Source organism: Equus asinus, chromosome 6, assembly GCF_041296235.1.
Source record: "Equus asinus isolate D_3611 breed Donkey chromosome 6, EquAss-T2T_v2, whole genome shotgun sequence".
Lineage (NCBI taxonomy): Eukaryota > Metazoa > Chordata > Mammalia > Perissodactyla > Equidae > Equus > Equus asinus.
The window spans coordinates 18421282-18493370 of NC_091795.1; the positions used below are offsets into that span (position 1 = coordinate 18421282).

General features: G+C 41.8%; 1 protein-coding gene and 1 long non-coding RNA gene across 3 annotated transcripts in view; one reads left to right on the forward strand and one right to left on the reverse strand.

Moving 5' to 3' along the window:
• Nucleotides 1-39533: 39533 nt before the first annotated feature.
• Nucleotides 39534-56365, reverse strand: LOC139045586 (uncharacterized). Of its 2 annotated transcripts, none has more exons than XR_011504278.1 (4): nt 55841-56365; nt 52346-52503; nt 41007-41053; nt 39534-40183 (listed from the first exon to the last, which is right to left on the reverse strand). It is a non-coding gene; the product is annotated as an uncharacterized lncRNA (long non-coding RNA). The 2 variants fall into 2 exon arrangements; XR_011504277.1 differs by lacking the exon at nt 55841-56365 and adding an exon at nt 53421-53626.
• A 13504-nt stretch (nt 56366-69869) lies between these two features.
• The window catches only part of LOC123286236 (MAL-like protein), a 5568-nt gene continuing 3348 nt past the window's right edge, over nt 69870-72089 (forward strand). Inside the window, exons 1-2 of the mRNA XM_070512786.1 lie at nt 69870-69878; nt 70365-70532. Coding sequence (XP_070368887.1) covers nt 69870-69878; nt 70365-70532 — 177 coding nt within the window. The remainder of the gene's footprint in view (nt 69879-70364; nt 70533-72089) is intronic.

Genomic DNA, 72089 nt, shown 5'->3' on the forward strand with positions numbered 1-72089 from the left:
TGGAGCCCAGGCAGGGCTGGAGCCATCCCTGCAGAAGTGTCCCATAGACTAATGCATCTCCCAAGTTCCCTCCTCTCTTGAGCACTGGTCTCCCCACTTCCCCATCCCCAGGCCCGGCTGGATGCAGGTTCTCAGCTGCCCCCATCACCTTTGGGGCTTAAAAGGGCTGCTGCTCCCGAAGATGCTGGCAGTTTAGCAGGAGGCCCTGGAGAATCCTCAAGGAAGGCTCTCAAGTTGTTTCAGGCCCCAGGACCCCACTCTTTTGTGCCCTGAAACTTTGCTCTCAGTGAGCACGTTCTTCCTGCTATGGGGAGAGAACAGCCCACAGGGAATGGACCCCCCAAACTGTAAGGAGCAGGAGGAAGCCCCCAGCTTGCTTAAGCAAACTCTGTCTCTTCAGGCCCAGAGAAGTTGTTTCCCAGACAGCTGTGAGGAAGAGCAGATGTGGCTGCAGAGGCCGTCAGGGTCTATGAGGTGGCAGGTGGCTGGGAGAGGTGATGGGGCGAGGATGGATAGAGAACCCCTCCTTTCCTGAGCACCACCATGTGGGCAGATGGGGGTTTGTGGCCTGATTTCTGGCTCCCTTGGGGCCTCCACATCAGCATTAGGGCCAAGATGCCATGCAAGACCACTCTCCTGTCACCTGCCCAGAGGGTGGGCACCTGGACCCTTCCTTCCTCCCTGATCAAGGAGAGATGGCTCTCTCTCTCTATCCTCCTACCCGGAGTGGTGAGAACACTGTGATTTGCAGAGCTGGGGCATCTGCCACCGCCCTCCCTGCCTCCGATTTCAGCAGGCCCTCAGCCAGCAGTGGAGGCCCATCCATCACCTGATTTGAGACTCATGTCTCCCCTCAATCTCCTATTGGTCACCCCCTCCAGCACAGCCAGTGACCTCACATTGATACTGACCCTGATATCAGTTTCCCCACATTAAACCCAGCATATATGGGGTTAAAACCAAAACACTCATTCCCTGCCTACACTCTGGCTTCCTGGCTCCAGAATCCACTATCCTCCATGGAGACAGACACCGTCAAGGACAAGCACCTGGATTATCTCCTCCCCGCAAAGAGATACAGGCTGGTGGGAAAGCTGCTGACCAGCAAGGTCACAGGCTTTCTCCTCTCTGCAGTGTCTCAAGGCCAAAGACAGGCTGGTGGGAAAGCTCTGACCAGCAAGGCCATGTGCTGTGCTCCCCCTCCCCTACCTAAAACCCCAAATAAAAACCCTTCCTTTTAGCCTTTCGGGGAGTTTGGGATTTCAGCGTTAGCTGCCCTCTCTCCTTGCTCAGCGCTGTGCAAAAATAAAATTCCTACTTTCTTCCACCACACTGGGTGTCAGAGATTGGTTTGCTGCGCAAGGGGTGAGCGAACTCACTTCAGGGTCGGTATAAACATTCTGCTCCTAAAGAAGAAGGAGAAGAAGAAGGAGATGAAGAAGAAGACCTCATGCCTTGTCCTTCCTGGGCTCCTCTTCCCGCCCCGTCCCTCCCTCGATACAAACCTACCTCCATCCTCCTGGTCATGTGGAGGCCTCCCCCTGCCCGAGGCCGCTGCTCTCCACACTCCCGGACCTCGGGGATCCTTCCAACACTCCCCAGCCCCAGTACTCAGTGGCTGGCCTGCTCCCCGCTGGGGCTCCCACCACAGCATGTTCTCAAATACCTGCCTCCTCAGGACAATGCCAATGCCAACACCAACCAAAATGCATCAACAAAGAAACAGCAAAAACCAAACACAAGAAACTAACAACAACCCATTCAAACCAAACCACAGGGAAGCCCCTGCATGAGTCCTGCTCTTCTCCCTCACAGCCAGACTTCCGAGTTGGCTGCTCGCCTGCTGGCAAATGAGCCAGCTGCCAGTGTGCCATGGCGCCTTCCCTTTCTTTAGCTTTGTGGCTGTTTCATCTTCCATACAGTTAATAATTGTCTGTGGTTTTTTGTTTTGTGTTATTGTTAAGGGTAGGGCTTTATTTTTTCTACTTTTATATCATTAATTCAACCTGAATACTGTGGCAGTTTCTTCAGTCTCTCTCCAGATTGTCAGACATGTCGCATGTTCTCTCAGTCTCCTCTTCCTGAAGAAGTCCCTCCAGAGCCTTCCAGTCTGCGTAGGTCCCCTGGACACCTGGTGCCCAGCCGTCCCCTCATCGTCCCCTGCGTGCTCCCTCGTCTCTCCCATGTTGCTCTGCGGTTTCCTGTGGTCCATACAGTCCTTGCCCCTTGTTGGTTCACGCCTTCATTTGGACGGCGACACGCTCTAGTAGCCTCCTAGGAAATAGTGTAATGGGAATTAAGGTGATTGCTTTTTAGACTGTTCCTGTGTGAAAGTGTTTTATTCTACCTTCACACTCGATTAGTAGTTTTGCTGGGTATGGAATTTGGGCTAAAAATGATTTCCGTTTGCTATATGGGAAGCATTTCTCTGTTGCAGTCAAGATTCCAGAGTTGTTTGGTTTTTTTTCTGAATGATTTCCTCTCCTCTCTTTTTTCTGTATTTTTCCAGAACTTCCATTATCTGGGTATTAGAATTTCTAAACTGGTCCTCTGAGTTTCTTTACTTTCCTGTTTTCATCTCTGTCACTTTGCTCTGCTTCCTGGGAAGTTCTTCACATTCATCATCCAACTCTTCCATTGAGATTTTCATTTTTCACTGTTGCTTTATTTGTTTTTTAATTTTCAAGAGCTTTCTTTTGTGCTCTGATTTTCTCTTTTAAGGCATTCTTCTCTTGCGTCATGGATCTGTATCTTCTTTTGTTCTCTGAGGATGCTAATCATTTTGAGGATGCTTTCTTCCCACTTTATAAGCTCTTTTTTTTCCCAAGTTGCCCTTTCTCTTTGTGCGGCCTCTCTGTTTCATGTTAGAGGCACTCTTGAGATGTCTGTTAGTCTTTAGTTGTTAGCTCATATTTTTAAACCAACTTTATTGAGGTATAATTCACATATAATAAAATGCCCCCATTTTGCACATACATTTTGATAAGTTTGACCAATATATACACCCATGTAACAATCATAGCAATCAAAATATGGAACATTCTCATCACATAGAAAAGTTCCCTTGGGGGGCCGACCTGGTGGCACAGTGGTTAAGGTCACACACTCTGTGTCAGCAGCCTACGGTTCGTCAGTTTGGATCCCAGGTATGGACATACGTGCTGCTCATCAAACCATGCTGTGGCAGGCGACCCACATAAAAATAGAGGAATATGGACACAGATGTTAGCTCAGGACTAATCTTCCTCAAAAAAAAATTTCCCTCGGCCCCTTTCCTATCTGTGCCCCCAACTCCCACCCCTCAGCCCCAGGCAACCTCTAGTCTGCTTTCTGTCACTGCAGATTAGGTTTATCATTTCTAGAGGTTCATGTAAATGGGAGCTTACAGAATGTACTCTTTTGTACCTGGCTGCTTCTGCCCAGCATGATGGCTATGAAATTCATCCCTGTTGTTGAGGTCTCAGCAGTTCATTTCTTTTATTGCTCTTTGTTCCTAGTATCCCATTGTATGACTATGTCATAATTTGTTTAGCTGTTCATCTGTCCCTAGATATTTGGGTTGGTTCAGCTTGAGCTATTTTGAACAAAACTTTGTCTTTATGTGGACACATGTTTTCTTTATTCTTGGGTCAAAACCTAGTTGTTGAATGGCTGGGTCATGTGGTCAATGAATGTTTAGGTTTATAGGAAAACTATTTTGTTTTCCAAAATGGTTGTACCATTTTACACTCTCACAGAAATGTGTGTGAGTTCCAGTTCCTCCACATCCTCACCAATGCTTGATAAGGTCAGTCTTTTTAAATTTTAGCCATCCTCGTGGTTGCATGGTGGTATCTGATTGAGATTTTAATGTGCACTTCCCCTAATAATCAATGACGTCAAGCAACTCTTCATGTTCTTATCGGCCATTTGCATATCTTCTTTTGTGAAGTGTGTGTTGAGATATTTTGCACATTTTCTATTGGGCTCTCTCTCTATATACAAGTATGTGTGTGTGTATCAGATATATGTTTGACTCTCCTTATTTGCAGCAGTTATGTTCCATGAAGTCACCACAAACACGCACTTTTATATTTAGGTTTGTGATCCATTTTGAGTTAATTTTGGTATGTAGCCTAAAGTAACATTGAGATTTATTGTTTCCTTATGAATATGCAAGGATTCCAGCATTGCATGTTCAAAAGAATATCCTTTTCCTCATTGAATTACCTTGGAGACTTTGTCAAAAATCAGTAGACCATGGGGGGCCGGCCCCATAGCCTAGTAGTTAAGTTCAGCATGCTCCACCTGGTGGCCCAGGTTTGGTTCCTGGCTGCTGACCTACTCCACTCAGCAGTGGCCATGATGCAGTGGTGACCCACATCCAAAACAGAAGAAGATTGTTACAGATGTTAGCTCAGGGAGAATCTTCCTCAGGAAAAAAAATCAGTCGACCATATACATGTAGGTCTATTTCTGGATCTCTTTTGTGTACCATTGATCTCTGTGTCTACCCTTTTGCCAACATCATACTGTTTTGATTAATCTACCTTTGTAGTAAGTCTTGAAATCAGATATTTAAGCCCCTTTTTTCTTCTATTTCAAAATTGTTTTGACTTTTCTAGGTCCTTTACATTTCCATACAAATTTTTTTGTCAGTTGCAGCAAAAAAGTTCAGTGGATCTGTGATTGGGATTGCATTGAATCTGCAGATCCATTTGGGGAGAACGAACACCTTAACAATATTGAGTCTTCTAATCTTTAAATGTGGTATATCTCCCCACTTATTTAATCTCTTTAATTTCTCTTAGCAATGTTTTGTTTTCTAATATGTATCTTACATATATTGTTAATTTCTTCTTTTTCTATATTATTGCAAATTATATTGTTTTAACTTTAATTTTTAAATGTTTGGTGCTATATATATAAATACAATTGATTTTTGTGTATTGATCTTGTATAATCTTACTAAACTCACTTATTAGTTCTAGTAGTTTTTCACAGATTCCTTAGGATTTTACACACATACAATCATATCATCTGTGAATAAAGACAGTTTTACTTTTCCTTTTCAATCTGGATGCCTTTTATTTCTTTTTCTTGCCTTATTACGTTGGCTAAGACCAGTCAAATAGATGGGGTGAGAGTGAGGATTCTTGCTTTGTTTCCAGTATTAGAGAGAAACCACTCTGTCTTTCACCATTACATATGACACTTGTTGCAGGTTTTTCACAGACGGTCCTCATCAGTTTGAAGAAATCATCTTCTATTTTTACTTTTCTGAGAGATTTTATCATGAGCAGTTGTTGAATTTTGCCAAATTTTGTCAAATACATTTTCTGTATCTGTTGAGACGATCATGTGGGTTTTTAAATTCCTTTAATATTGTGAATTGCATGACATGAGTTTTTAATGTTAAACCAACTTTAGATTCCTAGGAGGAATTCCACTTAGTCATGGTGTATTTCTAACGTTTTCATATAAAAATATATTTTGCTGGATTCAACTTTCTAATATTTTGCAAAAAATTTCTGTCTCTTTGTTCATAAGCATTATTGGTCTTTAGTTTTCTTGTAATGTATTTGTCTTGTTTTGGTATTAGGGTAATAATGCCGGCCCCATAGAATGAGTTGGGAAATTTTCCCTCATTTTCTATTTTCTGTGTTTGTGTAGGATTGGTATTATTTTATTCTTTAAATGTTTGGTTGAATTAATCTGGACCTGGAGTTTTCTCTGTGTGACACTCATATTTGAATTGGGGTCTAAAGGCTGCTTGGCATCCTGAGTGCGAGGCAGGGCTTTCCTGGAGCATCACTGTAGGGTGATCGGACAGGCTGTTCAGTGAAGGAACCTCTCATGTCACTCTCTGTGAGTCTGTCCTCTTGCCTGGTCAGATTCCCCAGAGCAGCCTCTTCCACTCTCCAGCCTGAAGGAGAAAGGCTGGGGGCCTGCCCTGTGGGAGCCCAGGAGGAGAGCATCCAGCAGGGACGTTCCTGGACGCCCCTGTGCGAGTGGCATGCCCTGCGCCTGCTCACCTGGTCCAGGCTCAGGTGTCCCTCGGTCCACAGAGACCTGGCTTGGGGAGTGGGACTTGATTCACTATCTCCAGAGAAATCTCCCAGCTATGCAGGGTGGAGGAGGAATATGGGGATCTTACTTCTTTTTAAACATCTTCCAACCATTCTTACTTCAAACTCCTTCTTCAGCCCCACCTCTAGAGCTCTGTGATGACCACAATACCTGAGCGTTTTGAGGATTATGTATTACAGACTGGGTTGGTTCTAGACTTTCCCTGTTGCCTCCTCAGGAGCCAGGGGGATTTTAGTCTGGAAAACCAGTTACGGTCCTCTATGTGATTTCCAGCTTTCAAAATTTTGTTGCTTTTTCCTCCCATTATTCCTTCTTTGTAGGTTTATGGCTTTTAAAAATAATCTTTGCTATCATTTGAGTGTAGTTTCAAGAAAGCAGTAAAGTAGATAATGTATGTTTAATCTGCCATATTTAGCCCTCGCAAAGTACTCCTTTTTCTTTTCAATCCACTACAATCTGGTTTCTGATCCCACCATTCCTGAGAAAACTGCTCCTTCCCAGGTCACTAGTTAACTCCTCTTTACCGAGTACAGTGAGCCCCAATCAACCCCTCTCTTCCTGACCTCTCACCAGCATCTGATGCCATCGGGCCTCCCTCCATGACACTGCACCTTTCCTGGGCTGCACTGACCTCACACTGTCCTGGTCTCCCCCCTATTTCTCTTGGTTGGTGTCCTTCAGCACTCCATTTGGGGCCATCCTCTCTTCCCCCTGTGTCCACATTCCTCCTTGGAGAAATCATTGGGACCCATGACAGTGACCCACAGTCCATTTATCACCTACCTGTCTCCCAAGCTCCAGATCCATGTACACAACTGCTTACTGAGTCCCCCTGTTCCTTAACGTCATGTGTCTCCATTTGATCAAGATATTTTCATCTTTCAGTAAAGATTTACTGTTTTCCCCTTAAAAATCTTGCGTATTTTTTGTTACATGTATTCTTGTGTTCTTTATAATTTGTTTTGCTATCATGGTTAGAAAAAAGTTTTCATACTTTTTCTGACTGGCCGTTCTGGAACACTGGCCCCCTGATGAGTTCCCAGTAGGTCACCTGCATCTGACCACCTTCACCCTCCCTTGTGCTCACTCTAAGAGTCTGTCCATTGATCTTGGATTATCTAGGTGGACAATCATGTCCCCTGTAAATGAATTATGCTTTGTTCCTTCCTAGTCTCCCTCTTGTCTTGCTTTGCTGGGTCAACCCCCAGGACAGAACCAAATGCTGGAGGAGCAGGCATACATGTCCCATCCTGTCCTGGAATGGAAGGAATGTTCCTAAGGTTTCACCATTAACTTCCAGGTTTATTCTGGTTAGTACTGTTTATCACAGGAAGGAAGTTCCCTTCTACTCCTAATTTGCCAAGAGATTTTATCAAGAGTGCATGTGACTTTGGTCAGTCTTTCTGCCCTCTCTTGGAGACATTTCAAGGTTTTCCCCTTTTAAACTGTTGCTCTACTGAATACATTGATTGACTATTGTTTAACCAATCCTGCAACAAGTGTTCTGGCAGACTTCTGGACACCCTGACCCCATCACCTGATGATTTCTCCTTCTCAGGCGAGCAGACAGAGAGAATAAATCAGGGCCTATGGTCTCGGGCAAGTTTCACCAGTACCTGTGAGCCCCCTTCCTGGAAGATAAGCTCAGGGGACAGCATCGTGTAGGTCTGCACACTTTCCCTGACTGATCAGACTTTGGAGATTGGGCTTATTTCTTTTTTTAGCTTTGATTATTTATTTATTTTTATTGAAGTAACAATGATTTATAACATTATGTAAATTTCAAGTACGCATCAGTATATTTTGATTTCTGTGTAGACTACATCATGTTCACCACCCAAAGACTAATTACCGTCTGTCACTGTACACCTGTGCCCCTTTCCTCCTTTTCCCCTCCCTCTCCCTCTTCCCCTCTGGTAACCACCAATCTAATCTGTATATCTATGCGTTTGTCTGTTGTGTTTTTGTTTTTCACTTATGAGTGAAATTATACAGTATTTGGTTTTCTCCATCTGACTTTTTTCACTTAGCATAAGACACTCAAAGCCCATCCATGTTGCCTCAAATGGCAAGATTTCACCTTTTTTAAGGCTGAGTAGTATTCCACTTTCTGTGTGTATATATCTCACATCTTCTTTATCCATTCATCTGTTGATGGGCACTTAGGTTGTTTCTACATCTTGGCCATTGTGAACAATGCTGTGATGAACAGAGAGATGCAAATATCTTGTGTATTGTTCAGTGAGGAGTTGCACACTTCAAGTCCTGAAGGAAGAAGGAGCTGTGCAGGGCTGTGATCCAGACCTGTGAGTTCTACTTTACGGGACATAAGCCAGCACTCAGAACACCCCGCCACACCCACCTGGTCATGCACTCTGGGCTTGGCTATGGATTTCAGCCAAAACCCTCTGTGTCCACATCTGAGACCAAGTGAGCCACCCACTCCGAAGTCCAGGAAATTTGGGCCTGGAGGAAATTGCACCCGTGGTAGAGATGTGGCTGGGGATGAGCAGCTCTTTAGCTGGTCCTCATCTCTTCATATCTTGAGACTTTATCTCCCTGAGACCAAAGGAATCAAAGGAAAGGTTCACCCAGAAAGGGAAATCATTCCTCATTTCAGCAGCATTCAACATGATAATGGTGGAATGTTCTTTAATGTCATTAATTTGGGATTTGGGCTTTTGGATGCGTGTGTGGGATTGACGTAGTTTTCTTTTCTGGTGCTGCCTGGACTTGGGGAAGTTTTAAAAAATACAGCCCTGGGCCCAAGCCCTGGAGATTCTGATCCAGTTGCCCTGGGATGGATACAAGAATCTGCATCTTTAAGAAGCTGTTTAGAGGGTTCTATGGACTGTCAAGTTTGGGAACTACTGGCTCAGAAGTTACTGGAAGCTCCTGGCCTCAGTCTCATCACCACTGAGATCTAGGGATTCATAGAAGGTCTTAGAGATCAGGTGGACCCCACAGACCATACAGCCGTGTCCTCTGTGCCAGTTCCAGCTGGAAGCAGGGGTGTGTGTCTGTTGCACACTGCCCAACCCACTCTTCTGGGGAGTCAGGGGCCTCTGATTTCATACACCTGTGGCTCCCACCCTGAGGACCCTTGGGACTGGACCTGAGTGTCCATCTGTGGCCCAAGCACCTACGTACTCTTTAAGGCTGTTTTTCAAATCTGTGTGGATGTGTTTGTGATGCCCGCAATAGAACATCATTTAAAAGCACTATGACCTCAGAGCAGCTCTCTATAGGTTTTATTTTTCTCCAACAACAGTTACTAGAAGTGCACCTACGATTATATGTGTCTTGGGTAGGGGACCAATCTGTGATTTTTAATTTTTTAATTTTAAGCGGGGACCTTCATTCACGGAATGGCTGACAAGTCCTGGGAGGGGGCCTCCCTGGAGCCAGCAGTGGCCTTTGAGTTAATGAGCAGCTGGGTGGCTGCTGCCCTGGTCACTAGACTAACAGTCAGGGCCCACCCCTGCCTCTCTCGGGTGACCAGCTGGCCCGGGTGCTTTCCGGGACTTGAGTCATCCCAGTCTGATAGTGAGGGCTCCCTTAGAGTGGAGGCTCAGGGATGGGGTCAGCCACTTGACCATGGAACAGCTGAGGGGGTGAGGAGGAGGGCACCATGGCCACCAGCCAAGTGGACCTCCCCCTCCCACCCCCACCTTTCAGGCTGACTCTTGGATCCTTAGGGGATTTCTCAGCCTGCCCAACTTTGAGTGGAGGGTCAATGTGTTAATGGTCTCAAAGGCTTCTGTAAGGCCAAGAAGACACCCAGAGCAAGCCCTCCTTCCCTCACCAACCTCATGGCCCTTCCCCAGGTGCGAGCAAACTATGGATTTAGGGACACCTGGGGAGTGTCTGATTTGCTGGCTCAATCGGATGGCCACTGAAAGTCCCACATGGCCCCTGCTGAGAGATCAGACCTTATTCCTGTGAGTCCCAGGACACAAGAAGCCCTGATGATGCCACCACCTCCAGAGCACATGGGACACTGGAGGCGTGGGTGTGAGGTAAAGTCTATGTTCTGAACTCTCTCGAAACCCTGTTCTCACAGCCTTTCCCCCAAGCCCCATTCACCCAGCTGGAAATTGTATTTGGTCCTGAGTCAATGCAGATTTTCTGAGAAATAATCACTCCTACCTTCTCAAGGAATCTTCAGGGTCCTTTTGTTCTGGCTCCTGTCAACCATTGTCCCATTTTGCTAGAACCTGCCCAACAGGATGCTTAGGACTCTGCTCCTGTTTCCATTCTCAGAAGTTCTGCCCTGGCACTCAGGGGGCCTGCAGCCCCAATCCTGTGAAGGCCTTTCCTGCTCTGGCACTTTGACACCATCCCTCTGGCAGCTGTGGTCCCTGCCGTCAGGGTCACAATGATGAGCTCCTCCAGGTCGTGTTGATTTCAGCAGAGGGAACCAGGGGCCGGGCGGACCCGGTGGTCCAGGTCGTGTTGATTTCAGCAGAGGGAACCAGGGGCCGGGCGGACCCGGTGGGAGGAGTGGTTTCTTGCTCTGTGGAGGCTGTCAGCTTTGGGGTGGGGCTGCCAGTCTGAGGGCTGCCAGGATGGCTCTGGAAGGAGAGAGGCGCTCCCCAACCCTGGGAGCAGAGGGTGGGGGCTGTTCTGGCCTGGTCACGGCCTATGGGCTTGGGGTAAACAGGGATAAGGCCCTCAGGGTGGTGGGTGAGGACAGCTGGGTGGTGGAGGGGGAGACTCGCTCCCTAGGAGAAGGCTGGGACCCAGTAGAGCAGTGCCACCCAGATCTCTGTGGGCCTCTGGAAAGGGCAGGACAGCATCAGGCAGGAGGAGGCGGCAGGTGGTGGGACAGCTGGTGACCAAGGGGACATAAGGAAGGATGCAGCTGCTGGGTCTCCTCTGAAGACGGCTGTGGTCCCAGGGTTAGCAGAGGGCCTGAGTGAGGTTTAACGCCCCTCTCAAAGGACAGACACATCCAAGGGTTTCCTGAGAGCAACAGAGAGCCTGGCTCCTGGGCTTCTGTTTGCCTTCAAGGAATGACCTTGGCCACGCTGATGGGACGTGCCCCCTGGCATCTGTCCCACGAGACTTCTACCAGGCCTGGCCTCAGGAGGCAGAGAGGACCCATGCCGAGCCTCTTTCCCTGGCCCTGAGGATGACGTGCTTTTGTGGGGTTTGCTAACACAAGCCTTTGTGAGTTGAGTCCCCAAGGGCCTGGGGTCAAACCCAGCTTCTGCAGCAGCAGCTGCATTTGCAAAATGAAAATCCTACCCTGACTTTTTAGTTATATCTGCGATATTCTCAAAGGGAGAATCTCCTAGACATGAACTGATCTTGTCTCCAGGGGCAAGAGGAGTCAAAAATAGTACAGCCCTGCTGTGTGGGCACCCCACGGGCCCCTAGGAGGCAGGGCGCAGCTTTCTTTCCAAGGAATCACCATTTCCAGAAGTGAACCTTAAGCCAAGGGCTTACAGCTGTTTGCCTAGGCAGGTACCTCCAGCAGGGGTCCCATGGATGTGCCAGTCTCCTGAGTGAGGGGCTGTGGCACAGCGTTGTGCCCAGTGAGTATCAAGTTCTGTCCCCCCGAGCCTGAAGTTAATGATCACTTAGTACATCCCGTTGTTTTACAGATTGGGAAACAGAGGATCCAGGAAGGGAGAGCAGCCCCAGGCCACGCAGCTGTCTTTTTATTAGTCATTCATTGAATACATGGCAGAGACTGGACCCAGTTTCCCATTTGAACAACAGAAGCTTTTTTCTTTCTGTTCCTTAGTCTTTAGGGTCTCTCTTTGCATCAGACATCAATGAAAGAACCTTCCAAAAAAAAAAAGAAATCGAAGCCTTCCAATGTCACCCAGTCACTGTGTCCCACTATGTGCTTGAATGTGAAACTCATGGGTTTTGCCAAAGATGGTGTTTAACATCCACAAATCAGAGTTCTGTGCCCCTCTTTCTGGCTGGGATGCATATCCTCCACTTGTGGGTGCCTCCGGCTTCAGTTCTCTCTTGAAACTCGGGTGCCTAACCCAGGGACAAGGCACTGGTGTTCCCAGAGCAAATAGCATGCGTGGCTTCCTGACCCGCTCCCCCTTCAGAGAGTGCCGGCCCTGTCAGGAGGGGTGTCAGGATGGCACAGAACCTCCTTAAACTCCCCGCAGCTCAGACTTTCCCAGGGGTGGGGACTGCCTGTAACAAAGAACAAAGGCTCATTCTGGCAGGGTGTCCAGCTGCCCAGCCTGAAGGAAGGTGGTAGGCCCGCTGCCCCACTGTGGGGAGGGGATGCTCTGCCCGCTAGAGATGGAGCCAACAGGAATGTGCCCCTGGCCCTGCCCTCCCCAAATCTGAGGTGGGGACTAAAAGGACTTCCCGTGACCCTGGGAGCCCAAGATTGATGAAGACTGATGCCCTTGGGGTGCTGCCCGCCTGAAGCTGCCTCTCCACCCAGAGCTTAGGTCCCATGCAGCTCCAGGACTGCAGCGGCTCTGCTAGCAGGGTGCCCAGGTCGGCGTGGGCCAGAGGGCAGGCAGAGCTGCTGTGGGTCCCTGGGTTATGCAGCACCTCCTTCTACTACCCAAAAGCCCCTGCAGTGACATGTCTCAGGATGGTTTGGGCCCTGTCTGGCCCGCACAGAGCCTCCAGCTAAGGCTCTGAACCTGCCACGTTCCCTAACCACTGTGAGTGTGTGCCTGCAGTCCTTCTGCCTGGAAGTCCCCACACACCCACCCAATTCCTTCTGATCCCTTAAGACCTTCTACAAAAAAGCCTTCACTTCTCAGGGCACCGGGTACTTTCTTTCCAAAGGTTATGTTACCCAGTGACCTCCTGTCCACACTCTGAGCTGGGCTTCTCCCTCCACCCCAAAAGGATTCCTGGGTAAAGGAAATTCTCTAGCCTTATTGGGGTAGCCTGGCCTGGTGGGCTGGGCACTGGAGCCAGCCTGCCTGGGTGCCAACCCTGACCTTGCCTCTTATCAGCTGTATCACCTTGAGCAATTTATTTAATCTGGGAATATTGGAGCTCAAGTGTTGTTAGTTTAAATATGCAAGTGGATTACAACTCTGTGTAGTGTGTGTTAAATGCTCAATAAAGGTCAGCCATTTTGTCACCCAGAGAAGTCCCTAAAACACTTTCTGTGTCTAACGCTTTGTTTTCAGTTGTGCTTGCTCATAGGAACCAAGGCAGAGCATTGCCAGATGGCCAAACCTCAGAACCTGTCGAGACCAAGAATGTCCAAGATGAGGATAGGGTGATGTGTGCAAAAGGAAACGTGTAAAAGGTGCCGTGTGCCAGAAGGGAAGATCTGCACATGCCCCAAATGCCCTGGCCCTGAGTGGTGGCACAGAGACCCCACTCCCTTCACATCCCATAAGAACACTGCTCATCTCCCCTTCCGGGAGAAGGTGTTTTAGAGCATGAGCTCTGCCTCCTCCATTTGGTGATTAACAAATAAACTTCCTGCTCTGCTATTCCAAAGCCAGTCTCCTTCTATTGGCATGGGCAGCTCCCGGCAAAAGGACTCACTTGCAGGTCTCTGGTCCCTTAAGGCTCGGTAACAAAATACGGCAATTCTGATTGAACCATAAAGGACACTGGCCCCTCTCCTTGATTCCAGCCTCTCGGCTCCCAAAAGGTGAAGCAATGGGCTGGGGCAGCGTGTCCTGGGCTGACTTAACTATGTTGCCAGAGGTTTGTAAATGGGAAGGACAGCAGGACTCTCCTGCCCAGTGCGTGGCCACTGGACTCTCCCCACTGACTTACGGAACCTGCATCTGTGGCCGCACGTAAACTTCTGTCTCTGCCACTTCATTCAACTCAGGACGCATCTCCCCAGAGCCAACACAAAGTCTACCTTTGGTTTAGCATCAGAACAGAGTACGTGTGTGCACACAGGACTGAGGACAAAGAAGGGCTTCTCCCCAGGAATGGATTGAGAGAATCCTTCTCCCAAGGAAAAGACTGAGGGAGCCTCTCTCCCAGGAAATAGTTTCACTGGTTCCTTAAGGGTGAAAGGAGCCAGTACCAGTCTGTGAGGGGTAGACTGGGTGAAGGACCAAGGACGCCCGATCACCCCAGGTCACAGTTGGGGCACCCGACCCTCGCAGCTGAGCAGTCTTCGAGGTGGTGACGAAGGAGGTAAGAACAGCTGTTCGGGGTTTTTGTTTTTTGTCTTTGTGCTAATCTTACAACAGGACCGACTGGGGGCTTCATATAAAATTATTACATCTCCTTTGTTTTAGGAATCGACACTACTTGTTTTTTGAGATTGGCACATGAGCTAACAACTGTTTCCAGTCTTCTTTTTTCTTCTTCTTCTTCTTCTCCCCACAGCCCCCAGTACGTAGTTGTATATATTCTAGTTGTGAGTGCCTCTGGTTGTGCCATGTGGGATACTGCCTCACCATGGCCTGACGAGGGGTGCCGTGTCCGCGCCCAGCATCTGAACCAGTGAAACCTCAGGCCGCCAAAGTGGAGCACGTGAACTTAACCACTCGGCCACAGGGCCAGACTCAATATCTCCCATGGGTGATTATGTTTTAAGTGATATTATGGGGATAAATACTGTGTCTCACTGGGAAACATTTCCCCTGCCTGTATTGTGAGGGCATGTGAATCCACCCTTCAGGCAATGTTAATTAAGTATGGTAAAGGAGATCTCATTGTAGAATAGTCAAACTGACTTCAAAAACAGCTATAAAAAGGATCCTTACTACAAAAAGAAAAGAATCTTTGGATCGAGATAACCAGGGATAACTTATAATTACAGTGGCCACTTTGGGGCTCCTGTGAGCCTCCAAAGCTTGTACATTGCCTGTTAGAAGGAATGTTCCAATTAGGTAAGATCACTTAAGAAGTGTGCTTATTAATCATGGCTTTACAGACACCCCCGTAATCTACCTTTGAAGGAGGATGCAATATGAGCCCCTCCCAGGGCTAAGAAGATTCAAAGGTTTTCTGGGAAACTGCCACCCCTAAGCAGTCAAGGGGGAAACTGAAATAAAAATGTTCAGTTGTTTAATGCTGTCAGGAATAGTTACTGTTTGTCCCAGCTGAAACTTGACAAGATACTGGAATGCCTTTAGTAACTTATGATCAGAAATCTGGCCAAATTAGAAGGTGATATTTAAAGCCTGATAGGAATTTTTTAGGCCTTCTTTCCCAGATTAAGATAAAACTGTGTATTCAGAGGAAAAGAAGCAAATTAAGGATGATGTAACTGGATGGATGTGTCAGTCCTTTGATAAGTCACCAACATCCTCTTTAATCTCAAAGATTTGTGACCTCTCTCAGAGCTATTATCTAGACCATCCCAAATTCCTAAGACTGAAAGAAAGGAAGAAAAATGGAAAAGAAGCTTTTGAAAATGCAGACTGCTATTAAAGCACCCTTGCTCAAAAATCTAAGGAAAATTCTTAAAACAGAGGCTATAAAATCTTGGCTGCGTCTGTCTGTTGTTTGTGTGTCTATATATATGCTATAAATGTGAGAGATTTGTATACCTCTAGATGGTATAGCCAAACTTAAGAGCTCTGTTTAATTGGCTTAAAGTAAGCACTTAAATAAATTATTTCCAAATGTAATAGAAACGAACCCACTTTCAAGTTAACATGATACGAGTTAATCTTTGGTAACTGAAAGCTTATTTAAGATTGTTGGTTTGATTATAATGGTCATGTCCTCAGAGCTAGCAGTACTGGATATGATGCAGACACACAACTTTTATTCTGTTTATTGGTCAAATAAGCTGATATTATCTCTATTACAAAACTGGCTAGCAAAAATAATAACTGAAAATGATAGCTAATTTTGCATAATGTTTCATGAAGTTTTATATGCAATCAAGATGATTATTCAGGACAAGTGAACTAAATAGATGTGAAAAAGATAAAAGTTTTGGGTGAACTTTTTAACAATAATTATGTGTAATGGCATGTGTATTTAAAATAACTTCAAAAATCTCATTGGCAACTTCAAACTTTGAAGTTTTGCCAGGTTAATTGAAATGATAAAAAAATTCATTGAATATCTAGGTCATTTTCAAATAAGACAAAATACTGAAACGTTATTGTGAAATGTGTGAGCTTATCTATTTTTGGTTTCTTATTACAGAAAAAAGATAACATGTTTCTAGAAATTATAAAAAGAACGTATAAATTTTCAAAGTCACAGAATGCTAATATAAAAGTTTATAATTGCTTACTTCATAATTTTCACTAAAAGTCAAAATCAGCATGGGTTAAAAATTCTACTTAACGTATGTGATTAAAGCTACTAAAATTTAATAAGGAAGACATCTTTGTGTACAAGGAAAGTAAGATATATATTTTCTGTAAAGAAGGTATAAAGAATGGAAATATTTTTGTTTGCTTTGTTGGGAAAAATGAATTCATCCTAAAATACTATTAAAAAAATGAAAGAAAGTGTGGGACAAATTCTGAATGCAAAAAGTAAGTGACAGAAAGTTTGTGGAAGTAAAACCCTGAAGAGTTGGGTGAATGATCAAGTTGGCTAAGATTGAAATGAATTCAAGCAAATAAGTTTAAATATCAAAAGTAAGCTGGTGCAAAATTAGAATTTGGCTTTCTCTCTTAAAAGGATAGTATTCTTGATCTTTTAGACTGCTCTTGATAACGAGGTTATAACAATTTTTCTTTATGTTTGAGTAAGTCTACCTAAAAGACAGAAAATTTATGTTTTGTTAAAATAATTTTCTATGTTCAAAAAGATGAGGTCTTGCTATTAAGGTTTTTTTTGACTGTTTCTCTTGTCACTTTGATTACATGGATACCTAGGCTCACTTTCCTATTTCACCAAGTGTTTTTAAAACCTTTGGATATTTTTAATGAACTTCTCCCAAAATTAAAGTCTTTCTTTTGAATTAAAAAAGGGAAACTTTGAGAATTTCCAATCAACCCTAGGACTTCTCAAAGATTTTGTGATCCCTTTCTATAAAGAAGAAGATATTAAAGTAATTAGACTTATTTGGCATGTTAAGTTACGTGGGAAGCATTATTAAATAAATAATGATAAACTTTCCTAGGTTATATTATATGAGTGAGTTATTAATGAAATCCTCAAAAATTATATAACATTCAAAAACTTCTGATCTGTCCTGGTTGTCATTCATAAATCTAGTTATTATTTCAAAGTGTTGTATGTCACAGAAATAACCAAGTGTCCCTGACAATTGACATTTTTGTGTGTTTTGTTATTTGCAGACAGTTGTTTTACTCTAATGTTTTTGCAAATATGTTTGTCTTCGGTGAGATTCTTGGAAAGGACTCTGACACTTACTCTACAATACAGGTTTCTGATAAACTTTTGGATCACAAGCCTGAGTTGTTTAAGAAATTACGGAACTCTGACAGAGAAAATGATGACTTCATGAAACTGTTAACAAAAGATCAAGAGTTGGTTACATGAAACCGAATGAACTGACGATGATGATTCTAATTTTTATAACTTTTGTTTGAAATACTGCTGATTTTTTTTAACCTTTTGTTTTTCCCAGTTTAAGGAAAACTTTTTCTCCTATGCTAACTAGGGCTTATAGAAATTTGATAAATTATACATTTTTAAGCAGAATTGAAACATTTATCTTTTTCTCCCTACCTTATCCCTCCAGAATTTGGAAACTCTTATTGAGTAAATATTCTTACTTTCATGGCAGTATAGTTATTTGCATAAGTTCAATGAAAATCTGATCTGTTTATCTCAGGACACAACTGGAATATGACTGGAATGTCATATTTGAGAGAAACATGCATAGACTCAGATATGACCAGACAGCTTTTAGGAACAGAGATTGGACTTTGGAATAAAGCCACTTGGAAATATTGGCCTGATACCTTGCTTACAGGATTCCCAGCAACCTTACCAGGTGAGTAAAGAAGGTCACTTTCCTGACTGGTACAAGGAACCTCAGGCTATGTTGCAAAACGTCAAGAGAAGAGAGGAATTCACCCAAATCTAAGGTATTGCATGTGGGCTCTGATGACAAGTCCTTGGCTTTGCTTTCTTGTGAGAGGACTTTAAAGTTCAATCTGAGATTCCTTACAAAATGTTCCAGCAAAGCAGACTTAAAAGAGCCTATATGAGCAATTATTATCCTTGCTGTACTCATGTAAATAATTGGGCCAAGTTTTTTGAAACTAGACTTATTTTACAAGCCAATTAGCCTTAATTTGTCCGTCTTTGGTAAAAGTGAGGGTGACTTTAGAGAGAAAAATTGTTTCAGTAGAAACGATAATACATAATTGTGGATATTAGATTCTAGTTCTGTTCATTGTCTTTGAGGTTTTTGTTTCCTACCTGTAAACTGAACTGGATTCTGAATTCTTCTAGTTTCCTTAAATATCTGGCTACAAATCTCCAAACTTACTAGCTAGAGATATAATCTAGTGGGAGTATCAGAGGGCCCAGAGAACAAGCAGTTTATTAAAGTTTTATGCTACAAATTGGGTTAAAAATAGTTGATCCATTCCTTCCTAAATGTGCCAAAATGCCCTATTCTTCTGCTGGGTAAGGACCTACTGCCTAAATTAGGAACATCCATTTATTTGAAAGGGATCATTTGGAAGTAAATGTCCCCTCAGCCTTTGGTCACCAGCTGATTATGCTCCTGACAAAAGGGACTGAGTCAAAACACTTAAAGGGAAACCTAATGGAATTACCAGAGGTAAATTCCAAAGTTTGGGCCCAAGGAGGAGTGGGGAATGCCATCCAAGCAATGCCCATGATTGTCAAACTAAAAAGGGCTCAAGTGCCTAGATGATAAAAAATATCCTCTCAGATAGGATTCCCTAAACAGCATGACCCTGTCATAAAAAACTTGGTTGATCAAGGCCTCATCAGCCCATGCCTATCAGTGTGCAACAATCCAATCCTCTTGGACAAAATGCCAACTGGGGAATACTGAAGGTACCCGAGAATAACTAGGGTATGCCCTTCAGGAAGGGGAAATGGTGAAGGCACTCACAGCATATGACAACCAGGCCCTGCACAGCCCCACGGAACTGACCTTGCATCCCTTCCAGCTCAGTGATCTGATATCCCAAACTGCTCACAGCCCTTCCAAGATGCACCTACTCCTTTAGGTTATATAAATAGTACTGGCATCAAGATAGCACCACTAGACTGTTAGAAAAGGTTAATTGGTTAAATGAAAAAGACAGACCAGACCTAACAAAGCATATCTGGAGTAGGGTTAAATAGGGCCTTCCCAGCTTGACCTGGTTTCTACCACTTTTGGGGCCTCTTTTGGCTATTCTGCTTCTTCTGCTCTTCGGACTTTGCATTCTAAACAGCCTGGTTTCCTTTGTTTGCAAGAGACTAGGATCTATTAAATTCCAAATGTTATTAACCCTTCGATATGAGAGGTTGGGGATCCAACCTGGTGACAACCAAACATATCTAAAAGATGCCAGGCATAAGGTATGCTCCTTTATGGGCCGCCATGATGATGCCCCTGAACACCTGGAGGTAGTTATGGAAGATGGACCTTCATCCATTGCCCCTCAAGGATGAGGAGCAGGACATAGAGGAAGAATTTTGTCACCCAGAAAAGTGTCTAAAGCATTTTCCATGTGTAATGATTTATTTTAAGTTGTGCTTGCTCATAGGAACGAAGGCAGAACAATGCCAGGTGGCAGAATTGCAGAACTGGTTTAAACCAGAAAGGTCCAAGATGCGGATGGGGTGCTGTGTGTAAAAGGAAGTGTGTAAGAGGTGCCGTGTGAAGAAGGGAAGATCTGTGCATGCCCCAAATGCCCCCACCAGAGCTATGACGTGTAGACACCTCCCGCTCCACATTCCATAAGAACCCTGCTCACCCTCCCTTGGGGAGAAGGCATTTTAGAGCATGAGCTCTGCCTCCTCCATTCATTGATCAATGAATAACGTTTCTGCTCTGCTATTCCAAACCCAGTCTTATTCTATTGGCATGAGCAGCTCCAGGCAATAGGACCCACTTGTGGTTCACTGGTCATTTAGGGCTCAGTAACATTACCATGCTCCCTATAAAAACAATGTTAAAGTTACAGGATGTACATACATTGCCAAACGACATTCTTGGTAAGAATGAGAGTCTTACCATGAAAGCAATGAGCAAGTCTCTGAGGGTCTGGTATCACCTAACTGGTGGCAAGAAAAAGGCAGGGTGTCCCTGCTTGGCTCAGGTCACAGCATGAAGACCGTTAATTGCTTCCAGGAACGCTCAGAAGGAGGTGCCTTCTGCCCTGGCCCAGTGCACTCTTGCTGGTAACTGTTGCCTTTTTCTGAAAACACGAGCCTCTTGGCAGCAGCAGTGCTGGACTGTGAGAGAAGCTACTCCACCTCACAGGCCACAGTCCAGGATGCCCAACTCAGCAGGCTCCTCCCTCTGGTCTGCCCTTTGTTCCCTGAAGCCCACCAGCCACTGCTCTCTCCTCTGTGGACCTGGCTCAGCATGCTGCCCTCCCTCCTCCAGAAACCAATATGGGTCCTGGGCTGCACTGGCGGGCAGTGTGGATCTTATAGGCAACACTCATGTCCTGTAGAACTCATTCCTCATTTTTACAGAGCTGACTGGGGACTGGTGGTGGACAGAGTGGTTAAGCAACTGGACTGATGTCACACAACAAGTTGACAGACTTTCATGCTCTAGTCCCAGATCCCATGTGCTTCCTGCAGCTGCACCAGAACCATGACTTACACTGGTCTTGCGATAAATGTCACTTTGAATGCAGTGACATGCAGCTGAAAGAAATTTGAAAGCCCCTTGTTAGAGGAAGAGAAGCAAATGTGGTTCTTTCAGACAGTCTTCAAGGCACAGAGCTGGAAGTTTCACTTGAATCTCATTGCCAGTAGGGGCTTATAGCCCCTGGTTATCCCACGTCTAGCATTTTAAATTAGAATGATTTACTGATGTATTTGGCAAGCATTGTAACTGCAAAGTATTTCTTTGAGAGGAGAGCTGGGTTTCTACTGGAATCATCTTTTTCTCCATTGTAGCATGTGCGGCCTTGTTCAATAAACCCAACAGGGACTACTTGGGGAGCATTCCCTGCCCCTTGGTATTTGTAACTATAACTTTTTAACTTAATGAGGTTTAAACAACAAGCTGCACATATTTGAAGTGTGCCCTTTGGTCAGATTTGGCATGTGCATACATCGTGAGACCATCACCACAACTAAGACACTGAGCCTATCTATTATCCCCAAAATTCCCTTATGCCCCTTTGTCACCCTCCTCCTGCCCCTCCGCACCCTCTCCCATCCCCAGGCAATCGGTGATTTACTTTCTGTTACTATAGATTAGTTTGCACTTTCTAGAATTTTATATAAATGGAATCATATATGGAGTATGTGCCCATTTTGTCTGGCTTCTTTCACTCAACATCACTATTTTGAGATTATGCATGTTGTGTGTGTATCAATAGTTGATTCCTTTATATTGCTGAGTAGTACCTTTATCTGTATAGACCACAATTTGTGTCTACATTCACCTGTTGATAGACTTTTGCATTATTTCCAGTTTTTGTCTATTACACATAAGGCTGCTGTGAACATTTCTGTACAAGTCTTGGTAAAGGCAGGTGCTTTTGTTTCTCTTGGATGGAAGCCTAACAAGGGAATGGCCAGGGTTATATAGGTAAGTGTATCTTTAACATTTTAAGAAATCTGTCAAATTATTTTCCAAAGTGATTGTAACATTGTGCACTCCCACTAGCAACATCTGAGAGTTTCAGTTGTCCCATATCTTCACGAAGATTTGGTATATAAAACTTTACAATTTTAATTTTGATATGGCATTTGGTATAAGAATTTTAACTTTTAAATTCTAATAGAGATATAATGATATCTCTTAATGATTTTAATTTTCATTTCCCTAATGATCGATAAGAATCTTTTCATGCTTAACATTGCAAAACGATTCCAATTTCTCCAGATCCTCTCCAACACTTGTTATTTTGTTTTTTTTGATAGCAGCCGTTCTAATGGGTGTGAGGTGATATCTCACTTTGGTGTTGATTTGCATTTCCCTAATGATTAGTGGTGAGAATCTTTTCATGTGCTCATTGGCTATTTGTACATCTTCTTTGGAGAAACGTCTATTCAGCTTTTTTGTCCATTTTTAAATTAGGTTGTTTGACTTTTTGTTGTTGAGTTTTAGGAATCCTCTATTCTGGATATTAATCCAGTATTAGATGCATGGATTGAAAATATTTTCTCTCATTTTGTGGGTTTCCTTTTTACTGTGTTGACTATGTCTTTTTTATTATAGATTTATTCATGCGTATTCCTTTTTTATTGAGGTTATGATAGTTTACAACATTGTGAAGTTTCAGTTGTACATTATTATTAGTCAGTCATCTTATAGGTGCACCCCTTCACCCTTCATGTCACCTGCCACCCCCTTCCCCCAGACAACCACTAAATAGTTCTCTTTGTCCATGTGTTTGTTTATCTTCCACATATGAGTGAAATCATATGGTGTTTGTCTTTCTCTATCTGGCTTATTTCGCTTAACATAATACTTTCAAGGTCCATCCATGTTGTTGTGAATGGGACGATTTTGTCATTTTTTTATGGATGAGTAGTATTCCGTTGTGTATATATACCACATCTTCTTTATCCAGTCATCAGTTGATGGACACTTAGGTTGCTTCCATGTCTTGGCTATTGTGAATAACGCTAAAATGAACATAGGGGTTCATAGGTCTCTTTGAATTGCTGATTTCAAGTTCTTTGGATAGATAGCCACTAGTGGGATGCCTGGGTCATATGGTATTTCTATTTTTAATATTTTGAGAAATCTCCATACTGTTTTCCATACTGGCTGCACCAGTTTGCATTCCCATCAGCAGTATATGAGGGTTTCTTTTTCTCCACAACCTCTCCAACACTTGTTATTTTTTCTCTTGGTTGTTATAACCATTCTAATAGGTGTAAGGTGATATCTTAATGCAGTTTTGATTTGCATTCCCCTGATGATATGCATCAGTGATGTTGAGCATCTTTTCATGTGCCTGTTGAGCATCTGTATATCTTCCTTGGAGAAATGTTTGTTCATATCCCCTCCCCATTTTTTGAATGGGTTTTTTGATGTTTTTGTTGTTGAGTTGTGTGAGTTCTTTATATATTATGGAAATTAAGCCTTTGTCATACATATGATTTTCAAATATTGTTTCTCAGTTGGTGGGTTGTCTTTGCATTTCAGTCCTGTTTTCCCTTGCCTTGTAGAAGCTCTTTTGTCTGAAGAAGTCCCACTTGTTTCTTCTTCTTTTTGTTTCCCTTGTCTGAGTAGATACGGTGTCTGAAAATATCCTTTTAAGACCGAAGACAAAGAGTGTACTGCCTATATTTTCTTGTAGAAGTTTTATGATTTCAGGTCTTATCTTCAAGTCTTTGATCCATTTTGAGTTTATTTTTGTGAATGGCATAAGAGAATGGTCTACTTTCATTCTTTACATGTGGCTGTCCAGTTTTCCCAACACCATTTGTTGAAGACACTTTCCTTTTTCCATTGTATGCCCTCAGCTCCTTTGTCAAAGATTAGCTGTCCATAGATGTGTGGTTTTATTTCTGGGCTTTCAATTTTGTTCCATTGATCTATGTGTCTGTTTTTGTACTAGTATCACCCTCATTTCTTTTGTTCCTCATCACATGTATTTTCACTACCAACTCAGGTAGTTTTCTATGCTGGTTTTCTTAGTCTTCTCCTTATTTATGATTTGCGACTGTTCTAATTGTTTGTTTATTGGTCACCATGTGGTTTGTACAGCAAATCTCATAGGTGAGATAGTCCATTTTCTGGTAGCCTGTTATTTCCTTAGACTAAACCAGTTCCATCCCTATCCTTTTCCCCTTCTAGGTTGTTATTGTCTCATCTTATGTCTTCCTGTGTTGTGAGATTGTCGTTAAAAGGACAAGATTATATTTATTCTTGCTGTTTTCCTTCCCTTTATCTTTAATGTTATCATTAAGCATTTGCTAACCTGTTCTGATGGAGAGCTGCGATTTTCTGATTTTGTTTATTACTTATCTGCTTGCTCAGGGTTTCGTAACCCTTTTCTTCTTTGTTTTTTATTTTCAGGTATGAAGGCCTTCCTAAGGATTTCTTGTGGGGGGGCGGGTCTTGTGGTGATGACCTCCCTTAACTTTTGTTTATCTGGGAAAGCTTTTATTTCTCTATCATATTTGAAGGATATTTTCGCTGAATATAGCATTCTTGGCCCTATGTTTTTGTCTTCCAGAATTTGGAATATATCATTCCACTCTCTCCTAGCCTGTAAGATTTCTGCTGAGAAATCTGCTGACAACCTTATAGAGGTTCCTTGCAGGTTATTTTTTTCTGTATTTCTGCCCTTAGTATTTTTTCCTTGTCATTTACTTTTGACAGCTTTACTACTATATGCCTTGGAGTTGGTCTTTTCACATTGATAAGGTTCAGAGATCTATTGGCTTCTGTCACATGGATTTCCATCTTCCTCCCCAGGTTTGGGAAGTTCTCAGCTATTATTTCTTTAAACAAGCTTTCTGCTCCATTCTCATTCTCTTCTCTCTCTGGGATACCTATGATCCTTATGTTGCATTTCCTAATTGAGTCTGATATTTCTCAGAGACTTTCTTCACTTCTTTTTAGTCTTAGTTCTCTCTCCTCCTCTATCTGAAGCATTTCTATATTCCTATCCTCCAGACTGGTAATTCTGTCCTCCATATTATCAGCCTTACTGTTCAGAGAGTCCAGATTTTTCTTTATCTCATCCATTGTGTTTTGCATCTCCAACATTTGTGATTGGTTCTTTATAGTTTCAAGCTTTTTGTGACGTAGCTCCTGAACTCGTTAAGTTGTCTATCTGTATTCTCTTTTAACTTGTTGAATTTTTTAAGCATAGCTATTTTGAATTGTTTGTCATTTAGATTATAGATTTCTGTGTCTTCAGGATGTTTTTCTTAGTACTTCTCATTTCCCTTCTGTTCTGGAGATTTAGTATATATTATTCATACTGCTCAATGGCGTGGATTTGTGCCTCCACAAAGAGGTAGAATTTGGTTACTACTTCCACTTGCTGCCACTGCGGGGGAGGGGGCAGGAGCTCTGTTATATGTGTTTACCAGGATCCCCATCAGCTGTTCCTGACCTAGCCTGGGACACTCCTTGGGATCTCAGTGGCCCTGTGGGGTTTCCCATCAACTGTGGGAACAATCACACAGGGGATCCAAGTTGCTGATGCCTTCTCCCAGAGACCCACCTAGATTCATTCCCTACTTAGGGACTGCGGCAGTGTTATGGGTTTTCGAGGCACCCAGAAGTTTGTGTGCGCAGACTTGCAGTTCTGCCACTCTCTTGTCTAATGTTGTGCCAACTGTTGTGCTTGTTGTTTGGGACCTCCCCACTGACTCTGACCCCACTGCCTGGTACTGTGGTGGGATTGTGGACTCTCCCACTGGTTGAGATAGTGATCACACAGGGACTCAGGGCTGCTGTCACCTGCTTCCACAGTCCTGCCAGTCGTACTGCCTCTTCAGGGCTGCCGTGCTACTGTGGATGTTTGCAGTAGCCGGGCACACTTTCGCCCAGGCTGCAGATATGCCACCGTCTATTCCTAGGTCACACCAGCCTTTGAGCTTCATGGGTGGAGACTCCACACTGGGATACAGCCTGATTCCCTCCCTGGGGCCATGATGGGACTGTGGACTTTCCCACTGGACCTAGGAGCAATCACAATAGGGCTCAATGTTGTCCCTGCCCACTCCCACAGTCCCTCTAGATCTAACTTGCCCCTTCAGGGCTGCAGCAGAGCTATGGGCATTTAAGGCAGCTGGCAGTTTGTTTGCCTGGACTCACAGCTGCACATTTGGTGTGACTTAGGAGTCTTGGTGGATGGGGCCTCTCTGCTAGGACCAAGCCAAGTGTCTCCCTGGGGCCACTGTTGGATGATGGATTTTCCCACTGCACCAAGGAAAGGTCACGCTGGGGCTCAGGATTGTCACTGCCCACTTCCACAACCCTGTTGGATCTCACTTGCCCCCTTGGGGATGCAAAAGAGCTACGGGTGTTCAAGGCAGTTGGTGGTTTGCTCACCCAGCCATGATTGCATCTGCTCCTAGGTCACACCAGCCTTTGTGGGTGGGTGGTGCATGGGGCCTCCCTATGGGATCCAAACCCAAGTCACTCCCTGGGGCCACAGTGGGACTGTGGATTTTCCCACTGGTCCAAAGAACAATCACTGGCAGCTCAGGGCTGGATTCACCTGTTTCCACAGTCACACCAAGGCACTCGCCCACCGTCAGGGCTCTGGCGGTGCTATGAATGCTTCAGCCAGGAGAGAGTCACTCATGGATACTGGGCTGTCTGTAGACCAGAGCTCTCACCTATCTCCACCTCCTTCCTCAGGGTAGTCCATCCACCTTCCAATGTATAGCAGTGCGGGTCCCTCAGGCATCCTAAAGTGCTGTGTGGATATCCTCTGTTGATCAATGAATGTCCATTTAGTTGAAGTTTGAAGGGGGAGAGACAAAGAAAATCTCTCACTCCACCAAATTGCTGACATCATTCTGATTGTGTCTTTTGATGCACAAAATTTTAAAATTTTCAGAAGTCTAATTTGTATATTTTGTTGTTGTTTTGCCTAGATCTTTGGTTTTCTATCTAAAAAATTACTGCTAAATCCAATGTTGTGAAGTTTTTGTCCTATGTTTTCTTCTGAGAGGTTTACAGTTTTGGTTTTACATTTAGGTCTCTGTTTTATTTTGAATTAATTTTTGTATATGATGTTAGGTAAGACATCAACTTCATTCTTTTGCATGTGGATATCCAATTTTCCCTGCATCATTTATTGAAAGACTATCCTTTCCCCATTGAATGGCCTTGGCACCCTTGTCAAAATCATTTGACCATAAATGCCAGCGTTTATTTCTCGGCTCGCTATTGTATCCCATTGGTCTATATGTCTGTCTTTATGGCAGTACCACACTGTTTTGATGGCTATAGTTTTGCAGTAAGTTTTGAAACCAAGAAATACAAGTCTTCCAGTTTTATTCTTCTTTTTCAAGATTATTTTGGCTCTTTGGGGTCCCTTGACATTCCTTATGAATTTTAGGATGGGTTTTTCTATTTCTGCAAAAAAGGCCACTGGGATTTTGATAGAGATTGCATGGAATTGACATCTTTACAATAATAAGTCTCCCAACAGATGAACATGGGATTTATTTCCATTACTTATGTATTTTTTAATTTCTTTCACTATGTTTTGTAATTTCCAGCGTACAAGTCTTTACTCTCCTTGGTTAATTTAATTCTTAATTATTTTATTCTTTTTGATCCTATTTTAAATGGAATTGTTTTTGTAATTTCCTTTTAATTATTCCTTGTTCATTTATAGAAAAAAAAGGCATCCAACTTGGAAAGGAAGAAGTAAAATTAAGTAATTAAGACAACATAACCTTTTATGTAGAAAATCCTAAAGTGTCCACAAAATCTGTTAGAGTAATGAATTCAGCAAAATAGCAGGATACAAAGTCAACAGATAATCAGTTGCATGGTTGGTGGGAATGAAAAACATTAAAACTGCTGTGGAAAATACCATGAGGTTCCTCAAAAATTTCTGAATAGAATTACCATATCATTCAGTAATTCCCTCTGGATGTATACCCCCAAAGAATCGAAAGCACCATCTTTCAGAGTTATTTGTACATCTATAAATCTTCATAGCAGCATTGTTTCCAGTAGCTAAACTGTGGAAGCAACCCAAGTGTCCATTAAGAGATGAATAAGTAAGCAAAATGTGGTCCACACATACAATGGAATATTATTCAGTCTTAAAAAGGAAGAAAATCTGACAAATTCTGTGATATGGATGAACTTGAGGACATTATGCTAGGTGAAAGCCATACACAAAAAACAAATACTGCATGGTTCAACTTAAATAATGTACTTAGAGTAGTCAGACTCGTAGAGACAAAAGTAGAATGGTGGTTTCCAGAGGCAAAACGGAGGAGGGAATGGGGAGGTGTTGTTTAATAAGTATAGAGTTTCAGTTTTGCAAGACGAAAAGAGTTCTATGGCTGGATAATGCTGATGAGTGAACAGCATTATGAATGCATTTAATACCAATGAACTGAATAGTTAAAAATAGTTAAGATGGTAAATTTTATGGTATATATGTAGATTGTCACAACTTTAAATATTGTAAAGAAAAAGAACAAGGGCAATGAGTAGAAACAGAATATGGTAGATATTAATATAATTATATCAATAATCACTTTAACTTTCAGGTCTAAATACACCAATTAAAAGACAGAAACTGTCAAATTGGATCCAAAAACAAGATACAACTACAATCCTGTTTCTTAACAATGGGGATATTCTGAGAAATGTGTCATTAGGCAACTTTGTCATTGTGTGAACATCGCAGAGTGTACTTACAGAAACCTAGATGGTATAGCCTACTACACATCTGGACTATGTGGTACTGATCTTATGGGACCGTCTTTGAGTGAAACATCATTTTGTGGTGCATGGCTGTATATGTCATCTATAAGAAACCCACTTTAAACATAAAGATGTAAATATAAATATAGATTAAAAGGAAATGGATGGACAAAGATGTACCATGCTAACACTAATCAAAAGAAAGTTGGAATGGCTATATTAAGTTCAGACAGAACAGACTTCAGAGCAGGGAAAATTATCAGGGATAAGGAAAAGCATTACAAAATGATAAAGGAGTCCATTCTCCAAGAAGACATAACTATCCTTAATGTGTATGAGCCTAAGAACAGAGTATTAAAATATGTAGGTCAAAAACTGATAAAATTGCAAGCAGAAGTAGATGAATCCACTATTATAATTGGAGATTTCAACACCACTCTATCAGAAATGGACAGATCCAGCAGGCAGAAAATCAGTAAGGACGTGGTTGAATTCAAGAGCACAATCAACCAAATGGATGCAATTGACTAGTTTAGACCATTTGCACTTATTGTGATTGTGGATTCAGTTGGGTTTAAATCTACCCTCTGGGGTCTTGTTTCCTATTTGGCCCATCTGTCCCTTGTTCCCCTTTTCCTCTTTTTCTGCCCTGTTATGGATTGAGTTCTTTTTAATGTTGCATTTTATCCCTTTTCTTGGCTTAATAACTAACTCTGTGTCATTTTAATGGTTCCTTTAGGGTGGGTTTTTTGGATACATCTTTAACTTAACCAATCTACCTTGAAATGATCCTACCTTACTCCACAGATATAAGAACCAGGTGACAGTGTGCTTCCATTTCTCCCCTTCTAGCCTTTGTGCTATTGTTATCATACTTTTCTATAAATGTTTAAAACCACATATGCATAATACAATGCTATTACTTTTGCTTTAAATAGTCAATTTTGTTTTATAGATATTGAATTTAAAAATATACATGGGGGCCAGCCTGGTGGTGCAGCGGTTAAATTTGCCTGCTCTGCTTTGGCACCTAGGGGTTCACCAGTTTGGAACCTGGGCATGGATCTATGCACTGCTTATCAAGCCATGCTGTGGCAGGCATCCCATATATAAAATAGATGAAGATGGACACAGATGTTAGCTCAGGGCCAATCTTTCTCAGTAAAAAGATGAGGATTGGTGGCGGATGTTAGCTCAGGGCTAATCTTTCTAAAATATATGTGTGTGTGTGTGTGTGTGTGTGTGTATGTGTGTGCATACATACACATATGTGTGTATTTACCTATGAATCTACTATTTCCAGTATTCATTCCATTCTTGTTTCTGTCTGTTATCATCTTCCTTCTGCTTGAAGAACTTCCTTTAACAGTTCTTATAGTACAGGTCTGCTGGTGATGAATTCTGTCAGATTTTCTTATGCCTGGAAAAGCCTCCATTTTGACTTCAGTTTTGAAAGATATTTTCACTAGGTACAGAATTCTAGGTTGGCAATGTTTTTCTTTCAATCATATAGATGTTGATGCACAGTCACACTTTGAATTGTTTCTGATGAGAAATCTTCAGCCATCTTTATCTTTGTTTCTCTGTACTTAATGTCTTTTTTCTCTCTGCTTAAAGATTTCCTCTTTATCACTGGTTTAAAGATATTTGATTATGATATTCTTTGCTGTAATTTTCTGCATATCTGGGGCTTGAGATTCTTGGATATGTGGGTTTAAGTTGTCATCAATTTGAAAAAAGTTCAGCCATTATTTCTTCAAATATTTTTTCATACCTCCCGTCTCCAAGGATTCCAATTACACATATATTTGGCTACTGAAGTTGTCCCCTAGCTCTCTAATGCTCTATTCCTCCCTCACCCCTTTCTTCTTCACTATTTTTCCTCTCTGTTTAATTTTGAGTATTTTTATTGTTATGTCTTCAAGTTCACTCATCTCTCGTGCAATATCCAAACTGCTGTTAACCTCATCTAGCTATTTTTCGTCCCAGATATTGAAGGCTTCATCTCTTAAAACTTAATTTGCATGTTTTATGTCTTGTGTTTCTCTCCTTAACATGTTTTTTCTCTAAATTTTGAACAAACAGAACACAGTCCTTATCCACTAATCTGCTTTAATGTCCTTGTCTGTGAATTCTATCATTGTGTTATTTCTGGGTCAGTTTTGATTGCCTGATTTGCCCCCTCACTACAAGTTTTACTTTCATGCTTCTTTGCAAGCCTGGTGATTTTTTGTTAGAGACAGACATTGTGAATTTTATCTCATTGGATATTAGATATTTTCTGTATTCCTATTCATATTCCTGAGCTTTGTTTTGGAACACAGTTAAATTAATTGGAAACTGTTGTGTTCCAGTTGGGTCTTTCTTTGAAGGTTTGTGAATTTATTATAGAGTTTATTATAGGGTTTAGCATAGGGTTAAGACTTCCACTCTCAGGGCAAGACTCTTCTTGGTACTCTTCCAATGCCAGATGAATTATGAGGTTGTCTACTACGGTTCTTGAAAATAGACAATAGTTTCAGCTCCAAACATGGTTTCCTCTAATTCTTTTGGGTGGATCTTTCCCTGGTCTTGCACAGTTTTCTCACAGGTGTGCACTCTTTAGTACACAACAGAATGTTTGATGGGAACCCTCTGCAGATCTTCTCAGTTCTCTTGCTGTGCAACTCTCTCCTCTAAGGAATTCTCCCGTCTGAACTCTAGTCACTTTGACTGCTCTTGACTCCCAACTCCATCTCCTCAGCCCAGGGAGACCACCAGGTCCTGTTGGGATGACCCTCCCTGGAGCCTTGGGCTCTCTCCAGATAGTAAGTGGGGATAATTTTATTCATTTCCTATCTATCAGGGGTCATTGTCCTTTGTTGCCTAAAGTTCAACATCTTGATATTTCTTAGACACTTAAGGAGGGAGGGTAACCTAGCAAGACAGAAAAGTTTTAGACAATAACAACTTTCCTTACTCAAGCCAAATATAACAGAAAAAGAATCCTTATCTTATCATGTCACAGGCTGAGAACATTCAGCACTGTCCAGGCTCACAAGGCCTTCCCCCTGTCCCATATGTCACTGGGGTGCTCCTCCTCCTTCCAGGCAGAAGGCAAGCCTAGAGGGGAGCCTGAGGAGGGAAGCAGGACTTCCAGCCCCACTTGACAGAAAGGAGGCAGCACACCAAGTCCACCCCGGAGCAGTCAAGAGGAGGCCTGCTAACAGATTTAATAGCACCCAGGATTTCATAACATATACTGAAAATGTCCAGGATACAGCCAAAATCACTTTTTGTACCAAAAATCAGGACATTTTCAACTTGAATGAGAAAAGACAGTCAAAGGATGCCAACACTAAGATGTTGGAATTATAGATAAAGATTTTATACCAGCCACAATAAAACTGCTTCAGCAAACAATTACAAACACACTTGAAACAGTAAAGAAAAAGAAAATTTCAGCAAGGAAATAGAAGATAAAAGAAGCATTAAATGGAAACTTTAGAACTGAAATATGCACCTGCCAAAATAAAACTACTGAATGGATGGCTCAAGAGCAGAATAGAGAGGAAAGAGAAAATAATCAGTGACCCTGAACCTGAAGATGAAACCATAGAAATTACTCAATCTGAACAACAGAGAGCAAACAGACTATAAAAAGTAAACAGCACCTCAGGGTCATGTGGGACTATAATAAAAGATCTAATCTATGTCCAAGAAGGAGGGTGTGGGTGGGGCTTAAAAATATTTAAAGAAATAAAAAAATAATATATCCCACAGAATGGGAGAAAACTTTTGCAATTCATCTATCTGATAGGGGTTTGTATCTAGAATCTCCAAAGAAGTATAACATTCACTAAAAAGACAAATAACCCAGTTTTTTAAATGGGCAAAGGATCTGAATATATATTTCTCCAAAGAACGTAAACACGTGTCCAATAAGCACAAGAAAAGGTGTTCAACATCAGCCACTTGGGAAATGCAAATCAAAACCACGATGAGATACCACATCACACTTTCTTGGACAGCTATCACCAAAAGACAGAATAAATGTTGATGAGGAACCTGAGAAACCCTCATACATCACTGGTTGGAATGTAAATTGGTGCAGCCACTGTGGAAAATAGTTTGGCAGTTCCTCAAAAAGTTAAGCAGAGAATTAACACATGACCCAGCAATTCCATTCCTAGGTATATACTCAAAAGAAAATATATCCACGCAAAAACTTGTACACAAATGTTAATGACAGCATTATTCATAATAAGAAGAAAGTAGAAACAACCTAAATGTCCATCAACTGGCACATGGATAAATAAAAATGTGGTATGTCCATACAATGAAGTATTATTTGGAAATAAAATGAAGTAGTGATGCATGCTACTACATGGATGAACCTTGAAAATGTTATGCTAAGTGAAAGAAGTAAGTCACAAAAGACCATATATTGTATGAGTCCACCTATGTGAAATGTCCAGACTACGCCAATCCAGTGGTTACTAGAGGATGGGAAGAGGGTGTCATGGGAAGTGACTGCTAATGGGTACAGAGTTTCTTGTTGGGTGATGAAATTTTATTAAATTGATTGTGGTAATGGTTACACAACTCTGTGAATATACTAAAAACCACTGAATTGTTGATTAAAAATAAAGAAGAAACAGTGGGAGAAAAATTCCCAAGTTTCACAAAAGATAGCTAAACCTACAGATTCAAGAACCTGAGCAAGACCCAAATAGAATAAACTGAAAGAAATTCATACCAAGGCATGTCTTAAACAAACTTCAGGTAACTAAACACAAAGAAAAATTCTTGAAAGCAAAGAGAGAAAAACAATACTTTGTCTGTAAGGGGAAAATAATCCAAATAAAAGCAGATTTGTCATCAAAAACCATGGAGACCGGAAGGAAGTGGCACATTTTTCAAGCGCTGAATGAAAAGAACTGTCAATCTTGAATTCTCTACCTAGTGAAATTATTCTTTAGGAATGAAAGTAAAATGCATTCTCAGATGAAGGAAAACTAAGAGAATTCGTTGTCAATAGACATATCTTAAAAGAATAGCTAAAGAAGTTCTTGAAGCAGAAAGGAAATGTGTGAGATGATAGAAAATATATATATTGGTTTCTTCCCCTGGCTCCTGGCACAGAGTTCCTAAACCCTTGTAATTTCCTAAGTGACAAGAACACTAGGAGCATCTCTCGTTCTAATATTTGGTCTTTGATCCAGGTTTCTGGCAGAGTTCCTAAATCCCCTTGAATTTTTGTTTGCCATTAGCTTGGAGTATCATATTCCACTCCTTCACTCTGAGCCTGTGTTTGTCATTGGAGCTGAGATGTGTTTCCTGGAGGCAACAAATTGCTGGATCTTGTTCTTTAATCCATTTTGCCACTCTGTGTCTTTTTGTTGGAGAGTTCAATCCGTTTACCTTGAGGGTGATTATTGATGTATGAGGGCTTAATGCTGTCATTCGGTCCCTTATTTTATGGTTTTCCTGCATTTCCTCTGTTTCTCATCCTGTGTGTTTTGGTCTACCCATTGACTTCTGCAATTTCTCATGCTGTTTTTCTTAGTTTTTTTTTCTTATTTATTTTTCATGTCTCTGTTCTGCTTTTTAGTTTAGTGGCTACCCAAAAGTTTGTGTTCCAATTCTCATGTGTAAGATAGCCCACTATCTGATGGCCTCTTATTTCCTTAGTCCGAACTGATTCAGTCCCTTTCCTCCTCCCCTCCTAAGTTATTATTTTCATATCTAATTCCAACTTCTGCTGTGAGTTTGTGGTTAAAGTTACAAGATTGTCTTTGTTTTTGGTGTTTTCCTTCCCTTTATCCTAATGCTATAGTTGAATATTTGCTATCCTATTCTGATTCTGTCTACCTATTTATCTCCTTACTCTGTGTTTTGTGACACCTTTCTCCCTTATTTTCTTTTTTCAGGCATGAGGGCCTTCTTGAGGTTTTCTTGTAGTGGGGGTCTCGTGGCTACAAAGTCCCTTAGCTTTTATTTGTCTGGGAAAGATGTAATTTCTCCCTCATAGCTGCAGGATATTTTTGCTGGATAGAGTATTCTTGGGTGAAGATTTTTGTCTTCTAAAGTTTTGAATATGTCCTTCTATTCTCTCCTAGCTTGTAAGGTTTCTGCAGAGAAATCTGCTGAAAGTCTGATAGGGGTTCCTTTGTAGGTTATTTTCTTCTGTCTGGCTGCCCTGAGTATTCTTTCTTTGTCATTCATTTTCACCAGTTTTACGACTATATGCCTTGAAGTAGGTCTTTTTACACTGACAAATCTAGAAGATCTGGAAGCTTCCTCCACACATATTTCTCTCTCATTCCCTAGATTTGGGAAATTCTGCTATTATTTCTTTGAATGTGCTTTCTGCTCCATTCTCCTTCTCTTCACCTTCTTGGATACCTATAATTATTATGTTGCATTTCCTCATTGAGTCGGCTATTTCTCAGAGACTTTATTCATTGCTTTTTAGTCTCAGTTCTCTCTCCTCCTCTATCTGGAGCATTTCAACATGTCTGTCTTCAATTATACAGATTAGCTCCTCTATGATGTCCACACGAGCATTCAGGGAATCTGTGTTTTGTTTTATCTCTTCCATTGTGTCTTTCATCTGTAATATTTCTGATTGATTCTTCTTTATAGTTTTAATTTCTTTTGTGAAGTGGCTCCTAAACTGGTGGAATTGTTTTTCTATATTCTCTTTTACCTCCTCGAGTTTTTTGATGATAGCTATTTTGAATTCATTATCATTTAGTTTATATATTTCTGTGTCCTCAGGACTGAGTTCTGGGTGCTTTTCGTTTTCTCACTGGTCTGCAGATTTGATGTAGTGCCTGATGTTGGAAGGATGGGATTTTCCAATACTGATATTATCTGGTTGCAGTTATAGCCTGGTGCCACTGGATGGGGGTCAAGAGGTGCATATTCTGGGACCTCCACCTTCAGCTGAGATGTTGCAGTGTGGGGGGGGGGGGAGGCGTCCTTTCTCCTGCATGCAGTCCTGGGTTTCCCAATCAGTTCTCACTATCTTGTCTCCTGGGGTCTTGGCCTGAGGTCACCTCATCTGAAAACCTTCGCCCTGTTAGAGGGCTTCCCTCTATGCTGCAAGTGCCCTAGGGAATCCTGGGTGATCCTGTGGACATGCAGCCCCTCCCCGACTCCTTCCCTCATGGAGTCTCCCCTGGCAGCAACCACAGTCCTTAGGGGAGGGAGTGAAGTTCTCTCTTACCCAATTCCAGCTCCTTTAAGGAGGGCTCTAGCCCCTCTGCCCTCCATCATGTGGCCTCTGTGACTCTCCGAGGAATTTGTGCCGTTAGGGTATTTTCTGTTGGAATATGGTTGCTCCTTTTTGTTGTATGTTGGAGGAGAGAGAGTCCCAGGTAATTTCACTCCACCATGATGCTGACATCACTCCTAAATCCCCTGGAATTTCCCAGGTGATAGCAGAGTCTTTTGTTCTAATGAGGTGACTCTGGGTGGGCTCCCAGGTGGGGGCTGCTCAGCAGAAAGACTAAGCCATGATGAGAAGCTTGGCATGTTCAATCCCACCTCCCATTCTCCAGAGAGGGGAGAGGGGCTGGAAATGGAGTTAATGATCAGTCATGCCTGTGTGATGCAGGGCCGCCATAAAATCCTGAAAGTACAGGCTCTAAGAGTGACTGGGTTGCTGACCAGGTGGAGGTGCGGGGAGAACAGCAGTTGGAGAGGGCGTGGAAGCTCTGCCCTTCCCCCATACCCTTCCTGATGCATCCTTCCACCTGGATGTTCATCTGTAACCCATATCACACGTCTACGTTGTTGGAGTTCTAGAACAAGCATGTATTCTTTTCACAATGAAACACAGATTGTAATTACTGACTTGTAAAAATGCTTAATTTTGAAACTTCAGAACACCCATGAGGTATTTCCTAAAGGCTAAACTTCATGAACTGACTCTTCAGTTGGATTAACTGACCCAGTGCAGCCACAGACAGCAGAGAATGCCCGAGTCCTCAGGGGGCCCCATGAGAGCCACTCCAGGAGGCCCCCAAGATGTCATGGTCCCAACGCACACAACTGAGGCACAAACTAGAAGTTGTGTTTCAGCCCCCAGGGAAGGGTTACCTGGTGGGAGAGCCCATGGAAGAGGCCCCAAGTGAGATTGAGCATGTTCATGGACCCTGAGACCTTGGCGTACATGTCTTTGATGCCAATGAGCCAGCAGATGGTGATCATGGCCCGGTGGCAGCAGAGGCCGTAGCCTAGAAATGGGAAGAAGACACATCTGTCGCCCTGCTGGCTTTCACACCACTTCAGGCTCTGGTGTAGGAGACCCTGGTTCCCATTCCGGCTTCATCACCTCCCAGCTGGGTGACCCCTGACCACTTACTAAACGTCCATGATGACACTTATTTAAATGAAACATTGTAAGGATTAAAGAAAAAATATATATAAATTTCTTGGACACGTGGGCAAAGAACACGACCGTTATGCAGATTCACAGAGACGCCTGAAAGTTCTTGGCACCCACACCCATGTTAACTGAGGATCGAGGACAATCTGTCCTCACCCTCCTTGACTGCTCAGGAGCAGTGAGTGGAGGAGTCCACCTCCTCCTGGAAAGACTCCTTTTTTGGCTTCCGTAATGCCCCCGCTCCCGGATTTTCTCCCAGCTACTGGCCCAGCCTCCCTGCTCCTTGCTGGCCTCTAGATCTTGGGTGGTCTCTCCTGCAGCTACTGGCCACACTCCAGTCTATCCGCCATCCATTCTCCAGGAAGAGCTTTAAAAACACAAAACAAACACCTCACTCTCCACTTAAAGCCCTTCCCTTCCCACTGTTCTCGGAATTACAGTAAAATCACTAAGACAGAGCTCCACGGCCTACAGAGCCCCTCATGATCTGATGCCTCGCTGACCTCGTCCAGACACCACCCTCCTCCTGCTGGCTTCCCACCTCAAGGACTCGACTCAGTGTTCCCCTGGGCCTGCTGCCTGCATGGCTCCTTCTCACCTTCGAGGTCTCACTCAAATGCCTCCTCCTCAGGGAGGCCCTCTCTGATGACGCTACTGAAGGTGGCGTCCTCCCCACCCTCCTCCCAACACTCAGCATCTCCACTGCCGCTTTCAGCACTTTAGCCGATCTTGTTGATCCGAGTTTCCCCTCAGAAGGATGTGGGCTCCGAGGGCTGGATACTGTTTGTTTCTACTGTATCCCCAGGGCCTGGGTCAGCACCTGGCAAACGCAGGCGGGAGTGAGGAGAGAAAAAAGCCCCACATTTAGACTCACATTGTGACTGGCCAGACACGGACCCAGCACCCTTCCCTGCTTTAAGGCAGAAGGTCGGCTCCAGAGGGGAAACATCACTGGCTTTCCAGTTTCTGATTTTTCATGGTAATTCTATATATGCATGTGAGAACTATATTTGGATAAAATACATAACATATTCTTACCCAGAACTGTCCCTGTTACTTGAAAGAACCAGTTAAATGTGGACTCCACAGCTACGCCAGATCACATGAGAACTGGGGACTTCAGATGGCAGCTAGGGCAGGTAACAGCCAGGTAGTTGGTTCTTCTGTGTGTGGAGTTAGACACGTACAGAACACGTGTCCATGCGTGCACACACATCTGTGCACAGATGCACAGAGAGAGAGGTGCACACGCAGGGGAGTGCAAGGCAGACCTTCGGAAGGGCCTGGGAGGCAGACTCTCCCCTGCGACTGCCTGCTGGATGACCCTGGGCCAGATCCGCCTCTCCCTGCGACACCTGCTTAGCAGAGCTGGAGGTGAGCTCCAGGGGGAGCATGCACACTGCAGAGCACCTGGAGCACCCGAGGCTCTCCATGAATGGCAGCCACTGTCTTACACATACACAAATGTCCATACAGTAGTGGTCACTGTCCTGTGGTAACTATTGGACTGTACTTTGATGGTGAAGACTCCCAGGCAGGGACTGTGTCAAGGAACACTTGTTTAATAAAAGTCAAATTAATGTCTATGTCTCTGTGTCTGTGTGCATGTGCGTGTCTGTGTGTGTTTATTATATGGCAAATGCTTTGCAGTGCTGTGTGAGGAGCTAAGTGCTGTCCTGCAGCCAAAGTAGAAGGGTCCCATCCCAGGGTTAGTAAGTTTGGGACACTGCATTCTTCACCCCCTCTCGGAGACTCACATTGCACAGTAGTGCATTAAAGAGTGTGATGTTCACAAACATGTACAAACGTCTTTTCAACTTTCCCTAACCCAATTTTCCTACTTGGCACCCTTTTTGGAGTAACACCTATTAATATCTTCTCACAGAAATAGTGATGCACAAGCACATAATTTAGGAAATGCTGTCTATAATTTATCATATGTTTTAGCTTCAAAATCAGAATATTTAACCCCGATGCCCAGGTAATGGGTTAAACTATATATAGCACCCTGAAAAATAGAGCTTTGATTAGATGACAAGGAAGAGAAAAAGGTAACTTCTGCTATTAAATTAAATTAAAATTGTAGCAGTCTTTCAAAAATCATTAAGACATAAATGTATCTAAACCAACACTGTCCAACAGAAATATGATGCCACCCATACATGTAATTTGAAATTTTCTCATAGATGCTTTAAAAAAAGTGAAAAAAGGTAAAAATTAATTCTAGTAATATATCTTATTAACCCAATATCCAAAACATTTTCATTTCAACGTGTAATCAATACAATAACATTTTGAAATATTTTGCATTCCTTTCTCATACTAAGTCTCTGAGCTCTGGTGTGTCTGTGACCCTTACAGTCAACCTCAGTAGCCACATTTCAAGTGCTCAACAGCCACTCAGGCCAGTACCTATGATGTGGGCCTGCACAGGTGTACACCTTGGTGTCTAACTGCTCAGCACTTTCTCTAATGATGAAATAAGTGGTTTTATCAGGCATATGAATGATTAATTACAACTTTAAAGCAAAAGGCAAGGTCTGGTATACTGCACAATTGGTACTGTATTTGATTTTTTTCCTTTGTTTATTTGCATGCCATAACTCTAGCAGAGCTGTACTAGAAGCTTTGACATAAAAAATTTAAATATAATGTTTTATCTTCTGATCCAAACTTTTTAAGATATACCTTCAGTTATATGAAATCATTTTTACATTTTAAAGGCAAAATGCAAATCAGAATGTTCAAGAATTCTACACTCAGAGTCCACTGGGCACGACTGTCACAGCCCTGGGACCCTGGGGACTGCCTGCCCTCCCGCCTGCTTCCCCACAGGACGGGAAGAAGGTCCCTCTCTGCATCTGCACAGCTTGGCACAACACCTGGCTCACAGGGACGTTCCATCAGTCCCCGATGATGAGAGTCATGACTGGAACCGAATGAGCTCTGAGAACAGAACCATCTCAGAGCGTCAATAATTCTCCTGGAGAAACTAAGGTTCCTGCTCATCCAAGCCCAGCTACTCACTCAGTGGCTATTTCCTCTTCATGGTGTGCTCTTCCCGCCTGGAACTACCCCTGGAACATGCCTGTGCTCACGGGAGCCTGGGTAGGTTGGCTAATTTTATTTCCCTGAGAGCCTCAGCCTTCTTCAATCTAGCTTAGGCCTTTCCATTCTGGTATTTCCAAAACGAGTTCTAGCAAAGCTGAGCAAAAGTAGAGGACAGGATGGAACTGTGAGATCTCTGCTTTATTGTCAACAAAGGATGAGTCTTCTACTTCCTCTGGGTTGTTTCTTCATCTTGATATGCGTCCTTTTAAATGTGAAAGAAATATCATGGAATACTGGAGGGTAAACACACAAACACAAGAAGGATTAGGTGTGTAGTGTTAATGCCCTTGCAAATATCACAGCACAGCTGACACCACCAGAAGCAGACAGCAGACACTGTCCAAGGACGAGTGACAGACTCTGATGTCACTCATTACTAACCTTCTCAGGAGAGAAAATTTGTTTCTACACTTTATATATTCATTTGTAATAACATAGCAACAAGCAGAGAAACACAAAGACACCCGTAGAGAGACACTGCGTTCCATAATGAAACAAGTGTAATCCTGCAAATTTTAAAAGAAAAGACTAACACTAGCTTGTATGGTCTTCATATCGTTCTATATAATGCAGATAGTGAACTGCTTTGTTCTTTGCCTAAAAGAAGTGAAATATTTTTCTTAAATCTATTGTTGGAATTTACATTTTCTCAGATATTTCAAAAAACACCTTTCATGAAATATTTTACTATGGAAAATTTCAAACTTACACAAAAATTTCAGTATATACTTCTAAAAGCTAAGGATTTACTAAAAGAAATCACAAGCACAATCTATCAGGTGACTATCACACCTGAGAAAATTAAGAATAATTCCTTAGTATCTTTCAACATTCTGTCAGTGTTCAAACTTTCCCAGTTGTCTCATAATCTTGTCACAATCTCAAGACTGATAAAATGATGCAAAAGAATACAGGCACTTCTAAACTGCTTGTTATGAGATAAGTGACCTTTGACAGTGAGCCTCAGGGGAGGGGTCCTTATTTTTTGTGGTTCTGATGGTGACTAGCACATGGCTTATTGATCTTTTACTGTCAACCCAGGAAAAATATACATACTTTTCTGAAAGCGTCCGCCCATTCAGTGGCTTTCCCAATGGCAAAATCTGTAAGAGAAAAAGCAAAAATGTGACAAGGTGCATGAATTTGGCACATAATGTCTTTCACCACATTTTAAGGTTGAACTTTTACGATATTTCCTTGCACTTCATTTTTATTCTGCCCACAGAAAACCTGCGGTCAAAAACGAACGACAGAGCAGGGGGCTACGGAGGTCTGCTTCTCTGTTTTGGGGCATTTGGGAAACATGACATTTGAAAGCATCTGTGAAATCCAAGGTTAGATGTGTAAAATTACTTTTATAAATCTCTACATAAAATTAAGTATGCTCAATAAAAAAACTAACCATGCTCTAAATTAATAAGGTAGATGGCTTTGAACGTTTTTGAAAATAGATTAAAATAACCAGAAAAATTGGGAAAAAACATACACTGTTATAGAGTAAAACCACAATTTCACTGGAACTTTCAAATGCAATTCAGACTTCAATTAACCAGGAAATAAAATTGATGATTCCTGAGTTTGTGAATGCTTAACCCATGAAATGAGGCTTTATCACAACTTAACAGAAATACTTCCATTATTCGCTGTCACCCTTAATTATTTATTTTGAAGAATGTGTTTTATGTTTAAATTACACACAGGAAAGTAACATAAGAGGATACTGCTCCATGAGATACGAAAGACATCTGAGAACCTGGGACAAAAGGGGCTGAGGATTCCAGCTCCCAGTGCAAACAAAACACTAAACCTGTAAGTCCTGGAGGAAAACATGGGTGAACTTATTTATAATCTTCAAATGAGGGCTTTCTAAGCAAGACACTAACCCAGAAGTGATAAAGGAGTGATAAACTCGCTATATAGAGGGTTAAAACTTCTGTTGATTTAAAACTTTGTGTAGAAAAAAATTAAAAACTAAGTCAAATTTGAAAGATAAAGGACAAATGTCCTTACCTTACAAAGAGCTTATACCATCAATAAGGAAGAACAAACACCCAACGGAAAAATGGGTAAAACACCTGAACTAACAGATATCTAAAGGGAAATGATTGCAACCAATAAACGTGTGAAATGGAGTCCAAACTCACATAATTAAAGAAATGCAAATTAGAACTAGGAGATATGTTTCCCACAACATATTGGCAGTCAGTAAAGTTTGATCGTATCCCGGGCCCCAAGGATATGATGCTACAGATGAAGATAAACTGATGCGACATCTGGGAGGGCAATCTGCCAATACCCATCAACGTTTAAAACGCACAGAACTTTGAGGCAGCAATTTCAGCAGGAAATTTCCCCTATCGATATACTTGCAAAAGTACAATTACATGGACAAGAAGCTCACTATTTTTTATAAACAGTAAAAACTTGAAAATGACGTAAGTATTCAGCAATAAGGAAAAGGTTATAAAAATTAAATTTATTTACACAGTGGAACATTAAGCAAATCAGTACAAAGAATGTGGGGGAATGTCTTTCTGCTGTTACAGGAAAATCCCTGGGTGTAATTCTAAGCAAGAAAAGCAAGGTGCTAAATCATGGATATGATAGGATCACTTTGTGTCAATTTTTTTAAAAGATAAGTGTTCTGAAGGAACATACACAATGAAAGCATGCAGTAGGAAGACTTGAATTAATGTATAGGATGAGGGGAGCCTTCCCTGGGCAAGTAGTATTTCACATAAGACCCGAGAGAGGAGTTAGAGGTATGGGGGTGGTGGGTGGGGGACAATCCTTTCAGGATGGAGAGACCACATGTCTGAAGACCCAAGGCAGAAAACATGGGTGTGTTGGAAGGACTGAAATTGAAAGGAGGCCAGTGTGACTGGAGCGGAGTGAGTGAGAGGGAGAGCCCTGTGATGGCTCAGTGCTCATGGACGAGTACAGTTCATGCGTAGGCAGGAGTCCTCTCCCAGGGATTTACCACCTGGGTAGGTCAATGGCAATGGAACTCAAAGTCAGAGAAGCACAGACATTTCTCAAGGAACAATGACAACTGTAAAGGAAGGACAGTTAAGCCTGTTAATCATCACTTTCCTTTGAAATTATTTCAATGACTCTAGAAAAACTTTATGAAAGGCATGACTTCTTAAAGAAGATGAGGCTTATTAGTTTTCTTATGGGTTAGGAGAAGTTCTTAGAATTATTGACTTCACTTGAACCTGACCATCAGAATAAACCTAGTATAATCTAGAGACAGGATTTTTTTCTAAGGACATAAGTTTATAGAATATATTGCCCTTGTGATTTCAAAAGTGTCCTTCCCAGTGGGCTTCTGTACACAGTCTTTCATGCGTCATGATTTGTTGTGAAATATCAGTGTTCTCCTACATGGTATTTGGCATGTGGCCAGAATCCCAACACGTGATTCCATCTGGTTTCCGCCTCCACCATCCAGTGACGCCCAGTCTTGAGCCCTTCCCTGAATGCTAGTGGACTGGAGGCAGGCCTGAGCAGCCCACCCTGCGCCGCCTTTCCACTGCCTTCCTGGTTCCTGCTCTGCCTTCCAGGAGCAGGGGGGCCTCCTAACTGGAAGATTCCTTTTACCACACCACAGTCATGAGGAGGAAAGAGAGGTTGAAAAAACATAGAAAGAAGAACAAAGTTTTCTAGTCTCATTCTGTCAGAGCCACTTCACTCCCACCCTAGAAGTCCTGTCTACTTGGACCAAGACTCACTTCCGAGCTCCCTGGGGTGTGGATGTTGTAGGGGCAGGTGAGCTGGAGGGGATAGCTTTGAGCTCTCCCAGAGGTTAAGGTTGTAGAATGTGTTATCAACAAGTCATGAGGCACAATAATTTGATGTTTTTATCTCTATTGCAGTAAAATAGATTGGATTAAGTTTGTATAAAACCCTTTTTGTTCTTTTATTTCAGATTTAATGAGTAATCCTGTGCTGGCCACCTTCCCCAAACTCTTGGAGCAGCCTGACGTGATGGACGCTCTCAGGGTGGTTAGGCTGCATCGTGATGGAAATATCACAGGTCCTGAAAGCACTTCAACTCACTGCATTAGTGTGTTCTGACACCTACACTATTTTTCTCTCCCCAGTTTGAATGATGTCTCCCAATCCTTGTCTGTTCTCTGGCTAACTTGCTCCCATCCTTCCTTTCTTATTATGAATGTTGGTTCCCCCAGGCCGCCTTCCTGACCCAATAAGTAGAGGAAGTGTGAGTTGTGTACACTGTTGTGATCTCTTTCCTCTTATCTGTTCCTTTACTTAAAATGACCACTGATTGTGTCCTAAGAGCAGAAACCAAAATGGCTTTTTAGATAAATCAATGGAGTTTTCAGGAGAGAGTCAGAGGATATATAGTTTTTAATTGAAAATAATGTACCCTGTCTATGAAATAGCAGCTGGATACTAGGTTGGCCCATATGAAATCTTTAATTTTCAGCCATTTTTTAGCCTTCAAAAATGGCAGTTTCATAAAGTTCAACTTAATGTATCAAGGGCAGCAAACATTAGAAGACCCGTGTGCCTGTGAGGCAAATACTCAGATAAGATGCCAAGTGCCCCAGGGGAGCATAATCCAGGTCCTTGGAGATTTGAAGAAGGTGGCAGTGAGGCTCAGTAGTCTGATTCATTGAAGAGGTCCTCGGCGAGCTGGACCTGATGACAGGCTGAAGGCCCAGTCAGGTTTTGACCTGCTGAGAGGGGAGGGGAAGACATTACAGGTGGGAGGATGAGCGTGAGCAGACATTCTGAGGCAGGAAGGATTAGAGAGTGCTCTTGAGAGGAGCGGATGATCCGGCAGGCGTGTCAGGTGTTGTCTGTCAATGGGCAAGGTCCATCTGAGCCTCAGCTGAGGGTGGATGGTGGGGGGCAACTTGTGAACGTTTTTGCTTCAGGAAAACTCCGGGCAGCACAGAGAGGTTGAAAAGCACCCATGCAGGAGGGAGGTGAGCTGTGTTAGGAGGTGGCCCCCGTTGATAAGGAGGGAGGTAGTATGGGCCTGACAGAGACATGGCATTGAGGAAGCAATTGTCTGCAGAGGTTTCTGTTAGACTTTGAAACTGATTGCATGTGCTGGTTTGGCTAGGGTGGGTGTGTCATCCATAACAATGAAATCTCCAGCAGAAATACTTAAGAAAATGTTCACGACATCTGATTACCCATAATTTCAGACAAATTCCTTTGGCATTATACTTAGATAATGCAGAATTTCTCATTCTTCCTTTATGAAATCATTAGTATCACAATATTTATTCACCATAGAGAACATACATGCATTGGTTCATTCAACAAATATTTCACAGGAGCCCACTATGGCTAAGGCCCTGTGCCAGGCTCTGGAACATTTCTCTAGAAGTGGAGCAGTCACAGAATCTGGACTTTGGTGTTAGGAGGAACCTTAACACTAATGTAGTTTAAATTCTGCATTTCTTGATGGGCAGATGACAGAGAAGTGCAGCAACCTGGCTGGCCATGGAGCTCAGCAGTGGTTATGGTTTGCTAGAATAGATGCCTAAATATTCACTTCTTACATGTGTAGTTTCTAGACAGTGTTTTAAACCATGAGTTTAATTACAGTGAAGTTGCAGAAGTGTGGCAAAGACTTGTGAATACTCAGATTAATGTCATATGTCTAATTGCTTTTTAGAGTTCATGGGCTGAGAAAGACAGCACATTAAATAGATCAGAGAAGGAAGTGATAGCAGCATCATGGCGGAGTGAGTTGTTCCCTCCCCTCTAAGTTATAACTAAATGGACACCCATTAACCAACAGAGGAGTCCTTACACAGCTCAACAGGATGGCTGAGAGATCCATGCAGCTATCTGTCTGAATGTGGGTGGACTGGATTCCCAGGAAACAGTGGAAGTAGGGAAGCAGACTATCCCCGCCCCTTGGTGGCAGTGATCTAAGTTGTGGATCCCCATGTAGCAGCCAGCATGATGGTGAGTGGAGACAGCAGCAGTCCAGCCCATACATGAATGTTTTTGGAGTGGTAGCCCGGCCCATGGGAGCACCCATATACAGCAGCAGACTTGCAGTGTGAATGCTCCCCACTGTGTCAGTGGCTCAGCTGGTGCAAAGGTACTCTACCTGCCAAATGCAGGATCCCAGTCCACACAAAGGTGCCCCATCAACCAAGTGCAGCATCTCAGCTAGATCTGCCTGTCAAGCAAAGCACCAGACCCAGGGAAGGTGCCACACCTGTCCAGCATAGCAGCTCTATCATACCCACCTGCCAAGTACAGTGGCCACATGAGAGCATCCCACCCACGAAGCACAGCAGTCCTGCCCACGTGAGCATGACCTGATGAGAGGTTGCAGTCAGCCCGCATGAACAGAGTGTCCAAACTGGCATAACTACCAGGAGATGTGGCTCGAGCAGAAAATGCAGTACCTCACCCTGCAGCAGTGGCAAGTGGAATCTGCAACCCGATGCTACCACAAATGTGCCAGCAGAGGACCAGTTCATCAAACACCATGAAGAACCACAGTAATACTGCAGAACAGAAGGAAAATGACAAATCACCAGAAACCAGACCTGAAGTCACAGAAGATTACAATATAATTGGCAGAAAATTCAAAATAGCTGTCATGAAGAGACTCAATGAGTTACAAGAAAATGCAGAAATGAGCTCAGGAATAAAATTAATGAATAGAAGGTATACTTCACCAAAGAGATTGGAGCCCTTAAAAGAAATTATACAGAAATTCCAGATATGAAAAACACAATTAATGAGATAAAAAATAATGTAGAAATCATAAAAAAATAGAGCAGACTTTATAGAGGAGAGTTAGTGACTTAGAAGACAGAAATGTAGACATGCTTCAGGTGGAGGAGGAGAAAGAGCTAAGACTTTTTAAAAGTGAAGAAATTCTTCAAGAAGTATCCAACTCAATTAGGAAAACTAACATGAAGATTATAGGTATCCCAGAAGGAGAAGTGTGGGAGAAAGGAGCAGAGAGCTTGTTCAAAGAAATAATAGCTGAGAACATCCCAAACCCGGAGAAAGAACTGGACTTAGAAGTACATGAAATGAATAGAACTCCTCATTACATGAATGCAAAAAGACTTCTCTGAAACATATATTATTATTAAAACTGGCAAAAGTCAATGACAAAAGAAAAATATTAAGGGCAGCAAGATGAAAAAAAAAATAGCCTACTAAGGAACCCCTATCAGGTTTTCAGTGGATTTCTCAGCAGAAACCATAAAGGCTAGGAGAGAAAGGAATGATACATTCAAAATACTGAAAGACAAAAACTTTCAGCCAAGAATACTCTATTGAGTGAAGTTATCCTTCAGATATGATGGAGAACAAAAGGTTTCCCAGATAAACAAAAGCTGAAGGAGTTCATTGCCATTACACCTGCCTAACAAGAAATGATGAAGGAAGCCTTCCTACCTGAAACAAAAAGGCAAAGATTTACAAAGCTTTGAGCAAGGAGATAAATAGATAAAACCAGAACATTGAAGCTCTGTGGCAGAATAGGTTAGCAAACAATAATAATATAAAAAATAAAAGGAGGGAAAGCATCAAAAGTAACTATAAACAGGTTATGTCAAAATCGTGGCAGATTGAGCTTGCCTGGGACTCTCTTCCCCCCAGCATACAACAAAAAGGAGTAACTATATTCCAACAGAAAATATCCTAATAGCGCAGGAATACTTGGAGAGTTACAGTAGCCAAATGACAGAGGGCAGAGAGGCTGCAGCCCCCCTTGGAGGAGCTGGAACAGGGTAAGAGACAACTCCACTCCCTCCCCTAAAGACTGGGATCAATGCTGCAGAAGGCTCCATAAAGGAAGGAGTGGGGGAGTAGCCACACATCCGCAGGTTCACCCAGTACTCCCTAGTGCCATTGAAGCCTAGAGGGAAGCCCTCTAATGGGATGAAAGCTTTTGCACGTGGTGACCTCATCAAGCCAAGACCCCGGGAGACCAGATAGCAAGAGCAGATCGGGAAACCTCAGTCTGCGCACAAGAAAAAGCATTTCCCCCACAACCAATGCTGTGCCGTGCCATCTGGGCTGAAGGCGGAGGGCTCAGAATATGTGGATCTCAACCCTCATCTAACGGCAATAGGTTGTAACTGCAACCGAGTAATATCACAATGGGGAAAAACCATACATCATTCCAGCATCAGGTAATTCATCAAATCTCCAGACCAGTGGGAAAACAACAAACACCAAGAACTATGTCATAAGGACTCAGAAATAAGTAAACAAAATGACAATGAATTCAGAATAGGTATCTCAAAAACTCAGTGAGGTAAAAGAAAATATAGAGAAATAATTCAACCAGTTTAGGAGCTACTTCATAAAAGTGATTGAAACTATAAAGAAGAATCAATGAGAAATATTAGAGATGAAACATACAATGGAAGAGATAAAACAAAATACAGATTCCCTGAATGCTCGTGTGGATGCCATAGAGGAGCGAATTAGCATAATCAAAGATAGACATGTTGAATGTCTCCAGACAGAGGAGGAGAGAGAACTGAGACTAAAAAGAAATGAAGTCTCTGAGAAACAGCTAACTCAATGAGGAAATGCAACAAAAGAATTATAGGTATCCAAGAATGTGAAGAGAAGGAGAAGGAAGCAGAAAGTATGCTCAAAGAAATAATAGCAGAGAAGGTCCCAAATATAGGGAATGAGAGGGAAAGTGTGTGGAGGAAGCTTCCAGATCTCCTAGATTTGTCAATGTGAAAAGACCTACTGCAAGGCATATAGTAGTAAAACTGGCGAAAATGAATAATAAAGAAAGAATACTCAGGCATTCAAGGCAGAAGAAAATAACCTACAAAGGAACTCCTATCAGACTTTCAGTAGATTTCTCTGCCGAAATCTTATAAGCTAGGAGAGAATGGAAGGACATATTCAAAACTTTAAAAGACAAGAATCTTCAGCCAAAAATACTCTATCCAGAAAAAAATCCTTCAGATATGAGGGAGAAATTAAATCTTTCTCAGAGAAACAAAAACTAAGGGACTTCATAACCATGAGACCCACAGTACAAGAAATCCTGAAGAAGGCCTTTATACCTGAACAAAGAAAAAAGGAAGAAAGGGGTTCACAAAACAGAGTAAGGAGACAAATAGAATCAGAATAGGATAGCAAATATTCAACTATAGCATTAGGATAAAGGGAAGGAAAACACCAAAAACACAGTATCTTATCACTTTAACCACAAACTCAGAACACTAGTTGGATTAAGATTTGAAAATAATAACTTAGGAGGGGAGGAGGAAAGGGACTGAATCAGTTCAGACTAAGGAAATAAGAGGCCACCAGAAAATTGAGTATGTTATACACGAGATTCTGAATACAAACTTCAAGGTAGCCGCTAAACTAAAAAGTAAAACAGAGACACAAAAAAATAAATAAGGAAAAAACTAAGAAACACAGCATGAGAAACTGCAGGAGTCAGTGGGTAGACCAAAATACACAGGATGAGAAAAAGGAAATGCAGGAAAACCAGGAAATGAGTGACAGAATGATAGCATTAAGCCGTCATACATCAATAATCACCCTCAATGTAAACGGATTGAACTCTCCAATAAAAAGACACAGAGTGGCAAGATGGATTAAAGGACAAGATCCAACAATTTGTTGCCTCCAGGAAACACATCTCTGTTCCAATGACAAATACAGGCTCAGAGTGAAGGGGTGGAAGAAAATACTCCAAGCTAATGGCAAACAAAAGAAAGCAGGTGTCGCAATAATTTTATCAGACAAAGTAGATTTCAAAATAAGACAGGTAAAGAGAGACATAGAGGGTCAATATATAATGATCAAAGGGACACTACATCAAGAAGAAATAACGCTTATAAATATCTATGCACCCAACACAGGAGCACCAAAGTTCATAAAGTAACTGTTAACAAACCTAAAAGAAGATATCAAAAATAACACAATAATAGTAGAGGACCTCAACACCCCATTCACGTCAATGGACAGATCATCCAGACAGAAAATCAACAAGGAAACAGTGGAGCTAAACGAAAAGCTAAAACAATTGGACTTAGTAGACATATATAGAACACTTCATCCAAAAACAGCAGAATATACATTCTTCTCAAGTGCACATGGAACATTCTCAACGATAGACCATATGTTGGGAAGCAAGGCAAGCTTCTATAAATTAAAAAAAATTGAAATAATAACAAGCATCTTCTCTGATCATAATGCTATAAAGCTAGAAATCAATTACAAGAAAAAAGCTGACAAAGGGACAAAGATGTGGAGACTAAACAATATGTTATTGAACAAGCAATGGACCATTGAAGAAATTAAAGAAGAAATCAAAAAATATCTGGAGACAAATGAAAATGATAACATGCCATACCAACTCATATGGGAAACAGCAAAAGCTGTATTAAAAGGAATTCATTGCAATACACACACACCATAACAAACAAGAAAAATCCCAAATAAGCAATCTCAAATTACACCTAACTGAATTAGAGAAAGAACAAACAAAGCCCAAAGTCAGCAGACAGAGAGAAATAATAAACATCAGAGCAGAAATAAATGCTATTGAAACGAAAAAGGTGGTAGAAAGGATCAATGAAACAAAGATCTGGTTCTTTGAGAAGATAAATAAAATTGACAAACTCCTAGCCAGACTTACAAAGGAAAAAATGGAGAAGGCTCAAATAAACAAAAACAGAAATGAAAGAGGAGAAATAACAACAGACTCCTGCCGGGGTCCAGCCTTGGCAGAGTCCAGGTTCCCACAGGAGAGACGGCATCGGCGAAAGTGTAAGTGCTAGATGTGAGACTCGATGCAGTTGCAAGCAAGTCCCATTTATTTCGGGGACAGGGTACACTTATATAGGAAAAAATCACACGAGGTGGTCTAACTATTGTCGTCATGGGAACAATAGATGAGAGGCAGTGCGTGACTAAAGGTAATAATCAAAGGTGGTTATCTACATACCAGATGTGCAGCATACATATCGATTATTTAGGAAGAGGTTACATAGTTTCAGGGTCTTCAAAGAAGTTAGGAGGACAGCGAGTATATAATTAACGGAATATAGACCTCCTCATCCTTGGGGGCTGCTGTTTGTTCTTTGAGATATGTTTATTGCTAGTTCTGCCTGTTTTTACAAGGCTTCCAGGACAGAGGGAAGACGTTAATCAGTAATAGGCTTTAGAAAGGAGGACAAAGGATTCTGCTTAAAGAATTATGCTCCCTGGAGAAGTGCCTTGCACGATTTTCCTTCCATTGCCAGACCTTGTCACAATACAATGGCAGCTAGATTGGGGGAATGTTTCCCATATCTCCCCCTTTTTTATTCTTTAAAGCAGAGAATCTAATAGATTTTTCAATCTCATAGACAGAGCTTTGAAGAAGACGTATGAATATGGGAAAAAGAATTAGAATGAGGAGTAAAGTTAAAAGAATTGTGCCATTAGTGATTAAAAAATGAGAAATACTAACAGAGTTCTGAGAAATCCAGGATGAAAGAGAATCAAGGAAATTGGAAGTGGCAGAGTTTTCTTCATCTGAGAAATCCTTCTCGGCCTTGTTAATTGCCTGAATTTGGTCATGTAACGAATTTAAGTCCAGGCTTAAATCTGAATGGTTCCAAATACCTTGAATATGATTTTTAATTTTCTCCCAGGAGTGTAGGGATTGATTTACCTTAAGAAGAGTCACACAGATCCATCTATAGGACACATGACATCGCAAGGCCAGTCTAACCTTCAAATTTGTAAGTTCTTGTCCTATCTGTAATATTGCCTCTTCCAGAGCATTTACCTTTGTCTCCAGTTTTCTGTCTATTATTTCTTGGGTGGTTAGGGCAAGGTAACATTTTTTGAGAGCTCATCTACATATAGCAGTATGTATTTCTTTAGCCAAATCTACAGCTGATATGGTAAATGAGGCTGCGAGAGTGATTAGAGCTGAAATACCCAAGATCAATGTAGTAATAAACCTACGAGGCCTGTTCAACAGGTCAGTGGCGTGCTTGAGCGATAGCAAGCCGGCATCATCATACCAAGGCTCAGACAGGTGAATAGGCAGCATGAGGTAGGGGAGTTGTTGTAATATGATTACAGCTTGTACCTCTATATCAGGGCTCAAACAATTAGTTAAAAATACAATCTGGACAGGAGATATCATAACAAGAATTATTAAAAGAGATAGACATAGCAAAACTGTGTACAGGAGAGGCCAAGAAAACATAAGGGGCCAGGACACAGGCCTTAACCTTATATAACTGTGATCCTGTTGGTCTAATGAATATAGCATTCTGTAAAGCGGCTATGGCCTGGCACAAGTGTGGTTGAATTTTACCAGAGTCAGTAGAAAGAATAGGAGGGCAGAGGCGAGTGCGGACGGGGAGACAAACATTTAAAAGGTTTCTCACGGAGTGAAAGTCGTCTCATCTGGGCTACTGGGGGAGATTCATCATCCGTCTTGACTCGGAAGCTGGGGCTCATCTGCCTTGGTGGAGGTGGGGGCAGAGGCTGCTTATGGTACATGTCGAATCAGATGATCAGGAATCCACCAAGGAGATGAAGCGTCCTGTGGAAATATGCAAGCATATCCTCGACCGACAGTTAAGAGAATATCAGGACTTTTCCACTGTCCTGTAAGCAGGTCCTTCCATTTGACCTGTGGTAAAATTTTTTGTTTATTATCATTCCAATATCTCATCATAGGTGACTCATCATGAAAGTCTAAATTGAGAAAATTTATTACAAATAGAGCATGACTTAGTAAATGATGGGGAGAGCTATATTTGAGCTCTCCTCCTTGTAATTTTTCCAATTGTTGTTTTGGGGGGCTCAGATAGGGAGGAAAAGACAAATGTTTCAATTTTGTTTATAAATTGCTGTAAGTCGTAGTTCTTTAAGAGAATAGAGAAAAAGGTTTTCTTAACTCTGAAAAAAGCAAAATATTAAAAATCAGTAATATCTCAATTAAGAAGTCATAAAAATTATAATCATCCCCATCAGTTTATTCTGCCCTGTGTAATTGGTTCTTGATCTTAATCTTCTGTCAGCAGTTTGTGAGGTCATCAGCTTCTCTGTTGGAGTTCTGTAGTTTTTACCCAGTTTAGTTTTACAATCTGAATGTTTATTAGAAACCTATATTCTAGAGTGTTAGAGTCCTTTCCATTAATTTTTCTGAAGATGAGACATATTTGCAAAAGCAAAAAGTAGAGTAAAATAATAACTGACTGTAAACAACAAAAGACTTAAAAATGATGATTGACAGAGAAACTTGGTTATTTCTGTGATATACAACACCTTAAACTAATAATTAGAACTATCGCTGATAGCCAGGATAGATCAGAATTTAGGGATGTATATAATTTTTAAAACACTTATATCAGTAACATTTACCTACATAATACCAACTAAGAAAGATTATCATCACTTTATCTGACAATGTAACTTAATAGACAAAATAAGCCTAATTAGTTTAGAATTTTCTACCTTATAGGAAGACAGAGCAAATTTCTCTGTGAAGTCCCAGGGGCCCTCTGAAAATGCCCAGAGAAATCCTCCTCCTTCATCCACGTCAAAAGAAAGCCTTTATTCAAGATCTGAATGTTTTTGAAGGAGAAGCTTGTCAAAAATATCAAAAGACTTCAAAACACTTGTTCAAACAACGCTCACTGTCAGACAATGCTCAGGTATCCATTTAAAGTGACAACAGAAAGAATCAAAAATCTTAAGAGTGACCTCAGTCATTATTTTAACAAAACAGGTTTGTCTTTTAGGTAGACTTACTCAAAGGAACACCTTTTATAACCTCTCTATCAAGAGCAGACCAAAAGTTCAAGACAATTATCGTTTGAGAGAAAACCAAATTTTAATTTCTGTACCAGTTTACTTTTTCATATTAAACCCATTTACTTAATTAGATTCATTTCAATCTTAGCCAACTTCACCAGTCATAAAACTCCTTCCAGAATTTCTCCTTCACAAACCTTCTACAACTTTCTTTATGCCTTCAGAATTTGTCCCAAAGTCTTTCTTCCTTTTTTTTTTTTTCACCTAGTACTTTAGGACAAATTTATCTTTCTTAACCCGTCAAACAAAAATATTCCATTCCTTTTATACCTTCTTCACTGAAAACTTACACCTTACTTTCCTTGAATATACAGAGCTGTTTTTCTTATTAATTTCTAGCAGCTTTAATCACATATATTAGAACTCTTTAACCTTTAACAAACCGTAGGAAACACTAAAATGGTAAGCAATTATGAATTGTCTTCTATATCAGCATTCTAAACACTTTTCATAATTTCTAGAAACACGCCACACTTTATAGTAAAAGACCCAAAGACTTTTAGCCTCTCTGCAATAAGAAGGCAAAAGTAGATAAACTTAGATACGTTTAGCAATAATGTTTCAGTGTTCTATCCAATCCAAAATGACCCAGATAATCAGACTTTTGTCATTTAACTTAACTTGACAAAACTCAAGATTGTTACCAAAAACAACTTCGAAGCCGTTTTTTTCCCCAAGTATACAGACCATAAAACAGTTATTGTACCCACTTTTACCTATTTAAACCGTTTGTTTCCAACAATTATGTTCAGATTACCCACGAAAACCTTGCGAGACATTAGACAAAACTGGTCATCATTTAAAGCTATTATTTTGCTGATGAATTTAACAGACAACGTGAATTTATTTGACTAGGAAACCCAGGCTGCATATTTGCATAAGCAGTGCTAACTCTGGAGGACATTTCCAAACATTTTAATCAAACCAACAAACTTAAATTTTCATTAACCAAAGATTAATCCATATCATCTTAAAAGACATTGGGTTAATTTCTATTGTATTTAGAATTTATGTAAGCGCTTACTTTAAGCCAATTAAACAGAGCTCTTAGTTTTGGCCATATCACCCGGGGGTAAAAATATCACACACATATAGACACACAGACACAGACACACAGACACAGAGTCTTCACATATATTGTTTTAAAAATCACTGCCATCAATCAGGTAACGAGTCAATTGCCAAGATAGGGCACCCCATTTGGTTGCCGGGGTGATCAAGCCCGGAAACTAGAGGCGCGGGGCTGGGGGAGAGGGGAGCTTCCAGAGGTGGAGCCTTTGATATTTTAAAGATTTCTTTGTTTCCCAATTGCAAAGCTCAAAAGGAGCCAAAATGGTCACTGTAACTTTAAGAGAGAGGAAAGAAAAGGGTCCATTACCTTGAAAATCTCCTGAACCTAGGGAAGCGTCCTACTTGTTCTGCCTGTGGGGTTCCTATAGCAAGGGGTGATGGGGGTGTCCCCCTGCATTGTATCTCTTGTATACCTTCCCTATTATACCTGGCAGTCGTAAGTGCCTGGTGAATGGTCGCCAGGATAAAAGGATAGAGAAAAACAGTGAGGAACTTTCCGCCAGTCTGGGGGACATTCTGCCCAATTGCAGCCTGGAGCCATTCTCCCAAGAAGGGGTTCCCACACTCAACCAAAGGTTAGAGTTTGGTACTTTCCTTGAACTGGAGTCCCGACTGGGACTTTTCGCGCAGTTCAGAGCATGGTCAGGTGCCAGAGGGAGGGATGCCATTCCAGCCTTAGGAAAAGAAACCTTCCACAGGAGTCTTGGAGATTGGCGACCGGCCTAATGACTTAAGTGATCGACCCGTGCCCGTGTAAAATTTGTCTATTAGAGATAGAGTCAGGAAGGAATGGATTAATTCATTTTCCATCACCCTCAGGCTTAAGGTACTGATTCTCTTCAGGCTGAATGCCACAATTTGCCCCATAGGGTAGCCATGGGCAGCAAACATGGATTCATACAGCTCTCTGAGAAGGTTCCCGATGGAGCAGTGAATTTAGATCCATCCTTGAAAAAGAGAAAGTCACAAGGAAAAAATAGGGCACTTACCAGAACTTGAGCTCACAAGCTGATGAAGGAAGTCCACCAGAAATGATGCAGGGTCAGTGAGCCGAGGTGTCGAAAGAAAGATTTTTTGGGCTCTCAAGATTTGGTGGCTGTGCTCTTTTATTTAGAGAATAGTGTGGAATAGCATGGGGACAGGACCCATGGGCAGGCAGAGCTGCTGCGTGGTGACAGGACCCATGGCCAGGACTTAACAGGTCTTGCTCTTATAATGTTGCACAAGGAAGTATTCCCAGTTAGACATTTTAAAACATACTTAGGCAAAGTTGATATAACCTCTTTATAAAGAAAATCAGCTTCTAAGTTGTGTTCCCACTATCATCCAGGTTTCCAAATTAACAGTTTCCTCTTCGGGGAACCAGGGACATTGTTCTTATACGAAATGTAGTAATTTAGAAATCTGTCCCGAAGAGGCTTTTATGTCTCTTTTTTGCAAGCATACATGTTATTATTTCTATACAGAGCCTTCTTTCTTTAGACTCAGTATGGCCCAAAACTTCTCAAAAGTTCTTAATATTTCTTACTATTCCTAACCTTATTTCACTCTCCCTTTCCAGAGAGGGACTAAAACTTCTCTATTTTTTAAGTTTTGACCTACTACCTGTCTGTCCTTTCCTCACTCTCCCTTTCCAGAGAAGGGCTAAAGGGGGCTCTTCTTTCCAGCCCTAGGTAGGAACCTATCCGTCCCGAGAAGAGCGGGAGTACTTACCCATCGGGCCCCTGTTCGGGCGCCACTTGCCGGGGTCCAGCCTTGGCAGAGTCCAGGTTCCCGTGGGAGAGACGGCATCGGCAAGAGTGTAAGTGCTAGACGTGAGACTGGAAGCAGTTGCAAGCAAGTCCCATTTATTTCAGGGACAGGGTACACTTATATAGGAAAAAATCACACGAGGTGGTCTAACTATTGTTGTCATGGGAACAATAGATGAGGGGCAAGGCATGACTAAAGGTGATAATCAAACGTGGTTATTACATACCAGATGTGCAGCAAACATATCGATTGTTTAGGAAGAGGTTACATAGTTTCAGGGTCTTCAAAGAAGTTAGGAGGACAGCGAGTATATAATTAACGGAATATAGACCTCCTCGTCATTAGGGGCTACTGTTTGTTCTTTGAGATATGTTTATTGCTAGTTCTGCCTGTTTTTACAAGGCTTCCAGGACAGAGGGAAGACGTTAATCAGTAATAGGCTTTAGAAAGGAGGACAAAGGATTCTGCTTAAAGAATTATGCTCCCTGGAGAAGTGCCTTGCACGATTCTCCTTCCATTGCCAGACCTCGTCACAATACAATGGCAGCTAGATTGGGGGAATGCTTCCCACAGACTCCGCAGAAATACAATGGATTATAAGAGAATACTAGGGAAAACTATATGCCAACAAAATGGATAACCTAGAGGAAATGGATAAATTTTTACACTCTTACAACCTCCCAAAGGCAACTCAAAAGGAAGCAGACAATCTGAACAGACCAATCACAAGGAAAGAGATTGAAACAGCAATCAAAAGCATCCCAAAGAATCAAACCCCAGGACCAGACAGCTTTCCTGGGAAATTCTACCAAACTTTCAGAGAGGACATAATACATATACTTTCCAAGCTATCCAAAAAAATTAGGGAGGATGGAACACTTCCTAACACATTTTACGATGCAAAAATCACTTTGAAACCAAAGCCTGACAAAGCACGAAAAAGAAGAACTACAGGCCAACATCACTGATGAACATAGATGAATAATTCCTCAACAAAATTTTGGCAACCCGAATACAGCAATACATCAAAAGGATCATACATCATGATCAAGTGGGATTCATACCAGGGACACAGGGATGGCTCAACAGCTGCAAATCAATGAATATGATACACCAAATCAACAAACTGATGAATAAAAACCGCATGATCATATCAATAGATGCAGAGAAGGCATTTGACAAGATCCAACAGCCATTTATGATAAAAACTCTGAACAAAACTGGGATAGAAGGAAATTACCTCAACATAATAAAGGCCATATATGACAAACCCACAGCCAACATCATACTCAATGGGCAAAAACTGAGCACCATCCCCCTGAAAACTGGAATGAGACAAGGGTGCCCTCTATCACCACTCTTATGCAACATACTACTGGAGGTTTTTGCCAGAGAAATTAGGCAAGATAAAGGAATAAAAGGAATCCAAATAGGGAGGGAAGAAGTGAAATTCTCACTGTTTGCAGATGACATGATCTTATATATAGAAAACCACAAAGAATCAATTGGAAATTTTTAGAAATAATCAACAACTACAGCAAAGTTGCAGGGTATAAAATCAACTTACATAAATCAGTAGCATATCTATATTCTAATAATGAACTAACAGAAAAAGAACTCAAGAACACAATACCATTCACAATTGCAACAAAAAGATGAAAATACCTTGGGGTTATTTTAACTAAGGAAGTGAAAGACCTATACAACAAAAACTACAGGACTTTCTTGAAAGAAATTAATGATAACATAAAGAGATGGAAAAATATTCCACACACATGGATTGGAAGAATAAACATAGTTAAAATGTCCATACTACCTAAATCAATCTACAGACTCAATGCAATCTCAATCAGAATCCCAATGACCTTCTTTACAGAAATAGAACAAAGAATATTAAAATTCATATGGGGCAAGAAAATACCCCGAATTGCTAAAGCAGTCCTGAGAAAAAAGAATAAAACTGGAGGCATCACAATCCCTGACTTCAAAACATACTACAAAGCTACAGTAATCAAAACAGCATGGTACTAGTACAGAAACAGGTGCACAGATCAATGCAACAGAATTGAAAGCCCAGAAATAAAACCACACATCTATGGACAGCTAATCTTCGACAAAGGAGCTGAGAACACGCAATGGAAAAAAGAAAGTCTCTTCAAGAAATAGTGCTGGGAAAACTGGACAGCCACGGGTAAAGAATGAATATTGACCATTCTTGTTCACCATTCACAAAAATAAACTCAAAATGGATCAAAGACCTAAACGTAAGACCTGAAACCATAAGGCTTCTAGAAGAAAATGTAGGTAGTAATTCTTTGACATTGGTATTAAAAGGATCTTTTCGGACACCATATCATCTCAGACAAGGGAAACAATAGAAAGAATAAACAAATGGGACTTCAACAGACTAAAGAACTTCCTCAAGACAAGGGAAAAGAGGATTGCAATGAGAAAACAATCCACTAATTGGGAAAAAATATTTGAAAGTCATATATCTGACAAAGGGTTAATTCCCATAATATATAAAAAACTCAAACAACTCAACAACAAAACATCAAACAACCCAATCAAAAAATGCACAGGAGATATGAACAGACATTTCTCCAAAGAAGATATACGGAGGGCCAATAGGCATATGAAAAGATGTTCATCATCACTGATCATCAGGGAAATGCAAATCAAAACTATACTAATATATCACCTTACACTCACTAGAATGGTAAAAATAACCAAAACAAAAAGTTACAAATGTTGGAGAGGTTGTGGAGAAAAAGGATCCCTCATACACTGCTGGTGGGAATGCAAACTGGTGCAGCCACTATGGAAAACAGTACAGAGATTTCTCAAAACATTAAAAATAGAAATACAATATGACCCAGACATCCCACTACTGGGTATCTATCCAAAGAGCTTGAAGTCAGCAATCCCAAAGTCCCATGCACCCCTATGTCCATTGCACATTATTTGCAATAGCCAAGATGTGGAAGCAATCTAAGTGCCCATCAACTGATGATTGGATAAAGAAGACATGGTATATATACACAGTGGAATACTACTCAGCCATAAAAAAGAATGAAATTGTGCCATTCACAGTAACATGGATTGTACCTTGAGGGTATTATGTTAAGTGAAATAAGCCAGACAGATAGAGAAAGACAATCTCTGGATGACTGCACTCATATGTGGAAGTTAAACATGTAGACAAAGAGAACAGAATAGTGGCTACCAGGGGAATGGGGTGGGGGTGGGTACAAAGGGTGAAGTGGTGCACGACAACACAGCTGACAAACAATAATGTACTATTGGAACTTCGCAAGCTTGTAAACTATCATAAACTCAATACAAATTTTAAAAGAAATAACTACAAACACTTCAACTTAGTCACCAACTCACACCACAGACAAGAATGATTTGTGACAATGATAAAACATAAAGGGAACAGGAAAGGAATGGAACCTGCTTAGGCTAATGTAGATAAGAATTTGTCAGAAAATATACTATCTCATCTATGAGATCTGTTTTTTCAAAGGCACCTGAGCTAACAGCTGTTGCCGAGCTTCTTTTTTTCCCCTATTTTTTCTTCCCAAATCCCCTCACGACATAGTTGTATATATTTTTAGTTGTCGGTCCTTCTAGTTGTGGCATGTGGGGTGCTGCCTCAGCATGGCCTGACGAGTGGTCCCGTGTCTGCACCCAGGATCCGAATTGGCATAACCCTGGGCTGCCGCAGTGGAGTGCACGAACTTAACTGCTAAGCCATGGGGCCAGCCCCTATGAGATTTTTATATAAACCTCATGGTAAATAATAAACAAAAAGTCAGAGTAGAGTTGCAATCATATATAAAGAGAAAACTGAGAAAACCATCACAAAAACCACCAAACTGAAATGGCAGTCAGAAATACAAGGGAAAAGAAACAATGGGAATATAGAACAAGCAGAAAACAAGAGATTAAATGGCAGTATTAAGCCATATATCAATAATCACTCTAAGTGTAAATAGATTGAATTCTCCAATCAAAAGACAGAATGGCTGGATGGAGAAAAAATGAGAACCAACAATATACTGTCTCCAGTAAATACAACTCAACGCTAAAGACAAACAGAGGCTCAGAGTGAAGGGACAGAAGGTGATACTCCAAGCAAATGGCAAGCAAAAGAAAGCATATGTAGCCATACTTATACCAGACAAAGCAGATTTCAACATAAAAACGAAAAGAAACAAAGAGGGGCAGTATATAATGGTAAGAGGAACATTCCACCAAGAGGACATAACACTTATGAACATATATGCACCTAACACGGGAGCACCAAAATGTATAAAGCAACTGTTAACAGACCTAAAGGGAGAAATTGACAGCAACACACTAAGAGTGAGGGACCTCAATACCCCACTTACATCAATGGATAGGTCATGTAGACAGAAAGTCAAAAAGGAAACAGTGGCCTTAAATAAAACACTAGACCAGACTGACTTAATAGCTATAGAAAGAACATTCCAATCCTCAAACAGTAGAATACACATTCTTCTCAAGTGGACATGGAAGATTCTCAAAGGTAGACCACAAGTTGGGAAACAAGGCAAGCCTCAATAAATTTAAGAAGCTTGAAATCATACCAAGCATCTTTGCTGACCACAGTGCTATGAAACTAGAAATGAACTACAAGAAAAATGTTTGGACTGTCACAAATATGTGGAGAGCAAACAACATGCTTTTGAACAACCATTGGATCAATGAAAAAATCAAAGGAAATCAAAAAATATCTGGAGACAAATGAAAATGAAAACACAACATACCAACTCTTATGGGATGCAGCAAAAGTGGTACTAAGAGGGAAATTTATAGCAATACAGGCCTCCATGAACAAAAAACAAAAAATCTCAAATAAGTAATCTTAAATTATACCTAATAGAACAAGAGAAAGGACAAACAAAACCCAAAGTCAGCGGAAGGAGGGAAATAATAAAAATTAGAGCAGAAATACATGAAATAAAGATTAAAAAGCAATAGAAATGATGAATGAAACTGAGTTGGCTCTTTGAGAAGATAAACAAAATTGATAAACCCTTAGCCAGACTCATTAAGAAAAAAAGGAAGAAGTCTCAAATAAATAAAATTAGAAATGAAGGAGGAGAAATTACACTCGATACTAAGAACTACCAAGGATTACAAGAGAATAGGATGAAAAATTATATGCCATTAAATTGGATAGCCCAGAAGAAATGGATAAAGTCTTAGAATCATACAACCTACCAAAACTGAATCTAGAAAAAATAGAGAATCTGAATAGACAAATCACCAGTAAAGAGATTGAAACAGCAATCACAAAGCTCCCAAAGAACAAAAGTCTAGGACCAGATGGCTTTTCTGGAGAATTCTACTAAACATTCACAGAAAATGTAGTACCTATGCTTCTCAAACTATTCTGAGAAAATGCTAGAAGACAGGATGCTTCCTAATTAATTCTACAAAGGCAACATTACCCTGATACCAAAACCAGACAAGGGCAACACAAAAAAGGAAATTTACAGGCTAATATTGTTGATGAAGATAGATGCAAAAATCCTCAACAAAATATTGGCAAATCGAATACAGCAATACATTAAAAGGATCATACACCATGATCAAGTGGGGTTTACATTAGGACACAGGGACAGTTCAACATCTGTAAATCAATCAATGTGATACACTACATTAACAAAATGAGGACTAAAAGTCACAACAGATGCAGAGAAGGCATTTGACAAGATCCAACATCCATTTATCATAAAAACTCTGAATAAAATGGGTGCAGAAGGAAAGTACCTCAACATAATAAAGGCCATATATGACAAAACCACAGCCAACATCACATTGAACAGTGAAGAACAGAAAGCCATCCCTCTGAGAACAGGAACAAGACAAGAGTGCGCACTCTTCCCACTCTTTCAACATAATACTGGAGGTTTTGACCAGAGCAATTAGGCAAGAAAGAGAAATAAAAGAAATCCAAACCAGAAACCAAAAAGTGAAACTCTCCCTTTTTGCAGATAACATGATTCCCCGTGTAGAAATCCCTAAAGAATCCACCAGAAAACTATTAGAAATAGTCAACAACTATAGCAAACTTACAGGGTACAAAATCAACATACAAAAATCAGTTTCATTTCTATACACTAATAAGGAACTAGCAGAAAGAGAAGTCAAGAGTACAACCTGATTTACAATTGTAACAAAAAGAATAAAATGTCTAGGAATAAACTTAACCAAGGAGGTAAAAGACACTGAAAACTATAAGACCTTATTGAAAGAAATAGAAGACACAAAGAAATGGAAAGATAGTCCATGAACATGGATTGGAAGACTAGATATAGTTAAAATATCCATATTACATATTACAGCTATACTTAACAAGACAAGAAATAACAAGTGTTAGAGAGGCTGTGCAGAGAAGGGAACCCTCACACATTGCTGGTGGGAATGCAAACTGGTGCAACCAGTATGGAAAACAGTGTGGAGATTTCTCAAAAAATTTAAAATAGAAATACCACATGATGCAGCTATCCTACTACTGAGTATTGTCCAAAGAACATAAAATCAACAATTCAAAGAGATTTATGCATCGCTATGTTCATTGCAACATTAATCACAATAGCCAAGACGTGGAAGCAACACAAGTGCCTATCTCTTGCTGCCTATCAATTGATGAATGAATAAAAAAGATGTTTTTTTATATATATATCATATATAATGGAATACTAAGGAGCCATAAAAAAAGACAAAATCGTGCCATTTGTAACAACATGGGTGGATTTGAGGGTATAATGTTAAGTGAAATAATCCAGACAGAGAAAGAGAAACACTGATATGATTTCACTCATATGTGGAAGATAGGAAAACATATGGATAAACAGCACAGACAGTGGTTACCAGAGGGGCAGGGGTGGGGGGAGGGTGAAAGGTGTAAAAGGGCACATACGTTTGGTGATGGGTAAAAACTGGACTATTGGGGGTGAGCATGATGTAGTCTAAATAGAAATTGATGCATAATAATGTACACCTGAAATTACGCAATGTTATAAACGAATATGATCTCAACAAAATAATTTTTTAAAAAAAGGATGAGAGCAGTTAATCTGATTTTCCATGTTGAACTTAATATGTGCTCATTGTTTGCTTGCACATTCTAATAATCCCTCTTTTTCAGCTAAAGTAGCCGTAGTCATAATTCCTCTTAATCAGATAGACTGTATCGTTATGTTTGCAAAGACACATTCCAAGAAGGGTAGGGGCGATTGATTCCTAACGTGAAAAGAATCTCTTGATCAACACAGTCATTTCAGATCAGTGAGTTTTCTTTAATTGAGGGAAAGTTTCTAAACCAAAGTCTCCCAGTTGGCTATGAAATTTCTCTTGTTTTCAAAAAATTCGTCTAGCCCTCAAGGTCATATCAGGTAAGGAGAAAGAAAAAGAAATTTGGCCTAAGCTGTGTCACACACTGAAAAGGTTCACAGCTCGTGCTTACGTTGCCACAGAGGTGCACTCATTACCAACCAGACCTTGCCTTAGTCAGTGAGTGAGGGCTTCACTGCCCCAACCCAGGACTCAACAGACTTGTTCAGGAAACCAGACAGTAAATATTCTTGGCTCTGTGGGCCCTGTGGCCTCTGTCACAGCTATTCAACTCTGCCATTGTGATGCACAGCAGCTAATGACTGTGCATAAATGTCTGAGCACGGCTGTGTTTCTATAAAACTTGAGTTATAAAAAGAGGCAGTGGGCCACATTTGACCATGGTCCATGGTTTCTGGACTTCTGATCTAAACTGTTAATTCTCTACAAGGACATGGGGGAACAAACTAAAAACACTAAAAATTGGAAAAAAAATTCATATTGTATCGTTATTTCAGCTTCCATTTGACCTGTATCATCTATACTCGACGTTTGCTAAAATTGGCAGGTTTAATGCGATTCTAGTGCAGCGGTGGCCAAGGTGCTGGGCCTCAGGCCTGGAGAAACTGCCCCCTTCACGTGCTGTGCTTGGAGAGGTGACATCTGTGTGCAGACCCTGCTGTGCACAGACATCTCCACCTTCAGCTGCTGTGCCCTCTGAGGTTCCCACCCTGGCCTGTCGGTGTCGGGGGTCACTGACTGTGCTCATACTGCAGCCCTTGTGTTATCCGGGAAGGGTCTGACCACACTGCTCCTTGGGTCTCCTTTCCCTGGATCTCATGCAGAATGCTTGCTCTCCTTCTCTTATGACTACTTGAGAATGTCTCTGATGTGCTGTAATCGAATTAAGTGGAATGTGTAGGACACCCTCCTGAAGCTTAGGAGACGCCCAGGTCTCAAGGAGCCGCTCCCGGACTCGGGGAGGATTGCTCGCCTCTGCTCTGCGCTGACTCTTGCTGCTTCCACTGCAGAGAGCGCTGTTTCCTGACTGAGCAGCTGGTTCAGAGCCATCACCTGCCAGGCACTGCTGGCCCCTCCGTCCCTCACATTAGATGGCTTCCAGTTAACAGAGTCTATAAATTTAACACTGAAAAAATGACGACGCAGATCCATTCATAGTTACTTGTGGTGCCGTTGTCCCCAGAGAGACAAAGAGCTCCTGAAGGCTGCGTTCATCCTGGTCTACCACGACTGCGCGCTCCCACTCCTCCAGTCCACACTCCTGCCCCGATTCAGGTGGGCAGAAGGAGAGGCTGAGACTGCCTGCTGGAAGGTGATCCCTGACTTCCTCATGGAAACCCGAGAGAACAGGGGCGCCCTCCACGCTCTGCTGTCCCCAGATGGGCTCCATGAACCCTTTGACTTTTCAGAGCAGACCTATGACTTCTTGGGAGAAATAAGAAAGAATGCAGCCTGACAGCGTGGCCCTGATGCACCCTCCACGGTGACCTGAATAAAACGACAGAACCAAAGTAACTGTCGTATCATGAGTTAGGCTTTGCTCTTTCTTGTACAGCCCACGTTCCAGATGAAATTTGATATGGATATCCAAATCGGATCATTTGAGTATGTTTTAATACAGTAAAATAAATTTTTATAAGGAATAATGTTATATTTAAATTTAAAAAGAGTTTTAAAAAACCAAGTAACTTAAATTTAAGTTGCCTGTATCTATGGATTTTTATGAAAGCAAGATTTTATCAAAAGATAAATTTGTGATTATTCAAGAAAGTGAAAATACAATCCAGACAATGAGAGAAGATATTTGCAAATCATATATCTGATGAGTCGTTTATCCAGAATATAAAAATGTATGATTATTGCTAATAAAATTTATCCTGTGAAATGAAGGGAACATCAGAGTAATCTATTTGAGAAAGTTATGTCATTAATCATTTAATTCAGTCTAATATTTGAACAAGATTTATCACAATTAGATATAAAAGCAGAATCTAGCTTTGCCTTTTCAAGTCTACATAATAAATGCTCTTTAAAAAACAAAACAAACAACTTTCAGTCTTAGAGGAATGAGTTACCCCACCCCTGCATCAAAGGACAAAGGTTTTAGTGCATTTCAAAGGCACTTGTGACAGCTGGTAAATTGCCCCAAGCCTTCATCGTTCATAACAAGATTACAGCGTGCATTTCTTGAGTGCCTGCTGTAAGTGTCCTTAACTAACTTGATTAATCCTCACAACTTCTGTAGGAAGTAGACACTGAGTTTTCTATGTTACTGCTGAGGAAACTGGCCAGGCTGGTTAGATAATTTCCCTAAGGTCAGAGCTAGCAAGCGGCACAGCTACTATACCAAGTAGAGAAGCTATGTGTCGTTTTCTACAGGGTAAGATGTTCTCCTCATCAGTGAAAATCTTTAAGAACTGCATGTGAAGATAAAACATGAGAAGGCTGTTTGAAGAAAAACCTGATCACATTTGGAAGAATTTAACCTAAATAATCAGAGTACCAACTGAGGGACCTTTTTGACACTCTTAATAGAGGCGTTTATTTTTAGAAATCCATCATGTTAGGAAACTTATTGGCTACATCTTTTTTTTTAAATTTTTTTTTTAGGAAGATTAGCCCTGAGCTAACATCTGCCACCAATCCTCCTCTTTTCACTGATGGAAATTAGCCCTGAGCTAACATCTGTGCCCATCTTCCTCTATTTGATATGTGGGATGCTGCCACAGCATGGCTTGATAAGCAGTGTGTAGGTCTACACCCAGGATCTGAACCTGCAAACCCTGGGCTGCTGAAGTGGAGCTCATGAACTTAACTGTTATGCCACTGGGCCAGCCCAAGAATCTTAGTTTTTAAAGAATGAAACCTCTCCAGGTTTTTAAATGCCCAGTTCAGGGTGGACAGAAGCTTCTGTCCCTCAACACTCCCTCCTCAGGACAAGGCTCATTCACAAGGGGTCCCAGGCCCAGCCCAGGACTCCCACAATTCACTTGGAGATTGATGTTAGGGTCGGGGAGATGTGCTCCCAGAGCTGGTGCTGTAAAGAAGGCCAGGCTTCTGGAGTGTTGCCCAGCCCTATAAGAGCCCAGGGGTCTCTGCCACATAGTCAATTCTGGATCTATTCTGGCTTCTCACCTCCTGCTCCCTTTCTCTCCCTAAAAGCCCATAAATTCTAAAGTGCTTTTCCTCCCCAGCCCAGCAGCAGTGTTGCCCCACCAGGGATGGGGTGACATGTCCATGTCTACGTATTGTTTGTGAGATGAGAACTGCCTGTCCCAGAAAGCAGGGATGTGTTATGAAAAGCAGAACCAGATACTTCTGTATCTTTCAGCTGAGCAGGACAGAAGTAAGTGGAGGTGTTTGTCCAGAACTTCCTGACAGCATCACTCAGAACTGAGCCACTCCCACAGTCATGAGCTCTCAATCAAAATTCATGAAACATAGTAGGGAAAAAGTGAACAAGAATGAAAGTTAACAGGAACCACAGACTGCAGAATCAGGCTACCAAGACTGAAATAATGGAATTATCAGATATGGAATATAAAGTGAGTACCAGCCAAATTAATAAAAAGATACCCACATCTCAGCACATTGTATCACTATCTCATAAACTGCAGAACACCAAGGACAGAGAAGACTCTAAAAGCAGCCAAATAATGAAGACGGAGTCCAAGAAAGGAGCAGCAGTTCAACTGGCAGCTGACCTCTCAGCAGCAGCAATGGGAGCCAGACTGCAGTGGAATAACATGGAAAGATGTAGAACACAGGGAAAAATGTCTTAGAAGTGCCGAGAGGAAATAATTGTCAGGGGACAAATAAGGACTTTATTTTAACAAATAAAACTGACTCCTACCAACTGAGCTTTCCTAAAGGAACTGCTAACAGTCATCCTTCAGGAAGAAGGAACATAATCCCAAAAAGAATATCTGAGATGTGAGAACATCTTCATGACTCAAGGTAGGGAAAGATTTCACAAACTTGACTCAAAAACACAGTCTATAAAGGGAAAGATTAACATATTCATTACACTAAAATGTAGAACTTAGTTCATTAAAAGACACCATACTATGTGTGAGAAAAGTGCTGGCAGAATACATCTGCAATATTTATAATAGTCAACGAGATGCACAAGTTAGAAAGTATTCCAATGAATCAATATGAAAAAGACAAACCTATAACAAATTTGTATCCAGTAAAAAAACAATAAAAAACTTCACAGAAGAGGAAATATGAAATATATGAAAATAAGCTCAATTTCATGAGTAACCATAAAAATTAAACTCTAATGAGATTCATAGAAAAATCCCAAGGAATCTAACAAACAAAAACCAAAAAACTCCTCATTAATCAATAAGTGAGTTTAACAAGTTGTAGGGCAAATATCAACACACAAAAAATCAATTGCGTTTCTCTTTATTAGCAATGAATAATTGGGAAATGAAATTTCAAAAAAGCAGCACTGTTTACAAAAGCTCGCCAAAAATGAAAGAGGTAGAAATAAATATAAGAAAGTACAGCATCTCTATGCTAAAAACTACAAAACATTGATAAAAGAAGTCAAAGAACATCTTAATAATTGGAGAGGCATACCATGTTCATGGATTAGAGGATTCATCAGAGTAAAGATGTCAGTTCTCCCCAAATTCATCTATAGCTTTAACCCAATCAAAATCCCAGCAGATTGATATTGTTGATATTTACAAGCTGACTCTAAAGTTTATGTGGAAAGGCAGCAGAACTAGGGGAGGGGATGAGCTCTCTCCTGAGGAGGGCAGAAATGTGAGTCACCTGCACTGGCAACTCTTTTGATTTACTGTGACTTTATAGAAAGCATTAAAATCTGGGGGTGTGATTCCTCCAAACCACAAACCCAGGAGCCATCCTTGGCTCCTGCCTCCCCATCACCACAAATCTCCAGTGGTGTTATGGTCCAATAAGTTTTTTTTCTTTTCCAAAATTATTTTATTACTTTATAAAAGATAGACTAACTCCTATGTACTCATTATGTGGTGTGAGAAATGGAACATTATCATGATCTTTGCAGGGCTCTGTACTCTACTTTCCAATCCTATAACTCTCAGCAGGTGCTGAGGGAGGTGGGTCTGAAGGAATCTGGGAGTGCCAATGAATCCAGATTTTGTACCTCTCGTATATGAGCAGCTTGAGGGGCAGGTGCAGGACTGGGATGAGTTAGGTGAGGTGCCTAGGGGCAAAATTAATGAGGCGCTCTCTCTCTCAGGGTCATGCAAGTGCAGGGTTAGACCCTACGGAGGGATGTCCAAGTAGAGATGTCCAGTGGGCAAGTGGACGTGTGGGGCTGGAGACCACAGGGAGAAATGGGCTGAGGGGGGTCCTGGGATTGCCAGCCTATGTGGTGCCTAAAAACACAGACGTAACAGGAGTGAGGAGGGAGAACTGAGGAGGCTCACAGTGACGTCCCGAGGAGGCCCAGGAAGGAGAGGGGCTCAGAACGTCTGAGACAAACCAACGACAAAACACTTGGTGCTCGTGTCCATCTTCTCCCCAGGCCTCTAATTAAACACGCCGTCTGCTGGACACTTACTTCCTCTCCTGGGCTCAGCAACACGGGGCAAGCCCAGCGCCAAAGCAAACAGAGGCAGAGCCCAGAGAGGACAGGACAAAGGTGTGGTTTCTCCATCAAAGAAATAATCAATGGCAGGACAGAGTTGAGAGGTCATTAAACGGAACCAGATCACCCAGCTGGTAACTGACCCCAGGGCATCAGATACTATATCCCCAGAGACTCCAAACCAAGTGTCCTCAGGACCAGGCAGGCACTGTCTGTGGGGGAAGGCAGCCAGGAGGAGAGCACTATTCCACAGGGACAGTGAGCAACAGGGAAAGTGCCACACAATGACACAGGTTGGAGGAGGGGGGGATGTGGTCCACTGAGGACTCTAGATCCTTTTTAAAGAGACAATCACAACTCATTTCAGCTTACTCTGACTTGAGAAATGGGTTCACTGTGGCCAGAACAACAGATTTCTCGAGAGATTTCTGAAATCTGGATATTTCACATGAAATATCCTGTTTTAAATGTTGGCAACTTATTCAGAAATGTTTTAAAAACTGCATATGCCAGCACTATTTGGGCCAAGAAGACATATCCACAGGCCAAATTTGGCTGAGTCCTTCCCCTGGAAACCTCTGTGTAGCCCCTTGAATTTTCTACCAATAGGACCTGAGTTTACTGTGACTCTGGGGGTCAGTCTTCCCTGTTCCCTCGATTCCCACATAACTTCACCTGAAGAGCTTTCAACAGGGACAGAGGAGAAGAAAGATGCCTAGCAAAGGGAAACATGCCCGCACAGGCAAATGAAGCCCCTTGTTCATGGTTTTCTCTTACAGGTGTTCGGGTGCTGGGTCTGGATCCTGGTGGCCGCCACTCAGGTAGCACACCTGTTGCTGCAAGGATGGGTGATGGACCTCTCGCTCACCTCGTTCCTCACCTCCCTGATGCTCCTGTTGTCTTACTTGCTTGAATTTTACAGGAACTCTGAGCCCTGGATCATTCTAGTAAGAACCTCAAGGGTGGCCCAGGCCTTGAGATCCTCCCAGACTGGCGTCCTGTGTGATGCGAGGACAACGGCCCTCTGGGAGAGAGGGAGGATCAGAGACCAAGGATCAAGACATTTCCTGGGCTCAGACCCCATTGAACCAGGACTTCTTATTTTCATGAGTTTCCTATTAAACTGGAATGAAGGCATCCTCTGCCGGAGTAAACCTTCCATTGCCGCCCCCTCCATGCCGTCCTCATGAGGAGTACACACGCTCTGTACATTCCTGTACCAGCCCATCGGAACACATTTCCCTTTAAATTTTATTTATGGTAAAATCATCGGGGGGCCGGCCCGGTGGTGCAGCAGTTAAGTTCAAACGTTCCGATTCTCAGCGGCCCGGGGTTGGCCGGTTCGGATCCTGGGTGCAGACATGGCACCGCTTGTCATGCCATGCTGTGGTAGGCGTCCCACATATAAAGTAGAGGAAGATGGGCACGGATGTTAGCTCAGGACCAGACTTCCTCAGCAAAAAGAGGAGGATTGGCAGTAGTTAGCTCAGGGCAAATCTTCCTCAAAAGAAAAAAAAAATCATTAGAGCAACATTGAAGGAAATGTTAGAGAAAAAAAATCACCCCAATTTCAAGGTCCTATCATAATCACTAGGTTCGTTCTTCCATATTCCTGACAAATATGCAAACTGTATATAGAATCATAGTGAGCCAATAATTTTGGATGTAGATTCTGTCATTTAATATTAGGTCATTCATTCTTTTCATGTTGTCAGATCATCGTGATAACCATTTAAAATTTTTCTATATTGAATAATTGGAAACATATAGAAAAGTAGAGAAGATTCTGTCATAGGCCCTCAGGTAACCATAACCCAGATTCCAGCATTATCAAGACTTTACCACACTTGCTTCCTCAAGCCTTCTTTTTCCTGGAGAATTCTAATGGAAACCCCAAACATGTCATCCCATTCTACACACATCAGTAGCCTCCAGAGACCCTGCAGACTGTCTCACACTGTCACACGTACGTAAAGCTGATGAGGATCCCTCGTCACCATCTAGGACCCGGGTCACATTTGCGTTTCCCCAGTTGTGTCTGAAGTGCCTTGTGCAGTTGGCCTGTTTGAATCTGGGTCCTCACGAGGCCATGTGCTGCCCTGGGTAGGTAGAGATCCTGGGCCCCTTTCATCTAGAAGGGCTCCCCCTACAGTGACTTGCTGAGGACCCTGGGTCGGCCGTCCTGTAGATGGTCCCCCATTTGGGTTTTGTCTGTTGGCTTCTTCCTGGTGTGACCTGAATTGCTCCTCTAGTCCTGAATTTCCTGTCGACTGGAAGTCAGTAAGCAAGGCTTCTTTGAGGACGGTTAGTCTTTCTGGTAAGAATGCTTCATAAATGGCTTCAAGTCACATCACATGGGGGACTGGTGGTCACCCTTCAAGCCTCACCCATCGCAGTGTACAGCCTTACCCGTCACTTTTTCCTCTAATGCTTTCTTTCATCTACCGATGAGTTTCCCTGAACTGACTGTCTCATTAGGGGATGCAAAATGCTGATTTGCCTAT